This window comes from Theobroma umbraticum, unplaced genomic scaffold (genome assembly GCF_002168275.2).
Source record: "Theobroma umbraticum cultivar Fairchild unplaced genomic scaffold, ASM216827v3 scaffold_44.0, whole genome shotgun sequence".
Classification (NCBI taxonomy): Eukaryota; Viridiplantae; Streptophyta; class Magnoliopsida; order Malvales; family Malvaceae; genus Theobroma; species Theobroma umbraticum.
Window position 1 is genome coordinate 12112477 of NW_018397255.1, and position 70928 is coordinate 12183404.

The 70928-nt window shown below is 31.5% G+C and overlaps 7 protein-coding genes, 1 long non-coding RNA gene and 1 pseudogene across 11 annotated transcripts in view; 5 read left to right on the forward strand and 4 right to left on the reverse strand.

Annotated features, from left to right (window-relative positions):
* Positions 1-965: 965 nt before the first annotated feature.
* FHA2 (SMAD/FHA domain-containing protein) lies at positions 966-5382 on the reverse strand. Its single transcript, XM_021419345.2, has 3 exons — positions 4343-5382; positions 2474-2640; positions 966-1382 (listed from the first exon to the last, which is right to left on the reverse strand). Exons 1-3 carry the CDS (start codon positions 5028-5030, stop codon positions 1173-1175), a joined length of 1065 nt encoding a protein of 354 aa, XP_021275020.1. The 5' UTR covers positions 5031-5382; the 3' UTR covers positions 966-1172.
* Positions 5383-5386: 4 nt separating this feature from the next.
* Positions 5387-10509, forward strand: LOC110409895 (dolichol-phosphate mannose synthase subunit 3-like). The gene is made up of 5 exons (XM_089785798.1): positions 5387-5438; positions 8320-8445; positions 9263-9303; positions 9539-9646; positions 10012-10509. Exons 1-5 carry the CDS (start codon positions 5387-5389, stop codon positions 10069-10071), a joined length of 387 nt encoding a protein of 128 aa, XP_089641924.1. The 3' UTR covers positions 10072-10509.
* Positions 10510-22406: 11897 nt separating this feature from the next.
* Positions 22407-27272, forward strand: LOC110409088 (uncharacterized). The gene is made up of 2 exons (XM_021418322.2): positions 22407-23104; positions 25387-27272. Exons 1-2 carry the CDS (start codon positions 22845-22847, stop codon positions 26780-26782), a joined length of 1656 nt encoding a protein of 551 aa, XP_021273997.1. The 5' UTR covers positions 22407-22844; the 3' UTR covers positions 26783-27272.
* A 249-nt stretch (positions 27273-27521) lies between these two features.
* On the forward strand, positions 27522-29542 carry LOC110409525 (uncharacterized). Its single transcript, XR_002444576.2, has 3 exons — positions 27522-28279; positions 28390-28457; positions 28574-29542. It is a non-coding gene; the product is annotated as an uncharacterized LOC110409525 (long non-coding RNA).
* An 8577-nt stretch (positions 29543-38119) lies between these two features.
* Positions 38120-46642, forward strand: FATA (fatA acyl-ACP thioesterase). Of its 2 annotated transcripts, XM_021418116.2 has the most exons (8): positions 38120-38623; positions 39384-39517; positions 39611-39724; positions 40142-40237; positions 45570-45611; positions 45733-45820; positions 45893-45961; positions 46074-46642. In XM_021418116.2, exons 1-8 carry the CDS (start codon positions 38276-38278, stop codon positions 46350-46352), a joined length of 1170 nt encoding a protein of 389 aa, XP_021273791.1. In that variant the 5' UTR covers positions 38120-38275; the 3' UTR covers positions 46353-46642. The 2 variants fall into 2 exon arrangements, with proteins under 2 accessions (XP_021273791.1, XP_021273792.1); XM_021418117.2 differs by lacking the exon at positions 45570-45611 and having other exon boundaries at positions 38123-38623.
* Positions 46643-47215: 573 nt separating this feature from the next.
* AAK6 (P-loop containing nucleoside triphosphate hydrolases superfamily protein) lies at positions 47216-48964 on the reverse strand. Its single transcript, XM_021445576.2, has 3 exons — positions 48676-48964; positions 47833-47978; positions 47216-47752 (listed from the first exon to the last, which is right to left on the reverse strand). Exons 1-3 carry the CDS (start codon positions 48874-48876, stop codon positions 47566-47568), a joined length of 534 nt encoding a protein of 177 aa, XP_021301251.1. The 5' UTR covers positions 48877-48964; the 3' UTR covers positions 47216-47565.
* A 2097-nt stretch (positions 48965-51061) lies between these two features.
* LOC110429503 (RING/U-box superfamily protein) lies at positions 51062-54534 on the reverse strand. 3 transcript variants are annotated; one of them, XM_021445574.2, is made up of 7 exons: positions 54377-54526; positions 54263-54297; positions 53290-53569; positions 53115-53184; positions 52032-52147; positions 51695-51943; positions 51062-51355 (listed from the first exon to the last, which is right to left on the reverse strand). In XM_021445574.2, the coding sequence occupies exons 3-6, from the start codon at positions 53518-53520 to the stop codon at positions 51722-51724; spliced, it is 639 nt and encodes a 212-aa protein (XP_021301249.1). In that variant the 5' UTR covers positions 53521-53569; positions 54263-54297; positions 54377-54526; the 3' UTR covers positions 51062-51355; positions 51695-51721. The 3 variants fall into 3 exon arrangements, with proteins under 3 accessions (XP_021301249.1, XP_021301250.1, XP_021301248.1); XM_021445575.2 differs by lacking the exon at positions 54263-54297 and having other exon boundaries at positions 53115-53172; positions 54377-54534; XM_021445573.2 differs by lacking the exon at positions 54263-54297 and having other exon boundaries at positions 54377-54534.
* Positions 54535-60159: 5625 nt separating this feature from the next.
* Positions 60160-61351, forward strand: LOC149527661 (protein ANTAGONIST OF LIKE HETEROCHROMATIN PROTEIN 1-like; annotated as a pseudogene).
* Positions 61352-70675: 9324 nt separating this feature from the next.
* Positions 70676-70928, reverse strand: part of CDC45 (cell division cycle 45) — a 2361-nt gene continuing 2108 nt past the window's right edge. The window contains exon 1 of the mRNA XM_021418665.1: positions 70676-70928. This exon is cut by the window's right edge and continues 2108 nt beyond it. Coding sequence (XP_021274340.1) covers positions 70805-70928 — 124 coding nt within the window. The 3' untranslated portion in view covers positions 70676-70804.

Consider the following 70928-nt stretch of genomic DNA (forward strand, 5'->3'; position numbering starts at 1 on the left):
CTTGGACTCTTCTAATAACTGAGTGGCCATGATGTATTACTAAATGATAATATTGGTCTATAAAATTGATTGTAAATTAATTAATTAAAATTTATATTAATCAATTAAGTCGTTAATCAAATCCATTGCTAACATGTTAGGAACTTAATGGGTCACACACAATGATTACATTTGAATTAAACTAGAAGAGTGATGATTTAAGTTAGACTTAAATCATATGCTAGATAATTAACTTTTATAAACTTAATTAAAAAAATTTTAATTAAGTTTAGGCATAATATATAAATAGTTATAATTATAATACTGAAATTGCTATAATATTAAGGAAATTATTTCAATTTAATTTCTATTGGGCTTAATTAAAATAGTTTAATTAAGTCATGAGCCTATATTGTAATGTGTTATAAGTTGGAGGGCCTATTTGCAAAATTAAAGTTAATTTTAACCTAGCTATATAAATTACATTAAACTATTTTTTCACACATGACGAAAAAGTGTTGTTAGAAAAGAAAAAAAGAGGTTTTTCTTTGCATACTATCACCTACTTTGTGAAAAAGAAAAATTATTTTTGAAGTAATTTTTCAAGTATGTATTTCAGCCATCCTTGTGAGAAGTGGAAAGGGACAAACGTTGTCTCTTTTTGCTTGCACAATAGCATAGTTAAAATCTTCCTCATTTGTTGAAAGGTTCAAATGAAATCATGTATACTATCATTGGAGGCCAAAGCTTGATTGGCTAGAGTTCTTGCTTCTTGTGGTGTTCGCAGATTGCATTGAGGAGATTGCTATTCTAATTAGAAAAACGTTGGCAAAGTTAACTTTTGATTTTATGATTTTATGTCATTTTATGTATTAAAATATCAACATGGTGATTTGTGGGTGGAGGTATGTTTTGTTTTTAAAGTTTTTAATTTTCTTTCCGTTGCATAATTTTGAGCATGCCGTTTATAGTCCAACTCAAAAAACTAAATAACAAATGATAACAATACATCTCAAATTCATACCATCCAGTTACATTTATCCAACAAGCCAGTTCAGAACTCAAAATGGGTGGCCCTCAACAATTAGAACATTAGTATCATTCCACACTTTGCAACTTCTTTGACTTCCCAAACAAGACATGTAGGATGACCATGCAAGGATAGTGCCTTTTGAATCTTCCTAACAATTATTCTATGAAAGCAAAGATACAAGAGAGACAAACTCCAGGGTTATCCTGCCCTTGGATCTTGTGTTGATGACAAAGTGCTCAGGGTATTTTCTTAGCAGCATAAGCAGACCATACCATGGTTTCCCCTTCGATTCAGGACCAGGCCAGTCCTCAGATGTAAGATACCTTCTAACTCGGCTGTGATGCCACACATTACTAAACTGTTCGACCAACTGAACAGGAAAGGTGAAATTACAGAAAGTAAGCAATCATGCAACAAAATCACAGGCCTTGGATGAACAAAATGAGAAAAAAAAAAAAAAGCTTGCAACAAGCACAGCTCTTTAAGCAAACACTACCCAATGAACTGTGTATTGTTCTTCTAGAAGGATTTGTTAACTTTCAGACATCCAATGGAAATATGCTAAGAAGATACGTTCACCACCAAGTCATTCAATTCGTAGCCATTTAAAACTACTGAAAGCTAGGAGTGGAAATAGACAAATAGTTTTTGGATTTTAAATCATTACAGTATATAAACAAATTGACTAAAACTTGTTTGCTCCTCTAAATTCCAGAGAAAAAAAAAAAAGGCACATGAGAAGAAGAAAAAGCACAGAAGCACTACTACTGGTAGTTCATCAGAAGGACTCTTTTCTTTTTCTCTTTTTTCAAAAAGTATACATTTATACGTTTGGCATCTTTGAAAACATAACAACAATCCTAAGTTCACACCTACTCTATCAAAATTCCAGAGCAACATATATAAGAAAACTATTTCCATGTCAAAGTCTTTAAAGCAAGGCAAAGCACATCAGCAAGGGGAGAATCAAAATAAAGCACAAGGCTACTGTCAAGTGAAGTGTCATTAGCAAGAAATAATATATATCTATAACATATATAAAAACATGGATGTTGGTAGAAATTTTGAGTGACGAAAATGGATATATTTATCAATCGTATTTCTAAATTGTCATTTAAAAAAAATTTTAATTATAAATATTACTAAAATTTATACAATCTGTAAATAAGAATTCGAATCGCATTGAATGACTTTCATTAAAAAATGATTTTCTTATTTCTAATAGTATTGAATAATTTATAAAATAATATTACAAAATTTCAATTATTTATACTTCAAGCTTTACATTTGAGAAACATTTGTATCTTTATATAATTATTATTTATATTTTAAAAAAAAAAAAACAAGTATTCATGTGAAACATACATAATAACAAATACTAGTTAAAACTAAATGATAAAAGCTCACAAGCTCAAAATTAAAATAGCACAATATGCAGATCACCCTAAGCTTAAAACTAACCTCAGCATGGAGTTTCTCCATGGGCATCCATTCTCCAGGACCACAAAGATCAGAAAGCACAGTAGCTACAGATGACACCACATCCTTTTCTTCCAACTGCATAAGCTGTTGATTATCAGATTCGCGGTCAACTCTTGATCTTCCCTCTCCCTTCTTCTCTACAGGAACTGCAGATATTACAATCCCAATGAAACAGCATTCATTACCCATAAAAGTAAAAATAAGAGATGTACTTTTAGTCACTAAGTTCAGGTAAAAAATTAAAGGAAAAAATGCTGATGGAATTAAATGGCAAACAGCATTAAGGAATGAAGTTCATGCCCAAGGGTGAAAAACTGATAGGCGAGAAAGAGTATCGGAAAACATTGAAACTGCTTCATCAAATCTGATAAATCATTTCACTGCTATAAAACGAATAAAGATAGCACTGGATTGCTAATTTAACATAAGCTGTATACCTTAAAACTCATATACTACATGATAATTGGAAAATATACCTTGTGTACTAGATTCTTGCTTATTTTCAGAGGGAGTGGGCAGGATGTACTACTAGTATGCTTCCACGTTAAGATGACATAAACTTACAAATACCAAGCTATGCAAATAAGGCTAATAACAAAGAGTCGGATGAAAAAGAAGAATCAACAGCCTGTAATAGTGTGAGAAAGGCAAATGCTGGTTGAGCAAATGCTGCAAAACATAACAATAAACGCCGTAAAACCAAAATTATGCCCACCATAACTGACCAATTATGGCAATTTATAGCACCTATAAAGTTTTAATCCAGTAATAAATACTTCCAAACATAATCAACTCCTCTCTCTTCCATGGCGGCTCTATCACTCCTTTCATTAAAAGCTTCAAGATGACTGCTTTGGGTGTTCTACAGACTATGCAACGCCTAAGGAGTATCTTTAACAGCTAGCAAAGCAAAAAAAAATAACTCAGAACCAGGATAACCCAATGAATTAGTGCAAATTCTCCAAAACCAGATCAAGATTCTCTAGATGCTTGCAGAATGAGGAAAAGGATAAGCACTGGTATAATAATGCTTAAATTTAGTTCAATCCAAGTAAATGGTGTCAACTCTAGTAACTTCCATCCACTTCATACATCTTATTCAGCATTTATTTTTATCTAGAGCATTAAAGAATCTAAAATACGGTAAGACTCTGCTGACAGTTTAATTACAACTAACTCCCAGCAAAGCGCCAGAAAGAAAACTAAAAGGAGAACAATACCATATTAACCGCAAACATAGCAACAGAGGTCAAAACCCCGAGAGACATTTGCAGTGATTGATGAAATACAACAGGAAACTCATAGAAAATGATGAGAGAGATTAAAGCATGAAATCAACGATAAGGATGGTGCTTAGGAAATAGAAGAACACCAACAGAAAGGATTCAGGTTCAATCTAGCAAAGCATTTTGAGTAATGCAACCACGAGTAATAACCAGTGCCAGTAACTATGATAGCAAAAAAACACCAAGAAGAATAACATCGGAGAGAACACATCAGGGAGCAAAATAGTTCAGGCTAGTGATAACAGAGCTCAAACACAAAAAACAAGATCTGTCAATCTTCTGAGATAAAATGATAAATCTCTTTTGCTATCTAACAAAAGTCAGAATACTTCTGCAGACAACAATGAAAGCAGAAATAATCCCAATCCATCCCAGTCTCAAAACAACTATAAAATCCAATTCATAGCATACATCAGAAACTATATATTTACAAAATCATAAACTCTACAAAGCAAATTAACTTCCATAATCACAGCTACCCAAAATAAAAGAACAAAATTTGATCAAGCAATCACATAAATGACACACCTTTAAGAAATAACATATAATCAATTTTACTAACCTAATCCTCCGGCCAACCCCGCCTTTCCTCCAGACCCGGCCTCGGCCCCACTGTACCAATCTTCTCTCCTAACCTTCTTCCCACCACTCCCAACATCCTCTTCCTCCCCATACTCGTCCTCATAATACTCCCTTCCCCTACCTTTCTTCACCCCTGCTGCCGCCACCGCCGAACCAGCCACGGAACCCACCGTCCTCCCTGTCTCCGCCCCGCCATGGAAACCATGATGCGGTACCCCACCAGCAGCAGCCGCAGCCGAAGCCGCAGCCCCCGCCCCCGTCCCAGCAGTCTGGTAAATCGAAACATAGTGCCTAGGCGCAAGGGGTCCACCGAGAATACTCCTCACAGGGAGAAGAAAGTAAAATTCTTTGTCGCCGATTTGGAGGAGGTCTTGGGAATCGAGCTTAACGGGAGGGTTACCGGGAAGGTGGAGGACGCCTTCGACGAGGCAGCCATTTTTGCCGAGGACTTCAAGTGCGAAACGGCGTCGCGTGAAGTCGTAGAAGATGCGAGCGTGGTGACGGGAGATGTTCATGCCACCGCCGAGGCTTGCTAAGTCGACATCGACGGAGGATTTCTTGGAGTTGCGACCGAGCATAATGGAATAGGTTTGCATGTAATATTCGAAGTCTTCGCCTTGTAGCTTAGCGAACCCCGCCTCCACGTCGCTCCCACCTGTGGTGCCCATCGTGGATTTTGGTTTTCAATTGAATTATTGATTGATCGACTGGCGGACGAGGGAGGTTGTTTGAAACTCTAAAAAGGGTGTCCGGGTTTCAGGAAATTTGTCCTGATATTTACAGTTTCCTCATTTTCTTCTGCGTATGAGGGGGTGTTTGGTTACAGGGAAAGCTTGGATGCTTTCTACTTTCTAGTCGACTTCAATTTCTTTCAACTTCCTTTAGGGGGGTGTGTCCAGGTTTATTTTTATTTTAACGTTTGGTGAGGGAAATGGGGAATACTTATTCCATTCTCTCTTATTTCTTATTTTCTTTTATGATGTTGTTTGGTCTATGGATCTTTTAAAAATGATCGTCTAAAGAGATGTCCAAGTGCTCATACTTGAGCCCCTCCATCAATGATGCCTATTCCGATTGTGCTAGGATAGAATAAAAAAGTTGTTAGAACAAAAATGCTCTTAACTAATTTTAGAAATTATTATCTATATAATATAAAATTATTTTTTTTCTTTTTCTATGGATTTGTCTCTCATTCTCTCTTTAAATTTTCTCCACCATCAGAAGACAAACTGACACTTCCACAGTCAGATCTGGTAATAAGAAGCATGGATTTAGCACTCCATGAACAGATCCAATTACAAAAGCACCAAATCTAGCATCCATAATCAAATTTAGGGATGGCAATGTTTACTTTGTTACAAGATATCTATGAGTACCTGACTTAGTTATATAGAATTCGGATAGGATTTGACTAGTAATTTCACTACTTGTATCGATTTGGGTAAGATTCGGGTGCCATTCTTTGGATACCTGATACTCAAACTCGATTATATATATAGTTTTTAATTTCACGTAATTTAAAACAAATTTATATTATTAATTAAATTAATTTATGAAACTGTTATCATTAATTAATTAGTAATAACTTTTAATACATATATTCTATATATTGTGTTCATTTAAAAAGAATATAATTACTATTGTATATATACTTTTAGTATATATACTTTAAATATAAACATATTTACTTTTTATTTTATGTTAATGTTACAAAAATTATAGCTTATAAAATTATTGATTATAATATATATACCTTTGTTCATATAAACTGATAAAATATATACTTAAAAGTAATTGTAAGATTAGAATAGTTTTGGAACCAAGCAACTTTTATTAAATTTCATGGACAAACCGATATAGTTAATTAAATTCGTAATGTTTAAGTTGTTGTTTGAATATTTGTTTTCAAATATGATTTTGCTCAATATATGCAAATCTATTTTTGATACTATGAGATTTTGCATAACACATCTTGAATTGAACATATGAAATTGACTTTATATGATATCTGTTTTGTAACAAGTGGATAAATATTGCATTGTATATTCCAAGTAATTTGAAAATGCGTTTTGTTTTGTCTCTTAGTACGGCTATGCTTTAACCCTGTCAATGAGAGTTAAATGTTGGTCATATCGACATGTACTTTATGATTATAAGCTAGTTTCAAATTACGCAACCAATTACAAGATAGTGATTTTTGTGATATTGTTCCATGCAACCATTGGTTGCTTCTAACCCATGCCATTGATGTTAACTATGGTTTTTGTTTTGATTCTGATTTATGTCAGATTAGTTAAGTGTGACCATGGCTTGTTATAGGAGACCATTAAAATTTAAAATTATTTTGAAATCATTTTGAAACAATTCATTATTGAGATTACCCATTTGTATTTTATTATCTTTATTATTGATGATTTTGGTCTAAATGTTTTAAATATGTTTAATCCAATTGAAAGAATGTCGGTTACTTGCTGCATTGTTTTGTTCATTCCATTTTTAACATTTTTACAAATTATGATTTGATCAAGCATGCAAGAAATTCAGATAGTGGCTTTTCATAAATCTTGTATATGCATTTGAGATATTTTAAGGCTATCTAAGTACTACAATTTATGAGACTCTTTATCTAAGTACTAAATTAGTTTATTCATACTTTTATCATGACATTTTAGCTTTACAATTATTTAGAAAACATTATTTTGAACATTGTTTCGAATTATGATTTTCAAATTCTGTTAAAGGTTAGGTGTTTAGGCCAACTTTTGTGTGCCCCAATTAAAGCCCAAAGTCAACCACATCGACTTTGGTGCCTTCTAGTTTTCCTTAAAGGTGAGCAAATAGGTTATTTTAATTATTTGATCAGTCATATCTAAAAATCAACTAGATTAAATGTTTTTAAAAAATTAACTAAATATAAAAAAAATCAAATTGACCAAATATTGAATTAATTCGATCGGTTCAATTTTAGACCAATGGATCAAATTTTATTATTTTTTTGACAGATTACGTTATTAAAACTTATAAACTTTATTCATAATTATAAATATACAAATAATCTAAATATAAAAAAACATAATATTTGTTCTTTCACTCACATAATTATGTCTTTTTATATAAATCATCAAATTATCATTAAAAATTCAACATAACAAAAAGTTAAATATAATAATATAAGCATTCACAAAATAAAACTATCTAGTACAAGACTATTAACCATAGCAAATTATCAACTTACATCTTCTTCTGACTTGGTTCTTCACATTCACTCACATAGGTTATCTAACAATTGAAAGAAACTAAAAAACTAATTAATATAATTTTTTTAATAACAAAGCAAAAAAAGATAAACAATAAAAAATTATGTAAAAAGTTATAAAATTTAACGTTTATCTCAATTGCAGTGTAAAGAATACATTTCTAGTCTCTTCACTCATCAATAATCAACAACAGAAATGGAATTCATAATCTCAATTTTTGACATCTCTAAAATGTATAAATAAAAAAGAAATATAAGAAATAAAAAAATAAAAAATAAAAATAAAAAATGAAAATATTAAATGCATATTATATTTTATGTAAATTTAAAAATAATATATATAATATTATAAATATGAATATGTATAACAATTTAATTTAATTTTTTAATCAATTTAGTTTAAAAATTTTAAAATCGAAAATAGATAAAAAAAACTAATTAAATCAAACATTTTAATTTAAACCAAATCCATTTAATTTGGATGGATAATTGACTTGTTTTCCCCTATATTAAGCCTACCTTCTTTTCGGGGGCTGCCTGCGTCTCGCCCAGCCGCGTGAAAGAGGATACGAAACCAACACCGTACTGGCATCAGATCTCGCCTTCTGCAAAATCCTGAAGCGGACAAACCACAGAAATTCCTTCCTTCGTTAAAGGCCAAATGACCCAAACCCCGTAGCCGTACATAACTAGGTAAAAAGTAAAAGACATTTCTTTCTGCCTTTGTTTTCCTGTTCGCTCTTCTCCCTCCTCTTTTCGGCTGCCGTCCCCTGTGACTCTTATCCTCTCTCTGGTTGCGATTCTTCCTCGTCGTGCTTTAGTTCCAGGTATGCTCTTTCATCAGTTGATTTTCTCGTTATTTGGTCTGATTGTTTAATTACTTCAGCAAAAAAAAAAAATCTTAAATTGAAACTGCCAAGTGATGTTTTTAGGGAAATTTGCGCAAGGGCTTTGAGTTCCATTTGATGCAAAAGCTAAATGGGACTTTGAAAAAACTATTTTAATTCGATATCCCTCTGATGGCAGTTTATAGTTTTACTTTTTTGAAAATTATGACAGTTTATAGTTTTGATCCGTTCAGTTGCTTCTTTTCTTTTTTCATCATTTATGTGGGTTTTAGTTTTGCTTGCTATTGGATTCAATTTATTGGTTTTAGGCTTTTAGCTAAGTAACTTAGATTTGAGAAATGTAATTGATCCCTCTACGTGTGTTTGCCAGCTGATGCTCGGGATGTTTTGCGCGAGGGCTTTGAGTTCCATTATTATGGAATAACAATGATAATATCTTTTTTGGTCTATCCCTTCTGATGGGAATAAATACTTTGTTGATTTATTGTTGTATGCCTGTGTATTCAGTTTCGTGCCTTGTCTTGAGTGTTTGAGTAAAGAGCCTTCTAGTTGCTTTTTTGTTTCTCCCTTTAGCTAAAATCTCGCTTTGTTAAACCTGCTTAATGAATAAGAAAACCTTTTTTTAGTTTTTTTTATAGTAATTTGATTGATGAACTCAAAGGCTATTGTATTATGTAAGAAACAAATTATTATTGATTGTTATCGATGAATTTATTTTATAAAATTTAGTAGCATGTTATTTTTGTTATTTATTTTTGTGTAATATTATAGGCTCTTTCTTTATTTTTTTAAGCAGGTCAGGTTGCGACAGATATCCGTCAAAATAATTGGTTTCGGGTAATTAACTGTTATAAATAATCGGGATCAAATAGGTTTTGGTTAGTAGGATAAGAAATTTAAACAATTTTGTTTTAGTTTTGAGTACCCTATTTTTAAGCAGTTTTGTGTTTTGGTTTTGAATACCCTATTTCTAAACAGTTTCAGTTTTAGATAGCCCAAATTAAGTGAACATTTGAACCACTACCATCCACCAAACCACTTACTCTGCACCATTGCTGTAACTTTTTTCCAGCTGCCTATCTATTCTATTGTGTCACTTGGATGCTATGGTTTATTAGTGGTTGGAGTTGGTCTAATGCGATTCCCAAATTGTCCCCAAGAAGCATTGCTGCTGCAGCAGGTATTTCATTTCTCATTTTTTATAACTGATCAGCTGAGGAGACTTTTAGGTAATTATTATTTTTAAGTGTTAAATTTACTAAATGGGTAATTAGTGATGAATTCCTTTGCCTTTTCCTTTCCTTTCCTTTTGTTCTCCCTTATGCTTTTGAGCAGGCTGGTATTTGCTAATATGGTTGGGACTTGAATTTTTTTTTATCTGCTAAACAGAAATCTGAGACTGTATTTCTGCAGTTCATAAACACTTTTTTAAAAAGTTTTAATAAATTTGTGGTGAGAATTATCATAATTTGTGTTACTATGAGATTGAATTTGTTGGTGTGATTTGTTTTTTGCGGTTCCATAAATATGTGTTATATTCTATAGGATATTGCCGAGGCCAAGGTCTTTCTGAATCAAAAGGGGGTTGATGTTGGTTTTGCATGATGGTTGCTTTTTAATTTCTCTTCTTGGTTCCAAGTTTTAGAGCAAAAATGCTGTGAGCTTTTCCAATGGATTGCTGTTTTGGTCCACGGAGGAGAATTACAGATTGGGAACTAACTTCAAAGCTTACATAACTTTCGTAGAAGAATTTTGTCTAACAATATTTGAGGAAAATGTTGTAAAAGATATGATTCACCTTTTTTGTTTTTCTGGATCCCAAAGTTAGGCTACATCCAATTTTTTGGTGTTTATCATAGCTGTTAAGTAGTCTCCCCCTTAATTTAGCCTATTGAATGGGTGGAACGTATTAGCTTGAGAGTGAGAATGCTGTGCGGATGTAATTTTTTTTTTATTTCATCAAAACATTTTAATGGAGTCTTGGACAAAGTTTATGTATCTCCATCTTTCAGTTAGGATGGTGCAAAATGACGTGTTTATGCATGGCAATCTATATTTTCAAGGGTCAGACACCAATGATAAAGTTAGTTTAAGAGGGGGCTTTTTCTTATAATTTATGGTAGTAGAAATGACATATACTGCCAATTAGTTACTGCAGAGTGTGGAGACTGGAAACCTTTGGATTTCACCCTTGATGATCCCACAGTGCTTTTTGTGTGGATGGATTGTTTTGTTCTGTTAGGAATGATGCATTGAATAGTGATCAGTGACCACCAAGCTCTAGTAATATCAACATATTGAAAATCGATTAGGCCATGGTACCCAAAATCGTAAAAGAAATGGTTTGTTTGGGTTTATTCTTGATAGTGGAGGTAGGCATTTTGGAAGTGAAGATTCGGATTTTACTTATATATAATCGAATGGACCGATAAATTATTTTGGGCCATATTACTGTCAGGACAGGTGGACGTGGTTTCAACTTTCAACAGTTGGACTTGAAGGGTCAATGTCATTATCAATCAGTATTTTAAGGTTCTTATGGCCCCATTTCCCACGTTGCGTTTGTGAATTGTGACAATCTCTGTAGCCTTATGGAATGTTTTTCATATATTATAGGGAAAAAGAAAAGGAAACGGCTTTCAAGGTTTCTTCTCTATTTTTTTAAAATAATATGGATATTCAAAATCTTAATTCCATAAACCTTAAACATTTGCATGCACATGCAATCATTATGTATCACATGTTATCTCCATCCACACCTTACTCCATCTCATGTATGCGCTACAAGAAAAAAGTCCTTATCGCATGTTCTTTCATGTGTGAAGATTTTTAGATAAATAATAATAATAATAATAGTTGTCACTTACCATCCACTATTATCATTTCTGTTGATTTTAGTAAAGTATTGTACAAAGATAAACCACATAGATGCGCATTCTTTTACCATACAAGAATCTTGTAAGGCAGGAAATTAAAGGTCAAAGTACCTTATGTCATAGATCTCATATCAATAAAAGATAGGATGGATCTTAGGTATATAAATATAGACTTTCTATCATCTATCAATCAAGTCTTTTAAATTGAAAACATGAACCCGTAGCAAGTGGTATTAAAACAAACTCGAATCTTCATTGATGTGAGACTCTCATGAAAGATACAAAGATCGAGATAAACTTGAACCAGTGTAAGGGTCTCTTTCTTCTATGGGTAAAGAGCCATTGTAACAGGACATAGCATAATTGAGTGGATAAAATGTCACGGACCTCACATCAATAAGAGATGAGATGAGCCTTAGTTATATAAATATGGGCTCTCCACCACATATCATGTATTTTTTTGAGTTAAAAATATAGGCCCATGACACCTTGTAAGTCCCTATATTACATGGTTTTATCAATTTAGTTATTATACTTTAGAATTGGTCAATTTAGTCTCTGTAATTTGAAATTTTGTGCAATCGAGTCCTTTCCCCTAGCGTCTTTCAAATTAACCGCTAATGGTGCTGATGTGGTATTAGCATGCTGACGTGGCAACAATGATGTGGCATGTCCAAAAAACATTTCCCATGTTAATTTTTTGTTCCACGATATAAGGACTAAATTGAATAAAAATGTAAAGTATAAGGACTAAATTGAACAAAATTGTAAAGTACATGGAATAAATTAGGTACTTTTACTAGTTTTTGTTTAATATTACATTTATACCAAAAATATACTTTTACACATCAAAGGTTATTTTTTAGTAATAAATACTATTACGTTTTCATTTGTACAAAAAATGTGCAAACTAATCACATTATTTTTTTGAAAGGTTAATAAATATTCTCATTTCAATACAAATATTCTCATTTCATTTGTGTAATCCAAGTACATCTAATCAAAAAACCCCAAGTTAACAAAAAGGTCTTGTGGTAAAACAGCTTAATCTTTTCAAGAGGCTTGTAACCTCAACTAGAACAAAAATCAAGTAAATGTATAACCTCTCTACAATATCCACCCTTTACAAAAAAAAAAAAAAAAGCCACCCAAATGTACACAATATTGACAAATCCATAATAGAGCCTGCTCCAACAACTTAACCATGATAGCAAACTAAGATTTTCAGAATATAAAATTAGAGCAACGGAGAACCAATTGATATACAGATTTAACACCCATAAACCCCTAGCCTTTATTTTATTAAGGGTTTAGGGTTTAGTTTGCTAGCATGTCAACCATTACTTCACTTTTATTTATGATTTGGCTGACATGGCTCAACAAACTAAAACTTAAACCTTAATATCTAAACCCTAAACCCTTTACAAAATAAAGGTTTGGTGTCTGTGGGTATTGGATCTTTTTAGATTTGCAAGCTAAATAAAAGGATAGTCAAGAAGGATGAATTGAATGTTTAAAATTTTTATAAGTTTAAGACTTAAAAAGCTTTGCTTAATAAAGAACCTTTTCTTTTAAAAACTTTTACAAGAAAGAAAATACTTTCAAAGAATTTGATATATGAAAACAAATTTAAATAAAAGGAAGAAAAACTCAACTCAATTGTTTTATAGAGGGTTGGCCTTTTCGCCTACGTCTTCTCACTTAGATCACTAAGGAGTTTGTAATCCAATATTTCAAATGCCTTCTAAGGACAAAGCATAACTTTTACACTAGTCTTTTCTAGGCTAAGACTTAACCTGTTTACCTTTCTATGATTAAGGTATAACCAAACAATAATACCTTTTGGAGGTTAAGGTAGAACATTTTCCATCAAATACAAGAGTGATGAGATGAAAGCTCTAATGCCTATAGAAAGCTTATAGTTTTAGTGAGTATAAGATGTTTACAAGGAATATCACAAAAGAATAAAGAAAGTCAAAGCTTTAAGAGTGATACAATGAAAAGCCATAAAAGTGAGAGAGAATTTGATGATTTTAATTATGATTCTTATTCTTTATTCAAAAGAATGTTTTTCAATGCCTTCTTATTTGTCAATCAAGTTGAAAACTTATATTTAAACTCTGAAAGTTCTTGAGAACTATTTAAGTTAATTTGTACAAAAAATAACTGTTATTTGTGTCTTTCCACGCTTGTTTGTCTTAAGGTGTCGATCCTTTTTGACTAGGTATCAAAGAAAAGACTGAGACTTAACCTGTTTACCTTCTTTATGATTAAGGTATAACCAAACAATAATACCTTTTGGAGGTTAAGGTAGAACATTTTCAATCAAATGCAAGAGTGATGAGATGAAAGCTCTAATGCCTCTAGAAAGCTTATAGTTTTAGTGAATATAAGATGTTTACAAGGAATATCACAAAAGAATAAAGAAAGTCAAAGCTTTAAGAGTGATACAATGAGAAGCTATAAAAGTGAGAGAGAGAATTTGATGATTTTAATTATGATTCTTATTCTTTGTTCAAAGGAATGTTTTTCAATGCCTTCTCATTTGTTAATCAAGTTGAAAATTTATATTTATACTCTAGAAGTTCTTGGGAACCGTTTAAGTTAATTTGTACCAAAAATAACTGTTATTTGTGTCTTTCCACGCTTGTTTGTCTTAAGGTATCGATCCTTTTGGACTAAGTATCAAAGAAAAGACTAAGACTTAACCTGTTTACCTTTTCTATGCTTAATGTATAACCGAACAATAATACCTTTTGGAGGTTAAGGTAGAACATTTTCAATCCAATACAAGAGTGATGAGATGAAAGCTCTAATGCCTCTAAAAAGCTTATAGTTTTAGTAAGTATAAGATGCTTACAAGGAATATCACAAAAGAATAAAGAAAGTCAAAGCTTTAAGAGTGATACAATGAGAAGCTATAAAAGTGAGAGAGAGAATTTGATGATTTTAATGATGATTCTTATTCTTTATTCAAAAGAATGTTTTCAATGCCTTCTCATTTGTTAATCAAGTTGAAAACTTGTATTTATACTTTGGAAGTTCTTGGGAATCGTTTAAGTTAATTTGATCCAAAAATAACTGTTATTTATGTCTTTCCATGCTTATTTGTCTTAAGATGTCGATCCTTTTTGACTAGGTATAAATACTTTGTCTCTTCAGCTTCTTGAGTATTGATACTTTTTCAACAGAATGCTTTCTATTAAAAATGTATTGATATTTTCTTGCTAGGTATCAATATTTTCAGGATAGAATGGTTTCTTTCTTGAATGTATTAATACTTCTTTGTGAGGTATTGATACTCTTGACTTAAAAAAGTTGATTTTGAGCCAATTTAGCATTAAAACTTATCCAAACACTTAGCCATTTTACTTCAAAGTTCATGGGGACTTAGAATACATTTGAATAACATGTTTTTACAATTTTGATCACTAGTTTAAGTCATTTCAAAACTTAAGGTTAATTTTTAAAGCCAACAGATTTGTATATCAATTGGTTAGTCATTGCTCTACTTTTATATATGATCTAGAAATCTTAGTTTGTTGCCATAGTTGAATTTGTTGGAGTAAGGGTCTTTTTTGCTATAGTTTTGTCTATATTGTGTATATTTGGATGGCTTTCTTTTGTAAAAAAGTGGATATTCTACAAGGGTTATACTTTTACTTGATATTTGTTTTAATAAAGGTTACAAGCCTTTTGAAAGAATTGGGTGATGTGCATTCTATTTTTAAAATATCCTAATGGCTTGATTGGATGTACTTGGATTACTCCAATGAAATCAAGATATTTTCCAATGAAATGAGAATATTTATATGCCTTTAAAAAAAGTAGTGTAATTAGTTTGTATAGTTTTTGTACGAATGGAAAGTTAATGATTTTTGATTACCAAAGAATAATCGTTAAGGTGCAAATGTAATGCTAAAAAAAACTGGTAAAAGCATCCAATTTAATCCATATATAATAGATCTTTATTCAATTTAATCCTTATACTCTACAATTTTATTTAATTTAATCTTTGTACTCTACATTTTTGTTCAATTTAACACTTATGATGTGGCACAAAAAATTGACGTGGAAAAAATTTTCAAAAATAAAATTCAGGCATGCCACATCATAGTTGCCACGTCAACATGTCAACACCATTAACAGTTAATTTGGATTACGTTAGGGGAGGAATTCAATTGCATAAAATCTCAAAGCACAAGAACTAAATTGATGAAAACCCTATAGTACAATGACCCTTTGGGTGTTTTTGTTGGGAATTTGCAAACATGGTTCCCTGGAAAGCAAGTATATTTTTACGTTTATCTCTATTTATTTTATTTGCTATGAAAGTATATTTTGATAATAAGATGAAGATTTTGTTTTAAGTAAGCATTTATTATATAGTTATAAAGGTACTAAGATTCTATTGAAGTATTAAAATATATTTGTATAAAGAGTCATATATAGGAGACATGTATTTTAATTGAATCTAAAATTGTTCACAGTTACATAATAAAGCGGTCACTTTGTTATATTAAGACTGTAATGTATAGATTACTTCCAATGTAAGGAATGTGATTCACTTCGAAGGAAAGAAGAGTTTCAAATCATCGAAGTAGTTAACTTCGAGTAATGATAATATAATTTGAACTGAAATCACATGAGAATCAAGTTTAAATTTGACCGTTACTTAAACATTAATCTCACACCTATGCATCCACTTATGGTAAAACCATAATCTTGATGGATATTGAACTCCTGTTTTGTCTTCTTATAATCTTTGATATGCCATGAGCATGATCATCATATAGTGTTGATCTAGACTTCACATGTTGAGATTATAATCGATGTAAGCATCAAGGAACATGTATCTAAAAAGTAGATGTCATAATATTAATGTCACTTTTAGTAATTTTAAGAAGATTGATGATTAATTTGGATCTAGTGGATTGGTGAATTAGCTACTCATCACATCTTGATACTCAAAAGATTAGATCTAGAGTATTGAATCACCAATTAGATGAAATCTGAGACTACAGGATAAAATTAATATAAAAGGTAAAACGGTAATTTCACCTTTTGTCGTTAGATGGATTTGAGGGTTTGCAACACAAGGATTGCAATTGAACAACCAATATTAAATATTAATGTTGGACTATTTCTTGTAAATGTAGTTAATCCAAAAGTACAACCATAAATCTATAGTGAAATGATTCCATGGTTAATAAACTAAGAATAATTCTTAGTTTATTAGAACTTGGAATATTTACGTCCAAATATATTTTCTACTTAACTTGGTAAAATTCAACTTATATAAGATGGAATGTGTGTATTTTTATAATTGATTAAATTAATGTTCAAAAATGGTAACTTTAGATGTTGTCTTAATCAAAATAAGAGTTGTCTTAATTTAAACAAGAATATATGTGTTATTTTGATACAAGAGTTGTCTTAATTACATATTTTTTATAAGTAAAAAATTGTCTTATTAAATAAATATTTTGAAGACAGGAGTTGCCTTAAAATGAGAAATACATATCAAGATAATTATTGTCTTGAGATAAAATAATATTGAAGGATTTTAATTATAATTAAAGAATTAAATTGTTTATTCTTTATCTATAATTAATTGTAATTTCTTGATAAAATATAAGACTCCATGTTTGATTAGAATTCTTTTATTTTACTATTAATTCTTTTTAATTAAAGATGGATAATAATAAAACAGAATAATTCTTTAATGAGGAATCCTATTTTGACATGAAAAAATAATTATAATTAAATAAATAAATTATTTATTATTTAATTATAATTTAGATAATTATTGGAGGAACATGGTGCAACCATAACTCTTTATGGATAACTTGGGTGGACAGTTTATAGGAATTTAATTTTAATTAAATTCTTTTAAAAAATAAAAAAAAAGTCTATAAAAGAAAAAAGGTGAGAGGCTAAATAAAATAATAATGAAAGAAGAAAAGAAAATGATTTTTCTTTCTTTTTGTCTGAAACTCTAATAGCCAAATTTTCTCTTCCAAAAATACCTCCATAGATGAACCTTTCTCAAGTATCTTTTTTCTCGCCAATGTTGGTATTTTTCTAGACATCTCTCCTAAGAAAAATAGCCATAGTTTCAAAGAAGAAAAAGAGAGAAATTCAATAGTCACCATTTTGATTAAGCATTCCATACCTTGTCTACTCAAGGTTCAAATTGAAAAAAATTCTTGAAGAATAAGTAGTAAGTCAATTTGGTTGAGAAATCGAAGTTTTGGTGTGTTGGTGAATTTACTACAATTCACTGGGAGTCAAGAATTAAAATTCTCACAAGAGAAAGGTCTGATTTCAAATCTATTATTATTCTTCAATTTTAGATGTAATTAAATTGATTTGCTCGATGCATAATGTGTAATTCCACTTGTATATTTGGATTGTTCACTTCCATAATTAGAAAAATTTTGAAATCCAAAGTTTACATAAACACATGCATGCACAAAGATCCACATCCAACAGCTTTGTTCGAAATTAAAACCTCCTTTTACAATTTTATGTCAATCTTTTGTTTTTATTTACAATCTGACAAAGTTAAAAGAAATTAGAAAATTTGAGCATTATATCATCATCTTTGCTACTTGAATTCTCATCTTGCCAGCTTGATTCTTTAAGAATTACAATTATAAGAGACTTAATAATTAATAACTCTTATCTCAAATTAAAATTTTTGACTAAATAAGAGAAAAGGCATAATGTTTAAAAAATATTCAAATAAGTTTTTATTTTCAATCAAATTCTTGTATTTTTATTTTAGGTCAACTAAACCTTTGAAGGCATTCCATGCCAGGTAGATTGCCTACATTTTAATTGGATACAATCACTTTACAATGTTTAGTTTGTCTAAAACATAAGATAAACTCATCCCATTGCAATGTGATTACAATGGGCAAAAGGTATGTCATCCCTTTTAGTTAAGGAGGGAAATTACCTGTGCAAAAGGAAAGTCACCTTGTTTTTTTAATACCAAATCGTCCTACCAATAACCAACCCTCTTTTCTATTTTCTCTTCTTTTTCTCGCCACCAATAAGGACCTCAGCCGCTCACTCTAGCTTATTTGGTTTCATTTTAATCTAGTTTGTCATTGATGTTTAACGGGAATCCCTTCATCATTGATCCTTCATTACAAATTATTTCCCCTATTTCCTTTTGTTTTCCAACTCCCAATTTTTCTGCTGTAACTCTTTCATCATTGAGCTTGTTGAGTTATTTTTGCGTGTTTCTAGTTTTTGTTTTTTGGTTGATGAGTAAGTCTAAAGATATCCAATGCGACAAGCAGGGGCAGAGCGTCCCCTTGTGGCCCCCCAAAATTTTTGAAACATTTTATATATTATATATTTTTTAATAGCTTTTTAAAATAATTTTTTATTAAATAATTAATATAATTAAAAAAAATACTAAAATGACTTTACAAACTATATTCAATTTTACTCAAATTTTTAATTTTTTTTAAATTTTTAAGTTTCTCCACCCATCTTTCCCTCTTTTCTTTATGTTCTTGTATTGTGAAATTAAAAAAATGTAAAGTTTTTATTTAATTTTTTCTATTTATATTAGTATTATTATTTATGTTTTTCAATTATATTCTATTTTTTCATATATTTTAAGATTCTATAGATTTTTCTTTTTAAATTTGTACGAATCATCAACCATATTTTTTTTTTGTTACATAAGTTATATCTTCTATTTGTCATGATTTTTTTTCTGTTATGTGGATTTTATTTTGAATGATTTTAATTTTAAAAAATTAAAAAATTATTGTATATGTAATTCTCAAATATAAGTTCTAGTGTTGCATTATTGGTTGTTGTTTAAAATTTTACTAATATATTATTTTTTATTAATCTTAATTATATAAGAAAAAATTATCTCGAATATATGTTTTTAATGGGCTTTATATTTTATATTTAGTTGAAAGGAAATTATCTTGAATATAAGAAGAAATTATTAATTCTGTATATCATATTTAACTATTTCTATTTTATGCATTATAGTTTAATATTTGGTGTTATAAACTTAAATATAATAAAATAAAAATATTGATGTTGATTACATTAATTTTTTAGTTGATTATATTGAGAAATACAAGATTTTAAAATAAAATAAATAATAAATTTCTTACAAATAATTTAATTATTCATATTAAAAAATATATTACAGTCGTCAAACAAAATTTTTCTAAAGTACTATTATAAGTTTTTTTCTTTTTGTTTTTTTATTTACATGTTATATAAAATTATTATCTATTAAAAATCTTTTGATTATTAATGGTTAAGTTCATATATTAGTTTTAAAAATTTTTAACTTTATTCTTCTTAACCTTTGGAGTCTCAATAAAAATTGATTAGTTCCGCCCCTGGCGACAAAAGAATTTTGATTCTTGTATATAGATTGATTGGCTACTTGTGGATAAAGATTTTGGAATGTTATACTAGATTCTGACTTAGCAAAACAACCTCTTCATTTAATGAACCCAAAGTGAATGATTGTTTCCTCTTTTTCTTTAATTCAAAGCTTGAGAAAGAGAAAACATAATTGACAAAATGGAGAACTCATTTTAGCAATGCGAACCATTAGATTGTGAGTAACTTTATCAATACATGATAGATTCTAAACAAATTTTTGTCCTCCAAAATATATTTCATTTTTTTGGCAAAAATGATTTCAAGCAATCAAAATCCACATTAGTTTTTGTTTAAAAAAAATATGATTTTCAATTTTTGTTTATATTACAATAATTTTGTAAATTTATGTTACATTTTAAATAAAGTGCTTTCAAACCAAGTATTACAATGTAATCTTTCCCACAATTACATTTCTTACAATTATCAATTTTTCATATTATATCAAATGTTACAAAATTATTTTAGCAACAATTACATTCCCTACAAAATATCAAACACCACCTTTATAACTAACAGTTTACTAATTATTATTAATTAAAATATCACTAGTTATTTTATTTTCTCGTAATATTTACATGACATTAATGTAAAAAGTAAAAATATCATATAGTCATATCATCACATCTATATTACATTATCATTCACTATGCATGTCAGCACCATATAACATAAAAATAACAAATGATGAATAATGATAGTTAATTAAGTAGTAATCATAAAAGTCTATTTAATTTAAAATAAAAAATATAAGAGTTTGATTTAACATAATAATAATTAAATTTTTATTTAAAATTTTTTAACTGGTTTATGATTTTTTTAAAGTATTAAATTAATGAACCAAATAAAAGTCATTAAAATTTGTGGTCATGGAGAACTTGGAGAAGAAAGAGATAGAGTGAAGTTTTGTTTAAAATTAGTAAGAAAGACAATTTTAGGACCTAATTTATATTGTTAGAAAGGAAATGTCAAATTTCGTTTCCCAAAAAAAGACATTTTTTAATTGACTGTCTGCGTAGACTAAAGGGTCCCCAAGCAGCTGTTCATTGCTCGTGTCCGAAACATCACCCTCCCCTACTTTAACTATTAACTGTTTTTGAGATATTATCATTACAAAATATATATATATATATATATATATAGTGGTTGAACCAACTATATTAAATTCTTTAAAAGCAAATTCAAACTATTAAAGATTTGATTAATTTTTGGTATCCCCAATATACTTAATACAGTAATTATTAGGAATTGATCCAAGCCAGCATCAATTATAACTCATTTCTACTATTATTGAATGGAATGTTTTTATTATGTCCTGCCCTCCTAAATATCAAATCAGATACTACATTTACTCAACATGGAATAATATTTCACCAACTTTTCAAAATCTTCTTTTATACTTCATTTTTTAAATTCGAAATGCAACTAATCAAATTAATGATATTGACTGCATTAATTTTTTTTTTTGAAAGGCATTCATCAACCGCATTAAATCTTAAGAAATATAAAAGATCATAATTTATAAATAATTTCAATTAACAATGTAGCTGTTTAAAACACATGGTTTTAAAAACAAATACTTTTGTTTATTTAAAATCAAATTCTCACATTTTAACTAAAAATTTTTTATTTTGGGAATTGTAAAAAAAAATTAAAAAAAAATTAGATGTTTAAAGAATAATTTTGAAACATCTACTTTTGTTTCACGAAATGAGATTTTAGAAAATTATTTTCGAATTTTCTGAAGTTTGTAAGTCAATGGAAAACATGCTGAAAATTAACCGGAAAAGGGATCAAAATATGGAAAATTTTCTTCTACACTATATAAAAGTAAAAAACAATTTTCAGAAAAGTTCTGGAGCCTTCAAATTAGACTTGTCCTGAGCTAGCCTATTGCTTGAGTATGATTATTTTATTAATAAAATATTACTTTATTTTATTTTGATTTTAAAATATATTTATTCAAAATATTAATATTAAAATTATCTTTTAATAGTTTAATAAATTCAATTTAAATGGGTGTGTTGAACTTAGCTTGAAGAAGTGTTAACTAAATTAGTTTGGACTCCAGATATTATTTTATTAATAAAATTTTGTTTTTATTTAATTTAATTTTAAATTATAATTAAAAATAACAAAAATAAAATTTTTAATATTTTAATAATAAAAATTTAATTTCAATGAGTGGATCAATGGCTTAGCTCCAGATATTAATAAATATTTAATTTTTATGTAATATTAATTTATAATTATTTAAAAATATAAAAATGCTTTTAAAACTAACTGCTTGAACTCTTACTTTATGTTTTAGAAATATCAACTAACCTTATTCATAAACGCTCTTAATTAAGATTATACAATATAAATTTATTTTAAAAATTGATATATAAAGTTTAAATATAATTTTTACATTATTGATATTAAGTTTAAGTAATAATATGTTAATTTTGAAAACAAGAAATCATTTTTAAAATAAAAAATATTTTTGACAATATCATTCAAACAATAATTTATATAAAATATTCAGGAAAAAAAAAAACAAATTTTCAAGACATGACCTATTTTTGCGAAAGCTCGTTCCGGCGAGAGGGACAGGTCCTAATGACTAAATAATTCCGTGTAATGTATGTAGAGGGAGATTTGGTATGCCAATAGTACGTGTATGGTTCACAGTAAGTGAGATCAAAATTGCAAAACCATCATCAATCAGTGATGCGGGAATCAAGATTTCCCCGTTGCAAAAACTCATCTCCTCTCTGTCTCCTCTGAGTTTTTTACAGACAGTGTTGTCCCCAGGATTCCAGCTCAAAAAACACACCCCTCCGCATCTCCTTCCCTTTAACTCACTTCACGACCATCTCGTCCCTTTTACTCCCTCTCTCTTTCTCTCAGCGAAGCAAACTCTCATACACTTTACGTTAACTTACGTTTCTACTCAGAAACCTTACAATGCCACTGTCTCCAGATCCAGCCCTCTGACAGCAACCAAAAACCATTTCTCTCGACTCGTCAAAATACTGAACATTTTATAAAAGGAAATTGGAGAAAAGCAAAAGCAAAGAAAAAATGGGTGCTTTAAGGGAGTCATGGTGTTTTTGCAAAGGAGTAAGCAAGACTGAAAGAATGAAAGGCACCATTTTCTCAAGTAAAGCTCCGGCAATGGCTGGAATCACTGGCACCTCCGTCAATGGAATCTCCGGCACCGGATTCCTCATCCACCGGAATCTTCTCTTAACTACTCACGTCAACCTCCCTTCTGTAGCTGCTGCTGAGAGCTCTGAGATCCGGCTCCAAAACGGCGTGCCTGCCTCTCTCGTTCCTCACAGGTAATACATATATATTTTTTGTTTTTCTGGATTTTTGCACTTTTTGTTTAACTAGCGAGGGAAAAAAGATGAGGGATTTTTAATGTCATTTACTTGATGTGGTTACCAACAAGTATTATGGGAAATGCTTTTTGAATTGTGATTGCTTGATTAAAGAAACGTGGGTCCAAGATTGGTAGTTGTAGAATTGATTTTTATACTTTGTAGAATTCTCAACTTTGAGATTTGATTGAGCTTACCTTTTGTGCTTGTATTTCATTAGGTGTCAGACTTATTGTTGTCAAGTTTTCATTAATTAAAGATTGTTCTTTATTCATCTTTGTTATCATTGCAACTTTGTTTTTGGTTGATATTTTACTGTCATAAACTTACTATGAATGTCTACTTAACTTTGATCTCTGCTCATTTCACCTAGCAGTTAAATTATTATAGATAATTAAGAGGCCCATACTACTTTACCTTAACTAGAAGGTATGCAGCCGAGGCTTGGTTGTTGGGATTTAGGTATTAGTATTAGGTCCTGATGATTAGTACTTTAATTTATTTAATCTCAAAATGTTTTTATGCATGAGGATGTGATAATTTGAGTATCATTTAGGTTTCTTCAATGAAGTTCTAAGGAGGAAGATAAAAGATTTCTTTTTCAAATTGTGCATATATAAGAAAATTTACCTTTGCCATTGTTGCTTGAGAAGAGGTTACTTTATTTTTCCTTCTTGAGTCAGTTATACCCAAGGGCCTTGTGTATTATATAAGTGCAAGAGAGGAAAAGAAAAGAGTCATGCTAATTTTAGTTGTTGCTCATACAAGGGTTAAATTGAACAAATCAGCATTTTGAGGTGTTGTTCTCAATCTGTGTTTATTATACAACATTACCCCTTGACGTGTTCAGAGATATGTTAGATAGCATAATGCATAAAAAAGTGTTTTCCTAATTCATGTTTATTACAAATATTTATTAGTAACATATATCAACGGAAGAAATTTATAGACATATAGTCACCTGTGCCTCTTAATTCTCTCGTCTTGTTAAATGCTGTAAATTAGCAGTTCGATAGTCTCCATGAAACAGTGATGTTCATAATTTATCAAGCTTAGCTAAAAACTTTTTGCTAGTTTATAGATCAAGGACCTTAGACATTCTTCACCTTGATGACACCTAAGGATAAAATGATGATGTTGCAAAAGGAGCAGACAATCGAACAAAACACTCAAAAGCTTCTGTGGGTTCAATACTTTGCAAGTCACCTTGCATTAATTATCATCCTTCTGAAAGTTAAGATGCGCTTCTGTTAAGCAAATTCATAGCCTATGCCGTGTCACGGGCATAAAATTAGGTTGAGTAAAACTGAAGCAGTAGATGACTTTCTTGTTTTTTTCATGAGAAGAATCCTTTAAATTAGAAAAACTTTATATGGTAACAATTCATAATAGGTTCTGCTGTTGATTTAGTTATCTCCTGCTGGGTTTTCTTTTTTCCTTTTCCCCCTGAACTCCTCCAAAGGTTTCTATGTACTTCATTGATGCTATGGTGGAGCAGATAGAAAGATATCCAGATTGGGTTTATTATTGATAATTTCTGTTTCTTAATTATGGAATTATTTTTTTTTAACTTACAGTGGACTTAGTTGATTTTGGTACTTGGGCTAGTTGTACTTTTTGGAAATCTTCTATGATAATTTGGATTTCTCAAAACAGTTACGTTTTTTCTTCTTTTGAGTTTTGACTCTTGTAAGGATTGCACTGAGAATTTCTCCTTCTACCCCTCAACATCATTGTAGATGCATCCGGAAATTTTAACATTTCCTTCGTATATAGTGTCTTGAGTTTAAATTCCATGGTTCTCTTATTGAAGTAGTTCTAGCAATAGGAAATGCCGTCACTTAGCTCACTAATAAAGTACCTGGAAACTCTTGATATTTGATGAAAAGTTGAGAAGATAGTCTAATGCCTACTGTTTCATTGGCTTGTTCTATTCAGTTGATTCATGTTCTAATTGTTCTCTTGGCTAGCCCATTTTTTGGCTCTGTTAAAGTTTTACGCAATCTTGGAGCCTCCCCTCTACTTCTTCCTCCTTTTTTATTTTTTGGTTTAATAGTTTCATGATTAAAATTTCTCTGCTAACTAATTTACTGATGTTATGCATGGGCTAAGCAAAACAGGTGGCAGAACTTCTGAAATATTTCTAGAGCTCCTGAAATATTTCTTTCTAAATCTTCTTTCTTTTCTTTCTTTTATTTAGTGTACTTCAAATTTAATTCCTGTCTTTAATCTTTTCGCAGGTTTTTCATCACCAGCTCTGTTTTAGATCTAACAATAGTGGGCTTAGATGCCATGGATGGAGAATCAAATACCCAAGGGCAGCAACCTCATTACTTGAAGACGTGTTCTAAACCAAATCTAGATCTAGGAAGTGCTGTTTACCTTCTAGGTTACACAGAGAAAAAAGAATTGACAGTAGGTGAAGGAAAGGTGGTGATTGCCACTGACAATCTCATAAAACTGTCAACAGATGGAATAATATGGAACCCTGGCTCGGCTGGATTTGATGCACAGGGGAATCTTGCGTTCATGATCTGTGATCCTATGAAGCTAGCTACATCTCCTAATACCAAGTCATCCTCGACTTCTTCTTCATCCTCATCATCATGGAAGAAAGACAGTCCTATGCAATTTGGCATTCCCATTCCCATCATTTGTGATTGGTTAAACCAGCATTGGGAAGGTAGTCTTGATGAAGTTACCAAACCCAAGCTACCAATTATTAGATTGATGTCCTCAGGCCAAAAGAGTGAGCATTCTTCTGCATCCTTTACAATGCGCCAGGTTTTTAAGTCGACAGAAGCTGATAATGACAGAACTCCATCTTCATCAAATATAATCTCAAAAACTAGGGATCAACCAGGACCAAGCTCTCCTGCTGTAGTGAACACCGTTGAAGGAGAAACGCCACAATCTGATCCACACGCATCACATGTGCAAGGAATCCCAACTCCAGAAATATATGAATCACCAAAGTTGACTGCAGTCCCTATTAGGAAGAAAGAGGCTAGCCAAATTCAGCTTTTGGATATAAATTTTCCTCTCAAGATTGCGAAAGCTGCAGTAGTTTTGCAGCCAACCAAACAGCTGCTTCTGAACTCAGATGAGAACGGTATGAAGGGGCTCCCTCCAGAAAGTCCATTGAGAGAAGAAGATCAAATCAAGAATAGAGTACAGGCTAGTCCCAATGCCGATGCTGATGTTGCCTTAACTGGATCTGTAAATGGGGCCCAGAGTGAGGTCCAGTCTAGTTCATCTCCTGTAGAACTTTCAGAGATGCATAATGGGTATAGCAGTGAGGGGGAGACTATGTACTCTGCCGAGACCGCTGAGAGTCGAAACTACACGAGTCCTAGACAGGGAAACTTTCAGCAAGTGGGAAGGAGCCAGAGTTGTGTGGGTTACACTAGATGGGGAGCTTTTCAAAGAAACCCAGTCGCTCGCAGGGCATTGCTAGAAAAGCAGAGGAGCTTTATCCATGGAAAGAAGACTTACTCACAAGGGGCAACCTCTCAAAGGAGTAATGACTACTTTAGCCCTACAGTTTCCTCAATCATGAAGAAGCGGAACAACTCAGAGCAGCCAAGCAAACCACGTCAAAGCACTGTTCATTCATCTCCAAGATGGATGTTTTAATGATTATTGATGAGCATGATACCAAATGAGGCCAACAAGCCAACAACAAATATATAGCTGTTTACAAATTGTCTATTAAATGCCTTATTAATTGCATATAGTGCAACCAAATTGTTGTGACACTGTGCAGACTGATTCAAGATGAATAAGAAAGTTCGGCCACGATGTTGTAGTTCTGATTAGTGCTCCAAGTAAGCCTAGCCACATTGTTAATACAATTGCATTTTGAGACAATCTACGGCAAGTAGCTTTGAGAACAACTTTTTAGGTATAGAAATCGACCTTCATTTTGCAAATGGGGAAGTTATGACGAGACTGCATTATACCTGCTGTCACTGCCTCATGTGCGATACAGGCTTGACATTGCTGATCGTTGTTCATTTCTGGAAGATTGTTGGGGCAGTTTCACTCTTTTCCCTTTTGTTATTTGATGCGTACAATTTGACTACTTTTACCTAAGGAATACTACTCCATGCTCAAGATGATGCTGTTGTGCCCTTGAGCCCAATTTTGTTTCTCTTCATTGTTGTATTCTCATCCCATTGCACGAACCCAAGGCCCCAGCCTACATGAGAAAGAAAACAGTAACTGAGAAAAGTCACCTTCCTTTGGAGTTAGGAAGCTGTAGCTCTCCTTTTCTAACACCTCCTAACTCTCTGTGCAATGGAAGTAGGGATGACAAGTACCCTTGTCCCGTCGGACACTCCTCTGGGATTGGCCCAGCACCATTAAGATCTGGTACCACGTAACTCTTCTAAAACAAGAGTGAGAAGTATCAATACCAAACTATTTTGGTAGTCCCACAATAATCTACATATATTAAAAACTGTTTGGAGGAGGGGACAATTGCTCCTATTTAGAACACCACGTCATCGATTTGGGCTTGAATTTTGAGATGTAGGTGCTATTTGGTAGAAAAGCCGAAAGCCATGGCTTTTTGATCTTTTCCTCTTACCATTCTTTTCTCCACTCTCTTTTTTTACTTCCTCCATCTTTCTTCTAGATTTTCCCCTCCCCTTCTTGGTTTCTTCGCTCTTCCTCTTCTTTTACTTTCTCCATCTTTCGATTTTTTTTTTTATTTTTTTCTCTTTTTCACTACACTTTTCTTTCTGCTTTGTTTATTTGTTTTAGTGCCTTCTTTTTTGTTTGGTTTGCTATTTGGTTCTCTCTTCTTTTGCTTTCTCCGTTCTTTTCATTTTCTTGTTGCTCTTTTTCCACTGTTCTTTTCTTCTTCTTTTTTTGATTTGTTTGATTTATTTGTTTGTCTTGGAGTTTGTTTTAGTGTCTTTTTTTAATCGTTTTGTTTATCATGCTATTTTGGTTTTTTTCATGCCCTTGCTTCCAGAAATTTCTTCTGGAATTTTTTCAGCTTGATTTCTTTGTGTTATGTTTTGCAAGTCTCTTCTCTCGGTTTCTTGCTTCTCCTTTTCGTGTTGACAAGTAGAGCAATTGACGAAAGCTGTGAACAATGATTTCACCATGGATGCTGATATTGAGGTAAACAAAACCCGTATTTTGTTCTATTTTTCAATTAATGGTTTTATTAGTTTTGTTTTCTTTTATACATTAATTGTTTTTCTTTTCGTTTATTTTTGTTTTGTCTAAAGGTGATTATTTCATGCCCTAATTTTCCTGTGTTATGAACGAATCATGCTTTTTTCCGTCGCAGGTGCAAGTATGTACGCTTAATGATCCTTTTTCAAGTAATTCTGTTTTTTTTTTTCTTATAGAAAATGGGTTTTTCAACATGTTTTTATATCTTGGAATCAGTTGGTTATTTGTTTCATGTAGTGATTGGTAGGAGAGGATTGTTGGAGAGCTATTCAGCTTGACCACAGTTCTGTTAAGGTAATCTCCTTCAATTTTTATTTTGTTTTGCTGATTTTTTTTATTAAGAATAATGCGTAATTAACTTGAAAACCCATGTACCCATGGATGGCGTGAATGAGTTTGGCTTTTCTTTGGGTTTTAACTAAATGCTTTCTTTGTTGCTCATGCTTTATTTTGGTTGGCTTTTCTTTCTTTGTAGCTTATGGTTTTTTTTTTTTTTGCCTTTTTTTTGGTCTTATTTTCTTATTTATTTGGGTTGTTGAGTTTTTTGTTGATAGCTCACGGTTTTTTCATTTATTTATTTATTTTTTGCATGTCCATGATTGTATCAACTGAGGTTGAAATTTTTAATTTCTTATTTAGGGTTTGTTTGTGGAATGCATGGGACAAATTATATGAATAAATAATGAGTTTTTGTGCATAAAGATGAATGGATAATAATTTAATTAAATATTTTATTCCTAATACTTTGGTTGTCTGCTACAACAACGAGGACGCTCCTCTGCCTGCCTTCAACGAGGACCAGCAGTAATATCTCTTGTCTCTCTCTCTTCCTCTGTACATATGTTGGGTATGCATGCAGTTGTGTATTTGAAGCACCTGTCAATGTGTATTTCATCGTTTTGATCTTATTGCAAAGTTTGCTTTTTCTTTCCTTTTTTCATACATCCCTTTCTAAAATTGTTCGTCCCTTTTTTTCATTGGGTTTTCTCTTCATTGCTTTCTTTGTCATCTTCTTGGTCTTCTTCTTCTTCGTCTTCTGTTTTTTTTTTTTTTTTCTGGACTTTTTATTTTTAGAATCTCATCTCCAATTAATTTACTATATTGTAATTTTTGTTTGAACTTTATTTTTTTTATGTAACTAATTTATGTACAGTAAAACTTTGATAAATTAATACTTGATAAATTAATAACTTCAATTAAATAATATTTTTTATTAGTTCCGACTTAGAAGCAACTTGATAAATTAATAATTCGTTAAATTTATAAGATAATACATTTAAAAAAAACACATACGTTCTACTTGATGTATAAATTAATAATGTCTGTGTACATTAAAATTATATATATATATGGTGTTACCTTATTTTTTTCCTTTCCTAAAAAGCATCAGGAATTTTAAAGCAAATTAATGAAAATGTAAATTCAAATGTATGTCCAAGGTCCATCTATAAAAAGCTTTGAAGATTGTAATTCAAAACAGAACTTCATAATAGAGAAGGAGAGTTCCTCTTCTCATCTCAAAGTTTCCATATATTTTTTTTTCCAAATATTATGTATTTCCGCAATTTTTTATTTTTGATAATATCTCATTTTTAATATCTCCAAGTGACGATCCAACGTCTTTGGTATTAGAGGTAACACCGGAGCAAAGGTATTTTTTTTATAAAAAAAATTTAAGTATTTTTTCATTTTTAATTTTTTTTTCGAATTTTGGTTTTAATTTTTTGGTGGGTATTGTGTTCATTTTGTTGAATTCGTGAGAAATAATCTATTAAGTTGAGGGTTAGGCGTTCTAGGACATAGTTTCCCCCTGTAGGCAGAAGAAACACTATACCCTAGAACAGTAGAAACCTCCCATGTAGGAAAAAAATTAATAAATACAAAATGCTTTCATTTTTAAGAACTTCTTCTTGTTTCAGTTCAAACTCTAATCAAACTCAGACTGTCAACGAGAAAACTATTCATTATGAAAATATTATACAAGAAATAGATAATTGAGAAATTCCAAGAGTTTCTCAAAATCAAAGTTATAAATCCTCAACATTTCATACTTTACATTTAAATTCCTTTCGTGGGTATTTAATTAAAACAAAAGAGAAAAGTATACTAATCCAAAACCAATATAAAAATATTCAGCTTTTGGATCAAGACACAATTGAAAAACTTAGTAGTAAAAAATATAATTATATACATTTTGAATTAATACAAGTAAGAGTCAAGCTTCTTACCAAAGAAGGGCTAGACACCTCAATCTTTATAGTTCTCAAAGATAGAAAACATTTCATTTTAATGATTCCTTATTAAGAACTATAGAAACAAGCCTTTGTATCTGGTCAATACATTTCAACTGTTTTTCAAATTTTATGGTTTCATTAAAAAACAGAAATATTTTAAACTCACTTACACTTCAAATTCAAACACATAATTACAAAATGATGCCTAGATCTAAATACTGTTAATTCAAATGGATGTGACTAGGTCTTACACATAATACCTAAAACAATCCAATAGCATGAAGTTCAACTTCCAAATAGATGAAAAATAGAAGTAGCCACCAATCCAGTTATAATACAAAATACTGAAATAAACCATGTTGCAACATATAGAGATGGTTTAGTAGAACTTGTCTTCAATAGACTTCTAAGAGTACCCTTAAGACAATCATTTGATGCAGAACAAAGTTTCGCTTCAATAAGGAGTATAAACATCTTAGGAGAAAATCCATCTTCCATAGGAACAGATTTTAGAATAACGAAAGCCTCTGTATCCTCAATACCTTTCACTGTTAGAACAATTTACAAAGTACAGATAAAACTTCAAACATACCTGAACCCATATATAATAGGCAAGAAAACAGCCCTACAAACTCCCCCAATATATCACCAACATATTCTTCAATGACAAATAATTTGAATTTAAAAACAAATAATGTACCTGATTCAGAAATATTTGTATTAGAAAAAGAATTCACAATTGATAAAGAATGGTGTAAAACACATTTTTACTCCAAAAAAAAAATAAATTTTTTTTTAAAAAAATATGATAAAAAAAAAAGATGAAATCTTACATGAATATTATAACTTTATGAACAAACATAAAATTCTGTTTGAGTTCTTTGATTGGCTAGAAATCATTATGAACCACAATTAATAAACACCATAAAAACCATCAATAAATGGCAAACAAATAAAGGTGAAATAGAATCTGAACACCCCTCTTACAGAAATTCAATATTCACATAAAAATATAAGAATAAAAGCAACTCCGCTAAGAATGAGGTCATTAGACTCAGTAGAATTTGTTTCCTCAAAAGACATCCAAATGATAGTTGAACAGAACAACTATACAAATATGAATTTACACATAATATTAGAACAATTAGAAAACATAGAAACTTTAGTTCAAAATCAACCCCGAACAGTTCAAAATCCTTCAACAAATCTAGTATTTTAACCTTTTGAAGTACCAAAGAAATATCACCAGGAATGACAAAATCATTTCTTAAAAGAAGTAGAAGATATGATTGATGTTTAAGAAAGCCAAAATTCAAGAATAGTAATAGATACCCCAGTAAGACAAACCCACACAATCAACGTAGTAAATGATCAAACAGACTTTTAGAACTCTTTAGAAGAGTCACATAACCAACAAATTAATAAAATTGTTTGGAAAGAACCGAAAAAACATTATTATCTCAAAATTACAGCACCAGATATCAATATTGAAAAAGAACTAACGTTTTAATATAAATACAATGCTAATACCATATACGAATAGAACATTGATGAAATGTCTGAATATAATATCCTCAGTACACTTCAACAAATAACAATGGTCTCAAATGTATACAAACTCAAAACCAAATAGGTCAAATCATAGATCATGTTATAGCAAACGTTCTAGTTGTTGGTTTCACTGGACAACTAAAAGGATGGTGGGATAATTATCTTATAATGGATCAACAACAAGAAATATTAAAAGCTATGAAAAAAGATAATGAAGGTAATATCATATTTCATATTCAAGGTAGAGAAATTCAAGATGCAGTAGCAATCTTTATTTTCTCAATATCAAAACAAGACATATATCAAAATACTGCAAAATTAAAAAGAAAATTAACCAACTCCAATTAGGAGAAGAAATTGAACAAAAAAGTAATGAAATTCTCTTAGAATCAACAACTGATACAGATACATCTAGTGAATTTCTGGAAGATCTACAAATAGATGAAATACAAACGACATCTCAACCATTAATAGAAAGTGAAAATTTAATTCAAGTTTTAACAAAAGATCAAGAATTAATAATTGAAATTATTGACAAATACAAGACCCAATATTAAAAAAAGAATACCTTGAAAAATTAAAAGACTCAATGAAAGAAAAAACTAACAAAAGCTATTTTCCAAATCATGAAGCAATGTACAACATTAAAAATATCATTTTTGACAAATATGAAAGAACAAAACCAAGAAAAATGTCCAAAAAAGAATTAAGGTTAGAAATAAAAACCCTAAAAATAGAAATCTTTGAACTTAAAAGGAGCAGCGACAAATCGAATCCTTAAAATACACAGAAATACAAGCAGAACAATATTTCTCTGAATCAGAAACAGAAAATAAAAATACTAAAGAATACATGATGGTACTCATTGAAGTCTCCATCTAAAGATAACTGATAAAAATAACTCTTAATCAATGAAGAATTTCAGTTAGAAACGATAGTACTATTTGACACTGGTGCTGATCAAAATTGTATTAGAGAAAGAATTATACCAACAAAATATTATGACAGAACAACTGAAGGATTAAAAGCCGCTAATGGTCAAAAGCTTAAAATCACATATAAAATCTCAAATACAGAAATCTATAACAACCGAAAATTCATTTTCAACGTCAAGTATAGAGATGGTTTTCTTGTTTTTCAAATTCATTTCTCAAACTCAAATGCTAAATTCATTAAAAGCATCATGCAATTCATTAAAAGCATATGAATTAAGTTTGCAAGATGAAAAAGTAACCCTTATCTCTTCAAAAGTCACGAGGCATAATTTAATTTGATTTAAGGATTCATCTTCACTTGATTCCTTATTTGCATTTTCCTTGTTGCTTGTGGAAAATAGATTCTCACAAAGGTTGTCTTTCAATTCTTTTTCTTTTTTTGTTTCTCCATATAACTCTTTTAATTTTTCTTAATTTTTTTTGACATTTTTACACATGAACACTCTATTGTATTATTTATAGTCAAGTGCACAAATAAGAGTGTGCATGGCCTTGAAGTTTATTTGTACTTTCTTTATTTCAACTTTTATCCACTTACTTCTATCTTTAAGAGTTTTCTCACTATTTATCAAATTAGTATTCATAAGGATGAAGAGACCATTGGTAATGATATCCTACATCTCATAGTAACAAGCCTTAATATAAATGGACATCTTAGTGCTCTAAAATTGATAATTGGTTCCATTAAATAGAGGACTATTTGTGGATTGATCCTTAGCAACATTAGAATTTTGAACAATCATTGGATCCTCCCCTTTAAGATCTTAAACATTAAAATTAAAGATTAAGCTCTAACACCACTGGTTGGTGCCAAAAAGAGTGCTAGATAGTGGTGAATAGCACTAAAAATATTTTAAAGAAAACTCTTTAAGTTTGAAAAACTTTTAAACAATTTTGGAATGGAAAGTTTAAAACTTGTTAAGGTTGAAAGACACTAAGTAAAAAAAGGGTTCAAAAAAAAGGACAAAAGATAATATTTATAGTAGTTCGATCTACTTAACGTACATCCACTATCTTGATTTTTCTAATCAAGGACTTTCAATCTAAATTCATTAAATTTAGTAAAATTAACGACTTTCACCAAACTTTTACAAGATGAGTTTCTAACCTAAGATCTAAACCCGTATATCAATTCCGAACTTTTTTAAGCTTAGTAAACCCCTTAGAGTGCTTGCGCACTCTAATCAATCAAGAAATGAAAAAAACGATGAAGTATAATTGATCAGTTAGCTGATCTAAGATGTACAATTTTAAGCTGAAACACTTTACAAAGAATAGGAGCAAAATATAAGTGTAAAAAGAAGGTTTTGGTCTTTTAAGCTCAAAATCACTTTGGGTAGCTTCTTTCTATGATTTTGATTGTTAAGGAGCCTTTAAATATTTACGAGACTGATTCTATTCATTAGAGACAGTTTTTAGTCATTATTTTGTAATTTAGCGACTCTTTTCAAATAAGTAGATAGTGTTTCATTAACTGATTGCAGGTAAGCTTTAATTGATTGCAACTTTTATATCATGCACTGTTTGGCAACTCTATTCATTGTGTTAACCGCTCTAACCAATTAGAGGAAACTGTAACCGATTAGAACCTTTCTATTTTCATTTTTCTCTACACAACAGTCTTTAATTTCTTAGCTCTCCTTTTAACTAGTTGAGATTTCACTTCCTTCAACCTTAACTGATTAAAATCAACTTTAACCAATTAAAATTCTTTGATTTTGAATTTATTCATTTTGGCTCCCTTCAGCAGTTAACTTCATTTTCAATTTGGATTTTGACACTTTTAAGGTTATGCAAGTCTTATGTTCTAACCGATTAACCCCATTCCTTAACTAATTAGCATTCTTTTGTCTTTAGCTTCCAACACTAACTTAATCAGTTAAGCTCTGTGCTAACTAATAAAGGTTTTTCTGTCTTTGCATCCAATATCCTTTTAATCAATTAAACTTTGTGCTAACTGATTAAGATTTTTTTGCTTTGTTTTTGGTAACTTTAACTAATTAAGGCTTCACATTAATTAGTTAACAATCTTCTGTTTTCACTAAGCCTTTTTTTTTTCTTCTTTAACTAATTAACTCATCTTCTTGACTTGCTTCCAAACAACAAATATATTAAGGGTTTTAAACTTTGTTTTGCATATTTAAATAAAGTAATCAGATATTAATGAATGAGAATACGTTGTTCTCATAAAAAGCATATGGAGGTAACATATTATTTATTAATTATTAACTAAATATATTATTTAGTTAAATATTAATTACTTATATATCTATATATTAATAAATAATGTAATATTTTTATTAATAAATTATAAATAAACCTAATATATATAATATATTGTTAATTAATTATTAATTAAATTTATTATTTTGTAAAATATTAATTACTTATACATAAATAAGTAAAAGTAATATATTAATTTTATATAGTAATATTTATATGTATTACTTTATTGTATGTATATGAAGTAATACAAATTATGGTAGCGTTTGGTATGAAGGAAGTAAGAGTACATTTCTTGTAATGTGCTCAATTAAATTATATTGTAGTGTTTGCTTTGCAACAGATCACTGTAATGTAAGATTGTAATGCAATTACATTACAGTCAAAGGATGTAATATGATTATAGTCTAAAACTAATGCAATCACAGTACATTACACTCTATAATATTTTTAAAGATATTTTTACTTTTCAACTTTATTACCTTATTAAAAATATTTTATAATGTTATAATTAAAATAAAAAATATTAAAATAAAATATATAATATAAAAATCAAAAATAAAATAAAATAAAATATAAGAAATTAAAATTTATACAATATCGGTAAAATAAATTAAAATAAAATATATCATATAAAAAATTATATTAAAGAAATAAAAATAAAAATAAAATATATAAGATTATAATAATAAATAAAAATAAAATATATGACATTAAAAATATATTTAGAGATGATATTTATATAAAATTAACGATAAAAAATATAAGTATATTGAATTTACATTTTAATAAATAAGAATAATTTTAAAAATTAATATTATATTTTTTATAAAGTACTTGTAAATCAAACGTTGTAATGTTATCTTTTTTACATTTTAATTATTATTTTACTTGTTTATCAAACACTATAATGTTATTTTTTCTATAATTACATTATTTGTAATCACATTACTTGTAATCACATTGTATTGTAAAGTATCGAAGAATCGAACGCTACTTATATGTTTTGTCTTAACACACTTAAATATTAAACCTTGTTAGTTATTCGACACATGTTCTCATTGGGTTTCTGGATTTGGGTTTTGGTAGTGTTGGGCTGTTGTCGTTGTGGGTAAATGGGTCTGGGTGGATTCAGAAGTGTACGGGGATTTTTGAGGTTCGTTGGGGGTAGTTTTGGGAGGGGAAATGAAAGGTAGGCATGGGTTGTGCTGAAGAGAAAGATAGGCTTGAGGAAGTCCATTTGTTAAGTGAGTTTGGTATTAGGGAAAACGGAAGGAATGTTGTTTTTTATAAACTAAAAATTAGAATATTTATTTTTTATTTATTGTAAACTAAAAATTAGAATATAAAAAACTAATATTTATTTTCTCAGATATTTCGCCACGGCCCATAGTTGCATATGAAGAATATATATATTTGCACCAAAGTTTATACTTGCTTCACATTGTTAATTATCAACTGTTAGATAATTATGACAATATACAAAATTCTAATAGAGATATATATAGCATATTATTATGGAGGCTATATTTAATATAATATATTAATATTAACATATAATTTATATCATTTAAAATATATAATTACATGTAATTTTATATTAATTAATACAGGTTTATATACATATATATATGTTACCAATTTTAAATACTTATAAAAACTCAAATATATATTAAACACAAAAAACTAAAATATAATAATTTTATTTTATCTAAATGAAAGTATTTAATTTTTTGTTTAATTATATAAATAAAATAAAAAATAACCTCTATGGCAAATTTTCAGTGACGGACTTGTGACAATAAATTTTATTTTTAATTTAACAAGGTGTCTCTTTTTCCCTAATTGTAACTAAACAAGGAATTCTAATATTGTAATAGTTTTCATCATAGGATTTTGTCATTAATCTTCTGCGTCAAGATAAAATTTTCATACTCTAATTAATTGTAACGGATTTAGTGATAGATTTAAAATATCGTCACAATTCTGTCACAAACTTATCACTAAATCTATCACAAAGTCTTTAAAAGAAATTATTAATTTTGTTACAAAATCATCACAATTCTATCACTATAAGTCATTATTCGTGACAAAAAATTTTCTGTCACAATTGTCCAATTTTTTGACAATGAATCTATCATTTTTTTTCCTCAAACTTGGACTCGATCTTATATGCACGTGAACGTATCACCTTTCCTAGCTTTCTTTAAATCCCCAAACTAGCTTCTTGATTTAAGGATTTAAAAATCTATTATATAAGTAATTTTTCTCTAACAACGTGAAGGTGATAGCAAAAAATATTAAAAAAAGAAAAATAAAAAAACAGGTAAAAAGAGGCCCGTGTGCAACGCACAAGCCATAGTTTAGTGAAGCTTAATTTGCGCCTAAATAACGTGGGAGAGAAATTAAGGTCTTGAAATAAATATTCTTGAATGTGTGTTGGAATGGTAGCAGTGTAGGTTATGAGTCTGCAATTTCGTGGATGGAAAGAAAACTACCACATGTCTTTCCCAGCCATGGCCATGAGCCACCATTACTGCATTGCTTCACCCAAGGCCTGCTTTGCTTCCAAAGAGCAGCAACAAAAACGTGCCTTCAAGTCAACACCTTCATAACCACGACAGACTTAATTTGCTGTAATAAAAATAGTAAATAATAATACAAAAAAAAAAGAAAGGAAAAATCAGGGGGAAAATGGTAAACTCGTAATTTACGTGAAAAACCAGTGGCAATTGGAATTAATGGACTACACCCTCAACGATCCACCAGGCGACCTCGGTTCCATCGACCAAAAATGGAAATCAACAAAAAAAGATTATATTGCATATAGCAATAACAAAACACTTTATAAAGTCTTTTGTGGCAGCTAGAACAACTGAAGCTCAGGTAGTAAGGCTCTTGTCTTTGTTCCCCAAAGAAAATAAAAGAAGAGAGAGATGTTGAAGCTTTCTTCTTGCAATGTGACGGGCCAAATACAGGCCTTGGCCCAATGCAGATTCCTCGCTCCGCCTGCTGCGTTCTCCTTTCGCCGGCGTACCCCACTCGTCGTCTCCTGCTCTCCTTCCAGCAGACCTAACCTGTCTCCGCTTCAAGAAGTCCTGCCGGGCCAGCAGCAAGCTGGGATGGAGCTGGTCGAATCCGGGTCGGCGAGTTTGGCTGACCGGCTCCGGTTGGGTAGCTTGACGGAAGATGGTTTGTCCTATAAGGAGAAATTTATTGTTAGGTGTTATGAGGTGGGAATTAACAAAACTGCCACTGTTGAAACCATTGCCAATCTCTTGCAGGTATTTCTCTTCTTTTTTTCAAGAGTGTTTTATTTGTTTGCATGCATTTCGAATTGTTCTTACAAATTGAATTTTGGGGATTAACGAGCAAAAGGTTGGGATTTTGAGGACATATAGGTATGCTGATTTAGCTTCATTTTTTGTTTTACATGCAGTTGTCAATTTTTGAACTTTCAGGGCTTTGTTGCTGGAAAATGTTATGAAACTTCAAGCCTTTTCTGGGGGTTACTTCTTTGAATTGTATTTATATGTTGGTAGATTTGGGTGCATTGATGCTTTCTCTGTGTAATTAGGATGTTAGTTTAATTTTGCTATTGAAATTGATTAAACAAAAGCTAAAATTGAATGTTAAACCGGTAGATATATAGATCACATTAAATATAATCAATAATATAAATGGGATTCATAACTGAATGGAAAGTTAAAACTTTGTAAAGTGTTTGAATTTTTCCATTAAAACTTTGTAAAATATTTGAATTTTTATTCGATAAAAGTGCTAAATTAAGCTTTTGATTTTTGCATTAATATCAATTTAGTCAGATTTCAAAAACTTCATCTAAGGAACTCTACCAAGTTCTTGTTCTTTCCGTCTTTTTGGTTTGGTCATTATACTGGTTGGTATTCGTATGTAGTTTGTACCTGCGAATTGTCTATAATTTAGTTATACCTGGTGAAAAATTTTAGCAACTCTGAATGAAATGAAACATGCTGCATTTTTTAATCTTGTTTGTTTAATCTTTTGGAAATTTATGGATTGCAGGAGGTTGGATGTAACCATGCTCAAAGTGTTGGATATTCCACGGATGGGTTTGCTACCACTCCCACCATGAGAAAATTGCATCTCATTTGGGTAACTGCACGCATGCACATTGAAATATACAAATACCCTGCTTGGTGGGTATTTTTCTCCTGTATTTAATGACATTTATTTCTGGCTTTCCATTTCTAATTTATGGTTGACAGTTAGATGTTGATTTTGTGGTGTAGGAGTGATGTGATTGAAATAGAGACATGGTGCCAAAGTGAGGGAAGAATTGGAACCAGAAGGGACTGGATTCTTAAGGACTTTGCAACTGGTGAAGTTATTGGAAGAGCTACAAGGTGCATCTTGAGCTTCTCTCCTCCTCACACCCTCTACCCCCTTTTGCCTTTTCAATGCATATTAGAAGATTCAGAACATGCAAAGACCTGGAGGTCACTATAATTTTCTATACACTATAGTTAAAAATGAACATTTACATTAAAATTAGAAATTATGCACTGGTTATTTAGATTCTGTCCTGTGAACAAATCATCCTGCAAAACTAGATGCTCTTCTCCATGTTTACAATCTGGTTCTGGCCCGGTGAAGTGCTTCCGTCTTGATTTTAGGTCTCCATTATGAATGCCATTTCAGAATTTCTTCATTTGTGCTATATCTTTTCTAAATCAACGGTGCTGATCTTAATTAATGTGTGTTTATATATTTTGCAAAATTAGATGTATTCTAATAGCTAAACTCATGCGACATGATTTCAGCAAGTGGGTGATGATGAACCAGGACACTAGGCGGCTTCAGAAAGTCAGTGATGATGTCAGGGAAGAATATTTAGTCTTCTGTCCTCGAGAACTCAGGTAGGTGCTTTCTTTACCTAGAGGCCTATACACATTTATTTGTTATATCTTTAATTACCTAATTTAATGGGATGCTCAATATAAGATGACATGATTATACTCCATTAACTACCTTCCATGCATTATTCCATTCAATTTCTGAATTGCTAATGCCCACTGCTTTATCAAAGTTATGACTGAAGCTGGACGTTAATGGCACAAGTGCCTAATGTCAACTGACTTGTCAGAATTTTGATGTAATCCCATAGGGTGTTAAAGGCTTATAAAAATGTGTGGCCTGAAAGGCTTGAAAATGGTTACGACAGGCCAGCTTAAGAAGTTTTTATTAATATATATTTCTTTTTAATAATACAAAAAATACATATGATTGAAGATTCTTGGAAATGGATCACATAGAGGACACTTTTAAAAAGTAAATACTGTTTTTCAAGCTCAGGTCAGTAACACCAGAAATATGGTTCTATGATTTGAACTGTTACATTTCACATCAGTCTGTTGATTTGGTTTGTCAATTGGGGATTGGGAACAATTGTAAACAAATTGAGAAACAAAAGGATAAAAATTGAGAAAAGACTTAGGATAAGAATATCAGCAAAACAGAGGCTAATAGAGTTATATTTTCATTCAGGATATCTTGGCTTTTTAAAGCTCAAGTATAAGAGAGAAGAACCATAACTGAACAAGAAATTCAAACTGACTACTAATGCCACTAACGACATGTAAAGAAAGAAAATAAAAAATAACTGTCTGCAAATTTAAAATCCTAAATAAGTATTCCTAAATTGCAAGTTAATTCTAACACATCTCCTTGAGATTTAATTTGCTAACACCTAAATTAGATCTCATACACATAAACTGATCATTAGACAAACTTTTAGTCATGATATCAGCATATTGCTCATATGAACAGCAGTAGCAGACTTCAATATCCAAGTTCTTCACAGCTTCTCTGATTGAGTGATATTTCACTCTGATGTGCTTGGTGCGAGCATGCTGAATAGGATTTTTGGTTAATGCAATAGCCGATTGATTGTCAATCCAAAGAACAGTAGGATTTTGTTGTGGCTTTCCCAAATCAAGCAGTATTTTCCTTAACCATGTAGCTTGGTTGGCAGCTGATGGTACTGAGATATATTCAGCTTCTGTAGATGACAGTGCCGCCACCTTCTGTTTCTTAGAATGCCATAAAAAAACTCCACTTTCAAATGAGAATGCAAAACCAGAGGTGCTCTTTGAGTTATCAATATTGCCTGCCCAGTCACTATCAGCATATCCCCTTAGTTCACTGCTTGAAGTTTTGGAAAACTTGATTCCATAAACAATGCTTCTCTTGATGTATCTTATTATCATTTTTGCTACAGAGAGATGTTTCGTGGTTGGTGATTGCATGAATCTGGACATTAAGCTAGCACTAAAGATGATTTCAGGTCTGGAAGCTGTTAAGTAAACTACCAATAATGCTTCTGTAGTTTGTAGCATCTATAGCACCCGAGCCATCTTCTTTTGTTAACTTTAGATTTGTAGCTAAGGAAGTGGATGCAGGCTTGCATTCACTCATCCTGAACTTCTTCCATAGATTGGAAGCATAGTTCCTTTGATGGATAAAATCCAGTCATCAAATTTAATAATTCCCAATCCAAGAAAAAAGGTCATCAAACCCAAATCTGTCATCTCGATTTCTTGTTTTATGAACTTCTTTATGATTTCTTATTTGAATCTGGCCATAAGTGAGCTATCTGGACTTGCAAGAAGTATGTCATCCACATAACTGGAGACTACAATTTGCTGCTGGAAACCAGAATCTCTTATGTACAATGTCGGTTCATTGTCACTGAGGATGAAACCTTTTTGGCACAACGATTTGCCCATTCCAAGCTCGAGGTGCTTGCTTCAAGCTATAAAGTGCCTTGTTGAACTTATAAAACATGCCTTCTTTTCTAGGTTTTCTGAAGCCTTGTGGTTGCTCAATATAAACATCTTCTTCAAGTATGCCATTTAGAAAAGCTGATTTAACATCTAAGTGCCATAGTTGCCACCCTTCTTTAGCTGCAGGTGCAACTAATAATCTGATAGTGTCATGTCTTGCAACAGGGGCAAAAGTATCAGTATAATCAACACCACACTCTTGAGCAGAGCCCTTTTACTACTAATCGAGCCTTCAACTTATTTACAGTTCCATCAGGATTTACTTTGGTCCAAAAGACCCACTTGACCCTAATTACTTTGTGAGTGGTTGGTCTTTGAACAAGCAGCCATGTGTTATTCTTTTTTATCATCTCTAGTTCAATTTGCATTGCCTTTCTCTGATCATTAGATTTGAAGGCTTCATCAAATGATGAAGATTCATTCCTAGCAACATGACATCTCTGACATATATTGAAGGCTTCTTGTTCCTTGAACAAGTAAGTCATCCACATCTTCATTTATTGATTCAGCTAGAGCAGTTTCACTATCATCAATAATTCTCAAGTCATCTGACAGCTCAATTTCCTAGGAGGTCCAATTCCATCTTTTGTTTTCTGTGAAATCCACATCTCTGCAAGTAAAAACTTTTCTTGTCATTACATTAAAGCGTCAATAGCCCTTACTTTATTCACTGAGTTTGAGATGGATGGCGACTCTGGATTTTTCATCAAGCATTTATCTTTTACATTCTGGAATATGTGCAAAAGCTATACATCCAAATACCTTAGAATTACTCACTGATGTTTTAACACCATACCACGACTCATGTGGAGTCTCATTTGCAAGAGCTTTGGTGTAAATGATATTTAACAGATCATTGCCTCAACCTAGATTGTTTTTGGTAGTTTCTTTTCAAAAACTAAGCATCTAGCCATTTCAAGCAAAGTCTTACTCTTTTTCTCAGCAACTCCATTTTGCTGTGGATTGTAGGGAATTGTGAGCTGGTGCTTTATGCCACACTTAACCAAGAATCTTTCAAACTCATCACAGACATGTTCACCTCCATTGTCTGCTCTAAGTGCCTTAATTGATTTTCTAGCTTGATTTTCAACAAACACTTTGAACTTAATAAAGCAATTGAACACCTCAGACTTTTGCTTGAGAAAATAAACCCAGTTTAATCTAGATTTATCATCAATGAGGGTAAGATAGTACTTACCGTCATTGAATGATTGCTCAGAGATGGGACTTCCTATATCCGAGTGCACTAATTCCAACTTGTCAGCAGCTATCCATGTGCTCTGATTTGGAAAAGCTTTTCTAGTTTGTTTCCCATACTTACATGTATCACACAATTGTCTTGTCTTGTTCGTGCTAGGGAGACCTTCAACTAGATTTGATGATGCCGTGCGCTTCAAGAATCATGGTTCACATGACGAAGCCTTTTATGCCATAGTTCGGTCTGATCGGTTAAGCATTGGTAAGCTTGATGATGTGTTTCTTTCCAATCTAAAGGAAAACACTTTGTTCTTCATGCCAACAGAGAATAACTTCTTACCTCTAGGATCAAATATAATGCACAACTTGTCCTCAAACACAAGTGAATAATGTTCTTCAAGTAATTGCCCAACACTAAGCTAGTTATAGTCAATTTTGGTGAATAAAAAAAATTAGGAATTTTCTTCATACCTTAAGGAGTTTTCACTTCAACTGTGCCTCTTCCACAAATCTTAAGAAAGTCCCCTTTGCCAATTTCAAGCTGAGATTTGAGGTCTCTATCTAGGTTAGCTAAAATATTGTCATTGCCAGTGATGTGCTTCGAACATTGACTATCAATGAACCATATCTCATCTTTCTTTGAAACTTTAGATATCATGGCCATGAATAAAACTTGTTCTGTCTCCTCAGTGTTCAACCACTGCTGTTTTTTCATCTTGGTTGTTTGCCTGGATCTTGCAGACCTTCTCAACATGTTCAAGCTGATTGCAACTCCTACATCTCACATTTGGCCTGAAGAAGCAATATTTCTTAGGATGATTTTGTTTTTTGCACTGTTGGCACGGAGGGTATCTTCCATTTAGTTTTCTTTTCTCCATTTCTTTCTTCTTGATGCTATTGTTAGCACCTCCTTTGTGCTTTATCAGCAAAGCACTCACTCTTGTCATCATTTATCATGGCTCTTCTATGTTCTTGAGCTTGAGAGCGTTGACAAAGTTTGGTCATGGTGAGACTTGAGAGATCTTTGGAGTCCTCCAATGATGAGATCTTGGACTCAAATTTTTCAGGCAAACTTACTAATATTTTGTTGACTATTCTCATCTCATTCAACTCTTCACTAAGAAGCCTTAGCTGATTAACCATCTTCATAACCTTATCATTGTAATCTTTTATTGATTCCTCCTCTTTCATACTTAAAACCTCAAACCCCCTCCATAAATTAAGCACTTGCATCTGCCATGTACAAGCACTTCCCTAGTATTGCTCCATAAGCCTGTCCCACATCTCCTTAATTGTCTCACAGGCCACTATGTGAGTAAAGATAGAATCTGAAACTGTCGAGTGTATTCAAGATAGTGCCTTGTATCTTCCGCAATTTCTTCATTATGTTGCTTAATTTGTGCAACGAAGGGATCTCTGCTTAACTTTGGTGGCTCACTTCTGGTTTCTACAACTTCCCACAAATCTAAAGCTCTCAGTTTAGCTTTCATTTTAACACTCCATATGGGAAAGTTTCCACCTGTGAAGACAGGTGGTGAAGTTGGACTGAAGCTAGAGGAGGCCATTGAGTACTTCTTGTTGGTTTCGGGTTTCATAGATTCAAGCTTGTTTTTCTTTGTTTTGAAGGTAAAAGGAAAAACAAAAGAAGTTTCACAGATCCCTTGAGATCCTTAAGAGCTCTAATACCATGTAACAAATTGAGAAAGAAAAGGATAAAAACTGAGAGAAGGCTTAGGATAAGAATATCAGCCAAATGGAGGCTAATAGAGTTATATTTTCATTTAGGATATCTTGGCTTTTTAAAGGTCAAGTACAAGAGAGAAGAACCATAACTGAACAAAAAATTCAAACTGACAACTAATGCCACCAACATGTAAAGAAAGAAAACCAACAATAACTGTCTTCAAATTTAAAATCCTAAATAAGTATTCCTAATATGCAAGGTAATTCTAACAACAATTTGGTAAACATGGAGACTGTCATAATTGCATATTCAAATTTTCTAGTTATTTGCTTTGAATGCCGACTTCTTGGTCAAAGATAGGGTAGTCAATAGCATAAATGCCTCATGTCAACTGAATCATCGGAATCTGCTAAAATTTTAAGATACTGGATAAACCCTAAAGTTATTGCAAACTTTAGAGCCTGGATTTTATGTCACATGAGATGTTGTGAACATGCTGAAGATAGTAGACACTTCGGCTTACAGGATAGCATTCTCAACTCAGAACAAATCCTTTTGGATTAAAAGGCATGTATCCTTGCTATAGCTGAAGTTCATGATTTTCAAATTACATTTTCCTTGTTCTCATTTATGCTATTTAAGAGATACATTGTTGCTTATTTAATCGATCCTCTTCTGGCTTTCATAGATTAGCATTTCCAGAGGAGAACAATAATAGTTTGAAGAAAATTGCCAAATTAGATGACTCTTTTCAGTGTTCCAGGCTAGGGCTTATGGTAAGAATACCTAATTTATCTAAGCAATCTGGGTATTGTTTGAAATTCTTATTGTGCTTTTGAAATTTGCAGCCAAGAAGAGCTGATCTGGACATGAACCAGCATGTCAATAATGTCACCTACATTGGATGGGTTCTGGAGGTCGGTGGAAAGGACATCCTAAAATTCTTTCCGTAGACTTTAAATGTCCAAAAATAGTTTAACTCTTTCCGTGGATTTTATAAGCTAACGACCATGCATGTGTCTTTGGCAGAGCATGCCTCAAGAGATCATTGACACCCATGAACTGCAAACTATCACATTAGATTACAGACGGGAATGTCAACAGGATGACGTGGTGGATTCACTTACCAGTCCAGAACCAGTGGAGGGTACTGAAAAAGTTTCAGCGATTCACGGAACAAATGGGTCTGCAGCTGCAAGAGAAGATAAGCAGGGCTGCCGTCAGTTTTTGCATCTGTTGAGATTGTCTAGTGATGGACAGGAAATAAATCGAGGCCGTACTGAGTGGAGAAAGAAACCTGCGAGATGAGTCAATAATTTAGTTTTTTGTAGTTTTTCTTGCTTTCATCAATTTTCAGGATACCTTTCTGTTACTTTTGGTGTTTTTTATTTTGCTTCAAATTCAGTTCTGATATGGTGTGTATCGTGGGGTGGAGCTCAAAATCATTGATTAGACATTGCAAAAGAAAGATTTGGTTGAGAATGATCTTTGATTCACCCGCATCAAATCTATGAGTCTATTGTACTTGAACATTTTTCTTTTGTTGTTTCCCTGTTAACTTTAGTTCATGAATATGTACCAAACAGTATTTGAAATTATGTTGTGAATCCCTCCTTGTACCAGTTTAAGTCATAAATTTCAAGTAGGTTTGCAATTTATGCCCTAATTGATGCAGGAAGAAGTAGATGATATCTTAGCTGCATCTTCCCCCGTGGTGATTTTGAAATAGTCGTGTCTTGGATCTCAAATTCTTGTGTTATCAAGCTACTGAAGCAGATTTCTCATTTAGTTCGTTGGTGTCTATAGAATTCCTTGGGCAGTTTTTTGCCCTGATTTGTGAATCCATCCATATATGGTTTTATAGGTTGCAAACTGGCAAGGATTAGGGATGTTTTGTAGCACGCGACCTTTGCAACACAAGGCCTTTAACTGCTGAATTGAACGTGGCGATCCACCTTAAAGATACCATATTAGTAATTAGGAGGGATCTAAATCTTCCAATTTGATTCAAATTGACCAAGATTCATGTACTACAAAATTTGGCAGAGTTTTCTCAATGTTCATCTGCTTCCAACCTGGAGAATTACTAGGCAGTAAACTAGGATTTAAGAACTCAGCACCACTTCTACAGATCAAAATCAAAGTCAATAATGCACACATCCAAATGGCTTGATTCGAGCAAAATGAAGCAACCAAATGTCAGGAATAAACATTTCTTTTACAGGTAGACAAAGGGCTACAAAATGGTGCTCATAAGCCCATTATATAATGGTCTATTCACTTATCACCACCCATCCTTGCACTACAATTAAAATTACAATCGCATACATTTCAGAACCCTCAGATTAATCCATGAAAATAACCCAAAACTAGTGAAATTTAACTGATTTTATACTAGTGCTAAAAGTGAGAAATAGATGCTGAGAGGATGTTCAATAGAGAATTAGTAAAGCCCTCACCGCAGCTTCTTTCACACAAGAAAGTGGCAAAGGCAGCACGGATTACAAAATATCATATTCATTCAAGATGTTGGGGGCCAACCTCTGATCCAATCTGTTATAGTCGCAACATTTCTAGTGATATCCTCAACATTATCACTCTTTACAGCTATAATGATATCCTCTGCATAACTCTCTTTTGCCTCCTCCAGCAAAACTTGAAAGATTTCACACTCTATATTGTTTGAAAGCTTGGCCCCCTCATAGCCTCTGCCACAAAAGGAGCTTTTGAGACAACAAAACCAACTAAATGAAGTAGAAACTCAAGCATAGTGACGGAACATTGGTACCTCTTACTCAAGCGATCATACAACACTGAGTTGTCGGTTTGAAGCACCACCACAAGATCAAACCATCGTTCAGGAAAGAAATCACAACCATGATAATCTACAATGTTTCCCCCTTCATCCATCACATCCTCAAGCTCATCACACACCTGCAGAATCAACACAGTAAAGTCAAATGCACACTATTAATGTACCATAAGTTGAAATTTTCCAAATAGCATTTTTCAGATCTCCAAAATACACTTTCTTTCAGTTAAAACATGGACTTATTCATTGTTGAAAAACCAACAAAAGACAGAAATAGACTCCTAATACAGTGAGAGAGTCCACGATAAAATAAGGCAGCTACTGAAGGAACAAAGACAAACTACAAGCAAAAAGGCAAGAAACTAAGCAGTAACTGAAAGCAACAAACAAACCCATAAATTGAAACAACAAAGCATAGTAAATGAGGTGCAGAATCAAAAGTCTTAAGACTCCCTTTGATTGCCACTTGTGATTTGCTATTGGCAAATTTTCTTTCACATGCCTTACCATAAAGTAAATGCAAAAGCCGAATCACCGAATTCATGCAAATAATAATAATAATAATAATAGGAAACATAAAAGACTAACATGAATTCAAAGATTCAAAATTAGGAAATAGCAAAAGTCACAAACAAATGCCACCTAAGATTTCAAGTTCAAACACAGCTTATTGCTTAAATTAAATCTCCAAAAAGTGCTCGTAATTCAAATTTCTTCTTACCCCAAAGTAAATAACTTCCTAATATCCTAAAAATTCTAAATTAATAAACTCAAATAATAATAATGAAGAAGAAGAAGTTATATTGTTAGTGAAGTTACGAGGTCTTCGTTGATGATGTGGCACTGGAGGTCGTCGTCCCAGCCGTCGTGCAAGTTTTTCTCCCTGACCAAATCCCCAATATTGATGTGGCGGAGCTGGGTGGCCTCTGCGAGGGCGGAAGACGTCGTGGTTTTGCCTGTTCCGGGCGTGCCCGTCACCAAAATGTTGGGCCTCTTCCTCTTGTTGTTGTCGGGAGCCATAGAGGAATGCTTTTAACCTTATTCTGTCCGGAGCTGTCAACTTTGAATTCAGGGGCTTATTCCAGGTAAAGATAATTATACAGTGCCCTTTTTCCTGTGTTTGGATGAAACGATTGGGCCCGTCATATAGGTTTTCAACACTTCTTCTGCCCTGGTGCCGTGGACTTCGCACACAACAAAAGCCCGCTTTATCTCTGCAACAGTTTTCAACACAAATTTTTTTTTTAAAAAAAAATCAGAAACCCAATTTTATCTCTCCAAATAGATTGGATTCCTTAATTTTTAAAAATTTAAAATTTCCAATTTTAAATATTTATTTTAGTTTATTTACTTAAATTTGTCAATAAAATAACTTTTTATTTTATGAAAAATAAAAATTAATTAAAAAGATACAAGTCCATTTAGTTTATGATTTTTTTTTGAATATTTTAACCAAAACTTTGTTATTTGATAAGATACCCAAACCCTATAAACATCATATTAAATTTTTTTAATTGTTATCCGTACTGAATTTAAAAATTTTAAACACTACCAATTAAATACTCGTACTCATTAAACTCTAATTAAAATAAATTTTTATGTATATTATTAATAAAAATTAAATTAATAAATTGAAATTAGTATGTAGAAAAATAAATTAAAACTTAAAATCATATTTAGTAAATATGATATTAATTATAGAAAATTTATAAATAACAAACTAAAATTTAATATTTAAAATTTATTATTTTATAATAAGATTTCAGTAAACTTTGTTCGAATTTATGATAAGCAGTAATTTGATTACTCGAATCTTATTATAGAATAATTTAATCTTACTTAATTAAGCCGAGTAATGCAAAATGCTTAATTACAAAGATACCCATTGACATGACTTCAGTTTTTTAAATTATTAAATATGTAATTCGAACCAAACACTATAATTCCAACGGGCCAACCATTAATCCTTTGTACTTGGAAAGTGTTGAATGTCAGCCCCTGCTCCTGGCGGGGAGATGTGAGGTAGACATTCTACCAGTTTACGAATTTTAGCCACCAGAAGATCCATAAAAATGGGAAATATTTAGTCTCGTGTGGTCATAGCCATCAATGAAGGTGCTTTAAATTCCCATCCACCACAATCAGGACAATCTAATACTACACCCCTAATGGGTCGTCAAGTCAGAGTGTCGACTAGCACCATCACCTACCATGCGTGGGCAACCGCAAATTATTTGATGTGCTTTCTAAAAGAATCCACCTCCCTATTGCATAATGCAGTAATTATACCACCCCAAATCAGGTGAAGGAACACATCCCATTTGCGTTATAAAACACTCCCCATGCAAAAGACAGACACAGAGGCAATCGTCAGTATGGAGAGGAAAATCGCTACGGCAACATTTGTTCTCCTTCTCTTTCTTATGGCCACTCTTCTGACTCAAGGAGGGAGGCACATGCCAGCCGCAGACCAAGTTTACGGTCCCCAAGATCTCCTTGGTCCTTGGGGCCTTCCTCTTGTTGGTTGGTCATTTCCCTTTTTTGGGCTACCTTGGCTTGAAGGATGCTGTGGCGGTCTGCTGCCTTTCCAAGGGGCACCGCCGCGTAACGCCAGCGGACAGCAACCAGAAGTACCTAAGGGTGCTGGCAATGCCATTGACCAATCCCCATGACCAGAGAGGGAGTTCATGCCCGCCACTCACTGTAGACGTTAATAAAGAGTGTCAAGCATGGGGCTTGACCTGTTATGGTCTATTGTAACACGTAGTTGAGCAATGGCTATCTGTAGTGCCTTGGCACTTTGAATAAATGGAAGTACACAACCTTCCCTTGTTCCTATTTGCCCATATAATCATCTCTGAAGACAAATTCATTTTCATGGAGTAATACGCAAAGCAGGCTCTCCAATGAGTGGCACCAACAAGAAATAAAAATGCTATCCGAATATGTAATCGATTTTAACCAAACCAACTTCCCCTCCTAAACTAATTCCGCCTAACCCAGGCTAAGGCTGATAATAGCCTGTTTCCAAGGCTGGAATGGGGTTGTGTCAGGATTAAGACTGCAGTTCAACATTGGGAACTTTGGCTACGACCTTTTAACCCAACCCAACTTGCACCTTTTCCAGCAAAACAGGCACATGACCAAATTTAATCTGTTCATGAACCATAATCACACCGTGCAACACTAAGGGACCAAACACTGGTAACCTAAATCATTGATTTTAATTTCTTTTACTGCACATAAACAAGTTGTCATCAAGTCCAACTTTAATTTCCAAATAACAATGAAGCTGAGCTGAACAAGCTATCAACTGGCAGATTTGCATGCATCTAAGCAAGCAAAGAAAACCTGCTCAGATAACTTATCAAAAAGATGGTTCACCAAAACATAGTTTGATACAGGACATGTCAGAAATTCCACAATACAAAAGATAGGTGCACTGACACGCCAAATCCATTTCTCCAATCTCTCTTTTTAGGGGCAGTTTGAATTATCCCTGAAATAAAACAACAATCATCAATATAACTTAATTTGAAAGAATAAATCATAGCATTTACAAAGCTGCCACATATCTACAAAACTGAGTTGAATAAACATCTTCAATCCTCGTACAATTATTAAATAACGAACATCTTTAGAAACATATCAGACATGGTTCTACATGAAATCCTCATTCATAAGAAAACCAGCATCCATAAGGAAGATATGCACATCTTCCGTAACGATTATTCACATTCACAGTACAAAGACAACTCACTTTCACAACCTATGATTTCATTTTCTTTCCCTAAAGGAAATTTAAACCTCAAAAAAGGATATAGAATAATATACTTACATTACTAGTTGGACATAAAGCTCATATTCAACTGGCTGAAGGAAGGAAGACCCTAATTAGTTCCTTCACAGTGACTCTTTTCCTGCAAGTAGGGCACTTTCCCTGGGCAGCTATTGCAGCTTTAATGCATGCCTTGCAGAAAATGTGCCCACACCTTGTTGACATCTCCTCCACTAATGGACCCATGCAAATTGGACAATTGAAGGTTGGTTCCTTTGGAGGTGGCTGAGGCTTTATAATTTCCTCAACCTGCCAGTGAAATAGTTAGTGAGTCCTAAATCTTCATAAATTTAACAAAAAACCAGAGATAATAAAGAACTAAGAAAAGAACTCTTACCATAGTCTGTGCTGTGCTTTCCAAATTGATATAATGATCACAATTGATAACTGTCTGGCTTGGAGGAAGTCTTCTGCGCCTGTTGTGATTATTATTAGTTGACCTAGCCAGCTGGCCTGGAAGGAAGAAAGATGTGAGCAACCCCAGCTTCACAACACGAAGTATCTAAGGTTCAATTATGACAAATAAATGAAGTAAACAAAAATCACCAGTCTCTAAGTTGGTTGACCCATGTACTCACAAAAATAACATACAATTGGATGGGACCAGAGAGTTGCCAAGCAACGACATCTACCTCAGTTGAAGTCAGATATATTTTGTTCCAGTGATTGAGCAATCGGCAAACATTAAACCCCACATCAGAAGTGAATTATATATATACTAAAATCCCTAAACAAACTAGTATAGATCATAGAGTTCTCAAACAATAGCAGACTACGAGAGTTTACTGCTTAGTGCTCACTAATTCTTAATACAAAGAAACCACACCAAATAGATATTCTCTGAAAAATCAACATCACAGTACCTCCATATTTATTTCCATCTTAATGCAATTCTACTACTTAAAGAAGTCTTTGATCCATCAGCTTCTTCTAATCAATTGCAAGGCATATAAGGTCACCTAGATGTTCATTTCGATTATATTGTGTTTACTTAAGTAGAGTGTTAATTGTTTTGCTTCTCTCCTTTCAGAAAATTCGACTGCAGCAAATGTATCCAGGTTCCTTTCCTATTCCTGTTAATCATTGGATTTTTTTTCCTTATAATTCAACAATTTAAGAAGTAGGCTAATTTGTCCCAAGGACTGGTCCCTGAACCTCACAAAAATAATGAAGTGCCTGAATCAAGACATGCATAAAAATCTAAAGGACATGTACCTTCAGATATGTTAATACAGACTCAACAATGTAATTACCAAACCTTTTCGAATGGCATCTTTTGACCTCATGAAGATGGATATATGAATTACAAGGTACTGCATCAAAATAAGCTTCTACTATATAACATGCATATGACAGTGAGGGTAGCACATGAAGGAAAAGAAAACATCATAAATGATATTCCCTCATAAAATTTAACTACCTGAATCTAAATCAACTAGAACAGTCCTTCCACGGCTCCTCCTTGAATTGTTTTTAGCCTGACATAAAATCTGAAGAAAATTAATGACAGTCATCATAAGGAAAATGAATCCATAAAAACAGATTTCATGCATAGTTAAAGTGAATGGAAAAATAAATGAACAAGTAAATCATACCTCCGCAAAAGCTCTAGCAGAAGATTCAATTACATCGTCATCAAAAGCCTCAACATCAATAGTAGCAGGCGGTACAGGCGGCAAGGGCTGGCTAGACAATTCCTCAGACCCAGCCTGTTGCGAAGTACCCTCCTGTTCCCGGATTTCACTAGGTGGAACATTTAGATCCAGCACTGCCTTCCTCCGTCTATACCCTCTAAGAGAAGGTCCCCTCACTTCAAGAGTGCTCATGCTCTTGATTTTGCTATACTCTATCCAAGTATCGCAGCCTCAATATAACCTAAAAGATGCTCAAAAGAGAACTTCCTTAGCTATGCTACGGATGAATTCAACATCAAGTTTTCACTAGAAGAAATCAAATTTTTTACTTGATTTGAGAGCCAAAAATACAATTGGTTTCACCAAAAAAAAAAAACCTCTGGAAATTCTAAGGAACTTGCCAATTACATTATACATAAAAAGTTCAATATAAATAGTAAAACCTGAAAAGCAAACAAACCTCATGAAATTTAGTACTAGAAAACAAGTCGAATAATGCACAGTCAGACACTTATACTTTTATTCATAGAGAGAGAGAGAGAGGAATAGCAATAATAATAAATAATTTAGTATAAAAAAAGAAGACCTTTTTCCCAAAGTTCGCTTCCCTCAAAGGCGAAACAGCAACAAATAAGATGAGCTATTAATCCACATATTCCGGTTCGATTTTGATTATTAAAATCTCTTTTAATAAAAAAAAAACCTAAGGGAAAATGAAAAATCACTTAACTTTGAATCATTTTTCTAAAAAGGGCATAAATTTAATCAAAATTCAAACTAGAAATACTTGCAAGACAAATATTACACAAACAATCAACTATGATCAACCGATAATCTAATAAAAATTTTCAAATTAAAGAACTTTATATCGAATTTCACTTAAGGACACACACCAATCGAATAGATGAAATGTAGCCCAAAAAAATCCCCAAACCTTAAAAACAGAAGATCGATCAGAGCACCAATACACTGAATCAACACGAGATGAGAAAAATAAGAACAAATATGAGAGACAGAAAAAGAGAGTATCAGAGATCAAAAATCGTACCTTAAAATCCTGGCTAATCGAATCGCTTCGAGAATTCAAAACCTCCCCCAAGAAAAAGAAGACAAGAAAATCAAAGAAAAGTAGCGAAGTCAAGAAGAAACCTTTGGCCAATCTTCCCTGTCTAGGGTTTTTAAACAGGAAGAGATTTCAACTTACCATGAGGAGATGGAGAGAAACTACGACGCACCAACAAGGAAATTGCTTGCTCTCGTTCACACGCGCGGTCGGTGTGAGCTTGACAGCCTCCACGTGGCGTGATCTCTTTCGATTCGTAAACGTGTTACGTATTGGCTTACATATTGAGCGCGTGGCGCTACCAAATTTGTTAGTGCGCGCGTCAGTAAATTTTGAGACTGCAATTTTTTTCTTGTTATGTCCATCTCCTAATGAGCGTACGAGAGTTATAGTCATAATTCCATATCTTGTTATTTTTTTTGGTAAATTAAGATAAATTAATTTTATAAAATAATTTATTTTTAAAGTTTAAAGTATTTCTATGTTTATCTTTTTGGTAATAATTTGTATATGGTAGTATAATCTCCATATTTTGGCGATTGATATAAATTAAACTTAAATTCAAATATTCTCATCCATTCACCATTCATCATTCACCAATTGATTTGAATATGCATCAAATAGTAATGAGAAGTAAAAAATAAATAAAAATATTTTAGTATCCCAACGCTTTTTTTCATGCAAAGAAAATTGTAACTACTAACTTTCATCCTCAAATTATATGACTTGATTACTCAAATTAAAGTTGGAAAAAAAAATTAGTGCAACAGCAATTTTTTTAACTACTTAATAATAATAATTAATGCTAATCATTAGTGTAGACCTTAGTTTTCTTTCAAACCAAACCCAAGTCCAAGCTTTTCCTTGTGTTTTTCACCTCTTCTCGATTTTGGAAAAGGGATGATTCAATAAGTACACAAGCATTTGGAAAGTTACCTACCAAAAGATTGCAACCGATAGTTCTTGTTGATGTATTTTTAAATAAAAATTATATCTTTTCAAATGAAAAGTTCTAAATGAATAGTTATTTTTTTTTCATACAAAAAGTTATGACTAGTAAGTCACATTAATTAAAAAATTATTTCACATAATATGACATAATGTGACTATTAAATTGTAGGTGGATTTTCATGTGAAAAGTTATATTTCTTAGTACAGTGACATACTAAAAAAATACTTATAATTCAAAAGTTATGAGATAATTGAAAAACACTACAACTCAAAAGGTTGCATATGAAAAGTCATCTTTTCATATTGTAACTCAAAGATTATATCTTATAGTATGAATAGTTATCCTTTCATAAGGTAATTATTGAAAAAATAGTTTTATCTAAATGTTGTATCTTGTAACATGCAAAGTTGTCTTTAAAACATAGATGTGCCAAGATAAAAGGGTTGTGTCTTTAAAAAAAAGACACTTGCAAATTTATATATAGGACTTATTACCAACCATTTTAAAAACCAAAAAACAAACAAAATAAGAGCAAAAAATCAAAATCAAGAAAAGTGAAGAAAATAGCAATGGATCGGTTTTAAAATCAAAAAACCCCATTTTGCATTAACAAAGTGAAGACACATATATAAATATATATATATATATATATAATATGGTGTAATAACCCATATAAACCTAAACTTGCTTGGAATGCAAGTAAAGTAAATAGTATAAAATGAAGTATTCTAATTCTATACTTCCTTAAAGCGTAAGTAAAGTAAAACAATAATAAGAAAAGATTACATAAGAAATAATCCTCTCTTAGTTTATTTAATTTGAAGATTTTGCTCTTTGATTTAAAGATACTGGTATATTTCGTAATTGCCTCCCTCAAACCAATGTGGGTGATGAGTTTGGGCTCCATCAAGCTTGTCGTCGACATTGTGGGTATTTGTCTTGTGCCTCCCTCAAGTTGGTGGAGAGTGAACCGCAATACGGTTTAGCAATAAATTGAATGTTTCAGCACTAAGTCCCTTAGTTAACAAATTTGCGAGTTGATTGTATGGGGGAACAAAATTGAGAGCCAAGAGCTTTTGTTGAATGTGTTCTTTAATAAAAAGACAATCAAGCTCAATGTGTTTAGTTTGTTCATGAAAGACTAGATTGGATCCAATGTGTATTGTTGACCTATTACCAGATAATAAGGGAATATATTTTGTGACATAAAAGCCAAATCTTTTACAACATTGTGTAACCAAACCAATTCTGTAGTTGTCACTTCCATTGCTTGATATTCTGTTTTAGCTGATGATCTAGACACTATTTGCTGTTTTTTCTATTTCTAGCTAATGGGAGTGTCTCCCAAAAAAATAAGCATTCATAAAACTGAGTGCTTAGTAGTCAAACAAGTAGTTCAATCTGAGTCACAATACACCTTCAACTCAAGTGAGTTCATATTGGAATAAAAAAGGCAATGGTCAGTAGATTTCTTGATTATATCGAACCAATTTTTTTTCCATAGCAAAATAAAAAGCTCTTGGTGCCTGCATGAATTGGCTTAAGACATGTACAACATAAGAGATGTTCAGTCGAGTCACCTCAAATAGATTAGTCTCTCTACAAGTCCTTGATATGTAATCACATCCTTAAGTAATTCCCATCTCTCACTCGATAGATTATGTTGTTATGGGATTAGTGTTTGCACCACCTTTGCATCTTCAAGACCTACTTTTTTGAAAATATTTTCTACATATTTGTGTCGATTCATATAGATTCCATTTTGATTACTTCTAACCTCTAATCCAAAAAAAAATGCAAAAGTCTTAGGTCTTTTATTTTAAAACAAGTTTGAAAATATTTCTTAAATTTTGTACACTTATATCCATTCTTCCAAGCAAGTATAAGATCATCCATGTAGATTAATACTATTACGAAACATCCCTATTTAAAAGTGTGAATAGTGAGTGATCCTATGAGCTTTGTTTAAACCCATAATTGAGAAGAAAAATAGAAAGTTTTTCAAACCATTGTCATGGTACTTGTTTGAATACATACAAGGATTTATGTAGCTTGCAAACTCGTGAATCATTAGGAAATTCCATACCTTGAAGAGGTTTTGTGAATACTTTTTCATCAAGTTCCCCATGTAAAAAGGTATTGTCAACATCCATTTGATGTAGTTCTCATCCTTTAATTGCTAAAATAGCCAACAAGCATCACATTGTAATGGATTTAGTCGTTAGAGTAAAAAGGTTTCATTATAGTCAAGTCCCTTCACTTGACTGTAAACCTTTGCAACTAATCAAGCTTCATACCTTTCAATTGGTCTATCAACTCTTTGTTTAATTTTGAATACCCATTTGCTTCCAATTGGCTTTTTTCCTCTTGGTAAAGAAACTAGGCTCCATGTATTATTCAAAAGCAGAGCTTTTAGCTTTTTATTCATTGCTTCTTTCCACATAGGATTTTTGACAACATTTTCATAAGTGTTTGGCTTAAGAGTCACTTTTTCAAATCTTGTATTATTAGTAGAAGATATTATGGGATTTTTAGAAAAGAATGAATTTTGATAATCCTTACCATACAATCGGTTGATTGGAGTGGTAGACTTGGTTAAGGGTTTATAATCCTCTTACAAGTCATTACGTTATCTTTAAATCTTTGTGGCATTTTTCCTTCCCTTTATGGCCTTAAGTTCTCAACTATCACTTATCTTTCAATTGCTTCATTTTTTGTTTCAAGATCAAATTCTCTCATGTTTTCTTCCTCTATCCTGATTAAGTCCCCTAGATCTTCAAGTTGATCTTATGCATGTATCGATTTTTCAAGTTTAATCATGGTTGTTAATGATGGTATTTTTGTTGTTTTTGAAGGCTGTTTAAAAGGAAAAGAATCCTCATAAAATATGACATCTTGGGATTCAAAGAACTTTAAAGTATTGAGTTCCATTACGTTATAGCCCTTCTATCTCAAAACATAACCTAAGAATACATATTTTCTGAGTCTTGCAGTAAACTTATAATTTGGCTTGGGTTTAACATAGACATAATACAAACATCTAAACATTCTAAGATCATCATATGAGGGTTTTTCTTTAAATAAAAACTCATATGGGGATTTTCCATCAAGTATTGGTGTGGATAGAATATATATCATGTATGCTGCTATCATTAGACAATCTCCCCAATATCTTAAAGGTAGATTAGCTTGAAAATGAAGTGTTCTTGCAACTTCTAATATATACCTGTGCTTTCTTTCCACCACCCCATGTTGTTGAATGTGTGTGTGTGTAACTCTTTGTTGTAGAATTCCTTTTCCTAGGAGATTTCTTTTGAAATCACTATATTTGATCGCTTGGGCATTATCTAATTGAACTGATTTCACTTGCATACCAAATTGAGTTTACACCATTTTATAAAAATGATCAAACAAAGATGGAGCTTTACTTTTAGTTCTCATAAACCCAAGTACCTCCTGAATGATCATCAACAATAGTAAGAAACTAGTTAGCTCTAGTATGTGTGCTAAAGTCAGATGGTCCTCAAGTACCAACATGGACTATATCAAATAAGTTTCTTGAATTATTCCTACTAATAGGAAATGATAATTAAGTTTGTCTAGTCTTGTGATATGCATCAAATAAACCTTTTAATCTACTAATAGGAAAAGACTTTTATTCTCAAAAGAAACATCAAATAAACCTTTTAATCTATCTAGAAAATGGGATATGTCCTAACCTTTTATGTAGCAATTTTGGTTGATTTGTCAATTTGATAGCAGTTGCTTAAATCTTATTTCTTTCTTCATGCAGTCTGTTACAGTCAGTCGATTTTCTCTATATGTTTTACCATGATATCTTCTGAACTGAGTAAAGTACTAAACATAAAAGTTGTAGCCCTTCTTCTTAGCTTTCTATATGCATAAGAATTGTGTCAATTGGTGTTCTGGAGCATTATTTATGCTCAAAATATTGCAACATGTTGGGAGGCCAACTTAAGCAAAAGTGCATGATCTTTTGCAAATTTGACATCTAAGCTCTTTTTGCCCTTCACCAACATATAGCACAATTAATAAAAGGTACAAACAAGACTTAATAATATGAAAATAGACTCAAATTACTTAATTAAACTATTAAAGTATGCATAAAATAAATACTAAGAAAAATGTAAAAACAAAGCCTAAATTAGCTAACAACAAGAGGACATTAGTCATTTTTAAGTTTAAAAGAATGCAAGATAACTATATAAAATAAAGTTATCAAAAAACTTCCTTCACTATAAACCACAACATTTTTTTTGGTAAACATTTCTTTTTTAAACAAATACTTAGAAACAAGACAATGTTGTTAGATTGAAAACAAAACATATTGCTTGCATCACTGCAAAAATTTAATCCCCATGTCACTATATTCTTTTTATTTGGTTTAGATATCCAACTCTGTATATTAAACCTTAAAACTTATTATCCTTATCCATAACTTTCTATTTATCAAAACAAAAGTTCAAAAAAAAAAAGTGAATAAGGAAAAAGTTTAAGGTGAAGGGCTTTGAAATAAGATTTCAATTAAGGAAGATAATAGGCTTTTAGGAAAGTTAGTTGAAATTAAATACATTATTTTAGGGTATTGATGCAAAGATACATACAACATGGTCATAAATTAATATTATTTATTTATTTATTTTCTTTTCTTACTTTTTATATGCCATATGGCTTTAATATTTTTTGTACATAATAAAATATATTAGAATATTTATTTTTTGCAATCATGGTTCGTTTGTGTTTGATAAGAGATGCTAAACGGTGAAAAAGGATACTAGCTATGTTTAAATTTTATATGGAGATTTGTCGTGTTGTTAGTTCATTCTTGACTTTATTGTTTGCAGCATCGACTTTATGTACTTATAGGCCAAGAGTAAGATCTTATGTATTAGATTTTGTTACAAATCAAGATTAAGTGAGGCAAGTTGTGTATGACAATGATATTTCATGTATTTCACAAATCAGGATGAATAGAGAAGTGTTTTTTAAATTATGTGAAATGTTAAAAAAGTATTGGAAGGTTGAAGTCAACAAAGAACATGCTTGTAGATAAGCAAGTAGCAATATTCTTACATATTATTACTCATCATGTTAAGAATAGAGTAATTTGTTTAAATTTTAAAAGGTTAACTGAGACAATTAGTCAGCACTTTCATAATGTTTTAAATGCAATGCTGAAATTGCAAAAACATTTGTTTAAAATACCTGAGCCCATTCCAACAAACTCAACAGACAATCGGTGGAAGTGGTTTAAGGTAGATTATTGATCTTATTACCTTTGTAATTATATATACAAGACATTAATAAGTTTACTTATAAGTAATTCATTACATTGGATTTGTAGAATTGTTTAGGTGCTCTAGATGGGATATACATCAAGATTAAGGTACCAAGTGCAGATAAATCTAAATATCGTACTCATAAAGAGGTTATTACAACAAATATGTTAGATGTATGTACACTTGACATGCAATTTGTCTTTGTTCTTCTTAGTTGGGAAGGATCTGTAATTAATGGTAGAGTTCTTCGAGATGCACAAAGGAGAAGAAATGGACTTAAAGTGCTTCATGGAAAGTTTTCCTATGATAATAGGAAGGTATTTCAAATTATGTACTATATAATTATTCTAATTAAATAACTAAATAACTTATTTAGTTTGTTTTATATAGGTTGTTACTATCTAGTTGATGTAAGTTATACAAATTATGAGGGCTTTCTTGCAACTTTTAGAGGGTCAATGATATCATTTGAATGAATAATATCAAGGCCATGAAAAAAGCAATCTTGAAGAATTTTTTAATATGAAACATGCAGCTACTCACAATGTTATAAAGAGGTGTTTTGGGTTGTTGAAAATGAAGTGGGATATCCTTAGGAGTCCATCATTTTATCCAATTAGGATACACAATCGAATTATTATAGCTTGTTGTTTGCTTCATAATTTTATTAGGAAGGAAATGAGTTTTGATCCTATTGAAGTGATTTAAGAGAATATATTAAAACCAACACAACAGTTGAGGAGGATTTTATAAGTACTATTGATCTTACTTATATTTAGGGTAATTTGAGAATGGAATTAGCAAATCAGATGTTTAATGAATGGCAAGCATCTAGGTAGAATGATGATTGACATTTATTAGGCATATTGTTAATTGAAGGATTGCTTTAGTGTTTTTTTCCTTTGTCAATATAAGTTGTATTATTTCTAATTTGTTATTAGTTTCTTAATGTCTTGTCAATTGATGTTATTAATTGTTGTTTATATTGTACTTTTTATCATGTGAATAAAGTTTGACAAGTTTTAATATATTATTGAATATATCTCTTTATCTTTTGTTTTTTTAGCATTATAATTAATTTTTTATAATACAATATTTAGTGTATGATAGAAAACAATGTTTGCATCTTCAGCCCTAGCTTCTCAAAGTTCAAAGGGAACCAAAAGAAAATAGAATCATCATGAAGATGTTGCACTTATTTCAGCTTTGACTGATTTGCACAATATAGGAAAATACAATGCTGACGCTGGTTTTAGCGAGGGTTATTTAATAGAACTTAAAAATATACTTACAACAAAATTGCCAAATGCAAACTTAAAGGCGAAGCCCCATATAGAGTCTGGAATAAAGACTTTGAAAAAAGAATAAGCTATTATATATGATATGGTGCAAGGGACACATACTAGTGAATTTGGATGGGATGATTAAAGGAACATGGTTGTTGCTGATAATTCTGTATGGGAATCTTACATATAGGTAAGTTTTTAGTTTGAAACTATTTAAGTACTTTTATATTAGTTTCTTAATAATAATATAACTACTAGTTATCTTTTTTTATTATTGTTATTAAAGTCAGAAGGAGGCTACCCCTTTTAAAAGAAATATTTTTCATTTCTTCAATGAGCTTAGTCTTATTTATGCAAGAGATCGTGTAATAGGAAAAGATGCACAAACTGCAGCAGATATTCTCGAAGAAATGCAGGAATGTAATTGTACAATAAATAAGGAAACTGAAGGTGAAAATGTAGCTGGGTATAGTTTCGACAATGGAGATTTCTCCAATATTCAATCATAAACATTAGCTCCTAAAAGTGAAACTACCTCAACAAGGAAGAGGAAAAGGCTGAATGAGACGAATGATCCCATTACATCCGAATCAATTATTACTACTGCCATGATATTGTGTGAAAGCATAAAAAAGGCTCGAATTGAGTTTAGCAAGAGTGTTGAGGCAGAGGTGAACATCCAATAAAAGGCTCAAAAATTGGATGGGATTTTAAGTCAAGTAGAGGGATTAACAATAAGGGAAAGGGTTCTTGCTTCAATAAACTTCCTGAATCTCCAACTCTTATGTTTGTGTTTTTCAATATTGATCCTAACAGAAGACTTGAATGATTGAGGACATTTCTTGCCGACCGTTGAGCTTGGATGGCTTTGAAACTTTTTGTGAAGGTAAGTTCCTGATATTGTAACTTTTTGGCACTTGTGGTTGATGTTGATACTAATTATGAGGTTCATTAACAAGTCTAAACCCTTTTGAGTTGACTGTTGTGTTGCTAGTTATATAATGGTGATGTTATTGTAGCTACTTTATTAGTTTTATGCATGTTATAAGTTAGTGTAACAGGATAAAAATTCATTCATTACTTTCAAGGTCAATATATTTTTATAAACTCGACCTCGGCTTTTAATTATATGTAATAATATTCTCATTTAAAGAGCATTTATAGTATAACAAGGCTCTTTCATTATCTATTGCTTTCTATGCTAATATGCGATAGTTATGCTTGTAAATTGTCATTTTGTTACCAGAGATGGAATGTTTATCTAAATTGAAAGACACGTTATTTCTCTCTTTAGCATTTATGTTTCCTCAGCACCACATGCTTAGTTCAAAGAAATGATTTTCTTCTTTTTTTTTTTGAAAGGTAATATGATTTTCTATTTAATATATCAAAAGATATAATTTACATTTTTTTTAGAAAAAATTGGAAGGCCATCTTTCTAATTTCAAAGATATGATTTTCTATGTAATATATCAAAAAAATGATTTTCTAGTTTTACTTGTTTTTTCTTTTTTTTCCTAAAAATTTCTTCTCCAATATTTTGTCTATGGAATATTTTCAAAATGATTCATAATATGTGAAGAATTGACTAAAAATAAACATCTATACACAAAATTTAATTGATTATGATGGATAAAATACAATGTAATTAAATTCTATTTTAGAATAATTATCCATTTATAAAGATATGTGAGCAAATTATAATTATTTTCAGCATTTGGGATAAAATATAATTATGATGGATAATTGTCTTTTGGGATACATATGTATTTAAATTATAATAAGAATAATTTTTTTATGAAAATAAATGTTAATATAATCAAGGTTATTTTTATCTTTTTATCACCTATTCGTTTCTTATTCAAATCTTATTTTTACCAACCAAACACTACAATAAATTATAATAGCAATTCTTACTATATTTCATTCACTATACAAAACAAAGTAATAACTATCTTATTCTATTCTATTTCTACTTTATTATATTCCTACAGAATAACTATTTTATTTTATTCCTATTTATTCCACAAACCAAATATTCTGCAAGGCTATTCACATAATTCTCTTTTGCATACTGAGTCGTAGAGGCAAAATAAATCTTAAAGATAGCATCTATCAAAAGCACGCCTGTAATCAATTTTGTTGGTTTCATTTAGGGTTTATTTGGTAATCGTAAAATAACTTGCAAGGAAAAATTATTTCTGTGTAAAATATTTTACTGAAAAATTTAATATTTTCTATTGTATAGATAAACAGTTGAATATGTTTTCTACTATTCGAATCTATCTTGTGAAAAATATTTTTCACCGTCATCAAATTGTAAAAATTTGATAAATCTCTAATTTTTCAACATTTTTATAAGAATGAAATTATCAACATTTGCTATGATCTCATTCTTTACAGTTGATTCATTGCTTTCAACTTCAATACCTTTTACAAAAGGTCCAAGTGCACCCTTTTGCTCGATTTCAAGATCCTTAATTTCCATCGCCATCTTCTAGCACTTCATTCTCATTTTCTTGTCTCTAGATCTCCTTTAAAATTGAAAATTTATCAAACCCAAATGAATCTTCAAGCTTAACAAAAGGGGTATCTTTCAAAGTGGAATGCTTTATGATTCTTGTTGAATCATTACTCGTCAAACTACTCAAGCTCTTTACAGTTATGGGTTTATGACCACCTAAATTAACAAAAGATTTATTGATTTGACAAATGGATTTCTTAATGAGTTGAAAGGTTGGATTTGATGATCCAAGCAAAAAAGCAAATCAAGAAGATAAAAGAAGAACATACTGTGAAAGAAAACGCCAAAATCTTACAGATTCAAAGGAAAAACTTCTCTATCTCTCCTTCAATGTAGCACATCAACAAAATGCTTCACAATACAATAAAAGAACAGTTATTCTATGAAATTTGATAAATAAAACTTATCCCTTTATGCGTTTATTTGTGCATATGTCAATGGAGCAAAATTTTCAAAAAGACAGTGGAACAATTGATTATCTAAGAAGACCTTAGATAATGTGGAGTGGTTTGCCAGCAAAGGAAATTTTATCACCATGCTGGTGAAAGAACACAAGGGAAGAGCAAGGGATGACAAAGAAAAGGCATAGAACTAAAGACTTAAAGTAGGAGTTTATTTTTGGCTAGGTGAAAACTATCTTACTCATGCCCCTAAATAGCATAAGACAATTTACAATTTACCCATTGACTTGTAAAATCCTTTTCATTTGAATTTCATTTTCAATCATTCAAACAAAACTAAATTTTGAAATCTAGAAAATTTTTGACAAAAACTTTAAATTTTAGCTAAACTCCATTAGCACCAACAGTTCTTAATTTGGGTTTTCTTCAAAACACTACCTTGGCCAATTGGCCAATCATTTACAATGTCTTACCTTATAAACTCATGTGAGTTGTATTTAAAATCTGCTAAATCAGTTGTGAGAAAGTAGATTCGATCATCAACCTTCTCAAAAAATATGGACTCAACAATGATCAAATTCCCAAGTTGTGAAAAAGAACCCAAAAGTGCTTGGAAAGATTTTGTCCAAGCTTGAGTTTTTTGTTTTTGTTCGGCTGCGTAGTACTTTCGTGGCAAATATCTTGTCATGATTTTGTGAAAAATGTGCTTCTTGATTTTGCAAAAGAGGTTAAACCATTAAGGCGGTCACAGTCTGCTTTATTGAAATAGCTGCAAAATAATTTGATACCAAATATAAAGCTTTTGAGAGAACTTAGGGTCCTTCAATCTGTTGGTGCAAATGTTGTTTAGATGAAATTTAAGGAACCAACAAAATTGACTTCAAGGTGAACCTTTCAATGGACAATATCTTTAAGACTTATTTCACCCCCATCACTCTATATACAAAAGGGAAAAATGCGAATATCTAACTTTGTCTTGTACTTTAGGAAAGTAGACCGCTAAATACATTCGAGGGTTTGCAATGTTGTTCAGCCTTAGAGCCTATTTTCTATAGCAAGTAGATTATAAGGAATTTGGACGCTTTTGTAATTGATGGGAACTTAAGTGTTTCTGTTAATAGAACACAACAGTTTTCTTGCTCTTGATATTTCTGCTCTTATTTTGTTTTTAGTTTTTTATATATTAAAATGGTTGGCAATAAACCATTTATATAGGCTTGCAAGTGTCTCTTCTTAAAGGAAACAATTCTTTCATTAATGCACTATTTTATCTAAAAGACATCTTTATATTTTGCAAGACACAATCTTCTGATAAAGGTATTGTTACAATAATCATCTTATTAAAAAACAACTATTCATTTCATAAAACATAATCTTTGAATTATAATTTGAAACAATAACTTTTCATATTTAAACTTTTAACATATGGTGTTTTTTTAAAAAAATTTGTCTCATAACTTTTGGATGTCATTTTACCAAGAGACATAACTATTTACATGAAAACCTACCTACAATCCAATAGTCATACTATGTCACTTTATATGATATAACTTTTGAGTTAAGATAGCTTTTCATTAAATGACATAATTTTTTATTTTGAAAATAAACCAACAATCTCCCACCATTTTTAAAATTTTTAAATACTAACAACTTTGGGAACCTTATGCATAAATGAAGGTATCCCGTAGATTTGAACTTTCACTTACTGAGTGTGGTTGGTTCTAGTCTGAATTGAGTGGTTGACCAAGCATTGAACCATCGATTCTTCATTTAACTAGATGGGCAACTAAACACACATAAGCTTCCTTGCTCATTTTGTGTCTAGTTTTGCCAACAAGTTTTATGGCCTTGTGATTTGCATCCATTCATGAGTGTTGTTAGAGTCAAGCCTTTGGCTCCTAGAAACGGCTACACTTCCACTCATATAGGTAGCTCCCATCGGAAGTACTCCGTAATTATAGTAGTTCAACATATACATGTTTTGGGTCTATTAAGAACTTTTGTTCAACATTACCTTACACATTATGAGAACCAAGCACTATACACCTTGAAATGGAAAATATAAATTAGTGCTTGTAATCATCCATGTGGTAGAATGGTCAATACCCAAGACTTACAGGTTGGCCACAAGCATTGAGGTGAGTTTCCTTCATTGAAGATTTAGTTGATAGGCTTGAGACTTATCTCTCTTGAGGTCTTTATTACCAAGTCCTTTTTTAGACCTTTAGTAAACAAATCCGTTAAATTTTCACAAGACCTCACATAACTTATAAAGACTATACCATCACTAATTCTTTGTCTTACAATGCTATGTCGAAGTTCAATATATTGACTCTTTCTATTGTATACTTGATTATATGTTTTTGATACAATTATTTCATTGTCACAATGTATCAAGATTGGTGCCATTGGTTTAGTCCAGAATGAAATTTTATAGAGTAAATCTTTCGATTATTTCGTTTCTTAGGTGACAGATGCTAAAGCTATAAATTCAGCTGCCATAGTGGAGTCTGCTTGACAAAATTGTTTCTCAGAATCTCAAGAAACAGCACACCCATCAATTATAAAAATCCAACTAGTTGTAGAAGTATGATTTGTTTTATTTAAGTTTCTACTAGCATCTGTATACCCTTATAAAATTAAAGAAAAACTTGAATAACAAATGCCATAATTCGTTGTACTCTTTAAAATATCTTAAAACTCTATGCACAACATACCAATGTTCTTTACTTGGATTACTTGTAAATCAACTTAGCATCCAATAATATTCGGCCTTGTATAGACTATAACATATATTAGTCATCCAATCACCTTAGCATATTCTTTTTGTGCTATTGGCTTGTCTTTGTTAGGTTCTAGCCTTATATTAGAATCATAAGGCGTAGACATTGGCATACAATCTAACTTACCATACTTCTTTACAATCTTTCCAATGTAATAAGATTGAGGCAATGTTATGGCATTATTGTCTTTCATTATTCTTATACTAAGAATAACATCTGCTACACTCATATTTTTTATGTCAAAACTCTTTGACAATAACCTTTTTGTGTCTTCCATTGGTTCCAAAGTTAGTACCAAAGATCAACATGTTATCCACATATACACAAATGATGACACATGGAACTTACTATAGACACATTTATCATATTGATAAATCTTGTAGCCATTAGCTAGCACAACCTTATCAAACTTTGATGCCATTGTTTAAGTGCTTGTTCTAATCCATACAAGGACTTTACAAGATTACACACATTCCCTTTGTTCTCAATTGACATCATTGTACTTTAATGTGCAATCAAAATGTCAAATTAACACATCAAGGTATATGTTCACATAAGTATCATTGCACCTTTATTGCACAATAGGAATGCCATATCAATGATATTGAATATTTATATTACACTGTTATGCCTTCAATGATAAAATGTGAATGCGCCATATATCAAGATGTTAAATTTACATATTGGCACCATTATACCTTCATGTATAATAAGAAGGCCACATGCCCATTTATCACATTGACTTTGATGGTATTTACATATTGGCATTATTATACCTTAATGTATAATAAGAATAGTACATGTCCACCTATCACATGAACCTTGATGGTATTTACATATTGGCATCATTATACCTTAATGTATAATAGGAATGCCACATGCCCATGCCTTATGTCTTTCATCACATGGACCTTCATCAACTCAAGATGGTTTACATTAGGATTTTTATTTTTCTCATTTTGTTTGTGACTACATCTTGGTTGCAACAATCATCTTTTATTTGAAGATGATTACCAAGGTCCTAAAGAGATATCTTCTCTTTCTTATACTTTAAAGTTTTCTTAGTGTCTATCCATAACGAGATAAGTATGTCAATTATAAAAGACACAACAATAACCTTATCCATATCAAGATCATATATGAATATAACAAATTTTCTCTTTTTTTTCAACCAATATACATTTTCCATGCATGTCAAATACAATATCATGCATATTAAGTAGGGAAAGAAAACTTATCTTGTAACTTGATGATGAACCATTTTGTCAATTTACTTGTTACCATCAAATTAGTCCAACTTTTGTCAACAAATATAGTTTCCTCCTTTAAAACGGTCTAACTTAACGATGTTGGTATATTATTTTTAAAAAGCCAGTGAATTCCAACACCACGAAAAATAAGTTTTAAAATTGTTGGTGCAAATGGGATTTAGATGAAATTTAAAGAACCAGCAAAATTGACTTCAAGACGAGCCTTTTAATAGACACTACCTTAAAAACTTATTTCGCTCCCACCACTCAGAATGCAAAAAAAAATAATGCGAATAGCCTTAGGGATACAATGAAGCTAATGTCTAACTTCGTCTTACACTTACGAGAATAAACTACTAAATACACTTGAAGGTTTGCAAAGTTGTTCGACCTTAAAGCCTACTTTCTACAACAAGTAGATTATAAGAAATTTGGATACTTTTGTAGTTGATTGGAATTTAATTGTTTATATTAGTAAACCACAACATTTTTGTTTTTGATTTTTTATATATCAAAATGGTTGTCAACAACCATTCATATTTAAACTATTCATCTTATGAAATGACATAAGTATTGTTTCAATAATCATCTTATGAAATGACAACTATTCATTCTATAAAACATAGTTTTTGAATTATAATATGAAATAATAACTTTTCATATTTAAACTTTTGAGCTATAGTATTTTTTTTTTAATTTGTCTCATAAACTTTGGATGTCATTTTACCAAGAAACATAACCATTCACATGAAAACCTACCTACAATCCAATAGTCACTCTATATTATTTTGTGTGACATAACTTTTGAGCTAAAATAACTTTTCATTATATGACATAATTTATAATTTTGACAATACACCAACACAATCTTTCATCTCTGTCCTAACCAATGTAAATCATGCAGTGTTTACCAACCCCAAGCAGACTTGACCACAACACCACCAAAACTCTAATGTAGCTCTTCATTACCTTTTGTTTTGTATTTATTTATGCCTGTAATCCACCCCTTAAGATCAAATGTGAAGAAGAATTCAAGTGAAAAAAATAAAAAATAAAAGAAGCTTACACATCTCTTCCAAATTCTGATATTCACCACTCTCAATCTTCTATTTCTGGACACTGGAATTCAATATCAGACGAACACTCAATCATTTAAAAGCAAAAATCTTCAAGTTGATAGGTGCTAGCAAAAATAGCTTTTCATTATATGACATAATCTATAATTTTGAAAATACACCAACACAATCTTCTATCTCTGTCATAACCAATGTAAATCATGCGGTCTTTACCAAACCCAGGCAGACTTGACCACAACGCCACCAAAACTCTAATCTAGCTCTTCATTGGCTTTTGTTTTGTTTTTATTTATGCCAGTAATCCACCCCTTGAGATCAAATGTGAAGAAGAATTCAGGTGAAAAAAATTTTTAAAAAAATAAAAGAAGCTTACACATTTCTCTTCCAAATTCTGATATTCACCACTCTCCAATCTTCTACTACATTTTTCTGGACACTGGAATTCAATATCAGACAAAAACCCAGTCATTTAAAAACCCAGTAATAATGCTAGCATTATTATATACACCAAAGGGCACTTTCCAGTCACCTAATTGTCATGGTGTAACATCTACATCATTACCAAAAATACAACCGATATTGTCAATTTACTTGACCGGAACAATCATATGCATATGCAGGTCCGATTCAATGATCAATCTTCAGTTGATTGGGTAATGATCAGACGAGAAATGAGATAAATGAAGCAAGTAAGAAGCCATAATTGATTAAAGTGAAATTAGAATTTTATTCATGGGTTATTTCAAACAAGCTACTAAAAAATTACTCACCGTAAGTAATGTTTTTCCTTTTGAGAACAACACCGCAAAGTTACAATTGCCAACGTATTGAAAGTTTTACATCAAAGCTTTTCAGTTAATCTGACCATGAAGGAATTAACAGCACCTACATCCAACACAATCCATGAAGATTCAAAGAGTTCATGGAAGAATTCAGCTCCAGTTTCCTCAGCAGCATTCCTGAAT

What these genes read in the sequence shown, in the direction of transcription:
- FHA2 (XM_021419345.2), bottom strand. Translation starts at nt 5,030, where the DNA reads ATGGGCACCACAGGTGGGAGCGACGTGGAGGCGGGGTTCGCTAAGCTA. An exon ending in GGGGTTGGCCGGAGGATTAG is followed by an intron (nt 2,641 to 4,342) that starts GTTAGTAAAATT and finishes TAATATCTGCAG; the next exon opens with TTCCTGTAGAGAAGAAGGGA. An exon ending in TGGAGAAACTCCATGCTGAG is followed by an intron (nt 1,383 to 2,473) that starts GTTAGTTTTAAG and finishes TTTCCTGTTCAG; the next exon opens with TTGGTCGAACAGTTTAGTAA.
- LOC110409895 (XM_089785798.1), top strand. Translation starts at nt 5,387, where the DNA reads ATGTCCAAGTGCTCATACTTGAGCCCCTCCATCAATGATGCCTATTCC. An exon ending in TCGTCGTGCTTTAGTTCCAG is followed by an intron (nt 8,446 to 9,262) that starts GTATGCTCTTTC and finishes TTTTTTAAGCAG; the next exon opens with GTCAGGTTGCGACAGATATC. An exon ending in GTCAAAATAATTGGTTTCGG is followed by an intron (nt 9,304 to 9,538) that starts GTAATTAACTGT and finishes ACTTTTTTCCAG; the next exon opens with CTGCCTATCTATTCTATTGT.
- LOC110409088 (XM_021418322.2), top strand. Translation starts at nt 22,845, where the DNA reads ATGGGTGCTTTAAGGGAGTCATGGTGTTTTTGCAAAGGAGTAAGCAAG. An exon ending in GCCTCTCTCGTTCCTCACAG is followed by an intron (nt 23,105 to 25,386) that starts GTAATACATATA and finishes ATCTTTTCGCAG; the next exon opens with GTTTTTCATCACCAGCTCTG.
- FATA (XM_021418116.2), top strand. Translation starts at nt 38,276, where the DNA reads ATGTTGAAGCTTTCTTCTTGCAATGTGACGGGCCAAATACAGGCCTTG. An exon ending in GTTATTGGAAGAGCTACAAG is followed by an intron (nt 39,725 to 40,141) that starts GTGCATCTTGAG and finishes ACATGATTTCAG; the next exon opens with CAAGTGGGTGATGATGAACC. An exon ending in TTCTGTCCTCGAGAACTCAG is followed by an intron (nt 40,238 to 45,569) that starts GTAGGTGCTTTC and finishes TTCGGCTTACAG; the next exon opens with GATAGCATTCTCAACTCAGA.
- AAK6 (XM_021445576.2), bottom strand. Translation starts at nt 48,876, where the DNA reads ATGGCTCCCGACAACAACAAGAGGAAGAGGCCCAACATTTTGGTGACG. An exon ending in ACATCATCAACGAAGACCTC is followed by an intron (nt 47,979 to 48,675) that starts GTAACTTCACTA and finishes TTGATTCTGCAG; the next exon opens with GTGTGTGATGAGCTTGAGGA. An exon ending in TATGATCGCTTGAGTAAGAG is followed by an intron (nt 47,753 to 47,832) that starts GTACCAATGTTC and finishes CTTTTGTGGCAG; the next exon opens with AGGCTATGAGGGGGCCAAGC.
- LOC110429503 (XM_021445573.2), bottom strand. Translation starts at nt 53,520, where the DNA reads ATGAGCACTCTTGAAGTGAGGGGACCTTCTCTTAGAGGGTATAGACGG. An exon ending in CTGCTAGAGCTTTTGCGGAG is followed by an intron (nt 53,185 to 53,289) that starts GTATGATTTACT and finishes AATTTTCTTCAG; the next exon opens with ATTTTATGTCAGGCTAAAAA. An exon ending in AAAGCACAGCACAGACTATG is followed by an intron (nt 51,944 to 52,031) that starts GTAAGAGTTCTT and finishes TTTCACTGGCAG; the next exon opens with GTTGAGGAAATTATAAAGCC.